General features: G+C 33.5%; 6 protein-coding genes and 1 long non-coding RNA gene across 8 annotated transcripts; 4 read left to right on the top strand and 3 right to left on the bottom strand.

Moving 5' to 3' along the window:
• Nucleotides 1–4,903: 4,903 nt before the first annotated feature.
• Nucleotides 4,904–5,988, bottom strand: LOC105799782 (60S ribosomal protein L12-3). The gene has a single exon (XM_012630510.2). It carries the CDS (start codon nucleotides 5,646–5,648, stop codon nucleotides 5,148–5,150), a length of 501 nt encoding a protein of 166 aa, XP_012485964.1. The 5' UTR covers nucleotides 5,649–5,988; the 3' UTR covers nucleotides 4,904–5,147.
• Nucleotides 5,989–7,807: 1,819 nt separating this feature from the next.
• LOC105799781 (uncharacterized) lies at nucleotides 7,808–8,866 on the top strand. Its single transcript, XM_012630509.2, has one exon. The coding sequence runs from the start codon at nucleotides 7,971–7,973 to the stop codon at nucleotides 8,523–8,525; it is 555 nt and encodes a 184-aa protein (XP_012485963.1). The 5' UTR covers nucleotides 7,808–7,970; the 3' UTR covers nucleotides 8,526–8,866.
• Nucleotides 8,867–13,242: 4,376 nt separating this feature from the next.
• Nucleotides 13,243–15,473, top strand: LOC105799783 (uncharacterized). Its single transcript, XM_012630512.2, has 4 exons — nucleotides 13,243–13,680; nucleotides 13,825–13,936; nucleotides 14,398–14,466; nucleotides 14,945–15,473. Exons 1-4 carry the CDS (start codon nucleotides 13,556–13,558, stop codon nucleotides 15,026–15,028), a joined length of 390 nt encoding a protein of 129 aa, XP_012485966.1. The 5' UTR covers nucleotides 13,243–13,555; the 3' UTR covers nucleotides 15,029–15,473.
• Nucleotides 15,474–28,864: 13,391 nt separating this feature from the next.
• On the top strand, nucleotides 28,865–29,950 carry LOC128032735 (uncharacterized). The gene is made up of 2 exons (XR_008189028.1): nucleotides 28,865–28,959; nucleotides 29,748–29,950. It is a non-coding gene; the product is annotated as an uncharacterized LOC128032735 (long non-coding RNA).
• A 5,190-nt stretch (nucleotides 29,951–35,140) lies between these two features.
• LOC105799779 (auxin response factor 18) lies at nucleotides 35,141–39,157 on the bottom strand. Its single transcript, XM_012630506.2, has 4 exons — nucleotides 38,268–39,157; nucleotides 36,983–38,173; nucleotides 35,756–36,672; nucleotides 35,141–35,674 (listed from the first exon to the last, which is right to left on the bottom strand). The coding sequence occupies exons 2-4, from the start codon at nucleotides 38,099–38,101 to the stop codon at nucleotides 35,584–35,586; spliced, it is 2,127 nt and encodes a 708-aa protein (XP_012485960.1). The 5' UTR covers nucleotides 38,102–38,173; nucleotides 38,268–39,157; the 3' UTR covers nucleotides 35,141–35,583.
• Nucleotides 39,158–46,052: 6,895 nt separating this feature from the next.
• On the bottom strand, nucleotides 46,053–48,383 carry LOC105799780 (RNA-binding protein CP29B, chloroplastic). The gene is made up of 5 exons (XM_012630507.2): nucleotides 47,916–48,383; nucleotides 47,690–47,791; nucleotides 46,923–47,270; nucleotides 46,674–46,775; nucleotides 46,053–46,344 (listed from the first exon to the last, which is right to left on the bottom strand). The coding sequence occupies exons 1-4, from the start codon at nucleotides 48,291–48,293 to the stop codon at nucleotides 46,713–46,715; spliced, it is 891 nt and encodes a 296-aa protein (XP_012485961.1). The 5' UTR covers nucleotides 48,294–48,383; the 3' UTR covers nucleotides 46,053–46,344; nucleotides 46,674–46,712.
• A 7,645-nt stretch (nucleotides 48,384–56,028) lies between these two features.
• On the top strand, nucleotides 56,029–64,750 carry LOC105799778 (ethylene-insensitive protein 2). Of its 2 annotated transcripts, XM_012630502.2 has the most exons (8): nucleotides 56,029–56,271; nucleotides 57,064–57,908; nucleotides 58,449–58,535; nucleotides 58,679–58,789; nucleotides 58,867–59,079; nucleotides 60,107–60,292; nucleotides 60,409–63,102; nucleotides 63,433–64,750. In XM_012630502.2, the coding sequence occupies exons 2-8, from the start codon at nucleotides 57,660–57,662 to the stop codon at nucleotides 63,817–63,819; spliced, it is 3,927 nt and encodes a 1,308-aa protein (XP_012485956.1). In that variant the 5' UTR covers nucleotides 56,029–56,271; nucleotides 57,064–57,659; the 3' UTR covers nucleotides 63,820–64,750. The 2 variants fall into 2 exon arrangements, with proteins under 2 accessions (XP_012485956.1, XP_052476958.1); XM_052620998.1 differs by lacking the exons at nucleotides 56,029–56,271; nucleotides 57,064–57,908; nucleotides 58,449–58,535 and having other exon boundaries at nucleotides 58,679–58,794.
• Nucleotides 64,751–65,408: the final 658 nt, after the last annotated feature.

The raw sequence follows: 65,408 nt of genomic DNA, 5'->3' as shown, positions 1-65,408 counted from the left end.
TGTACAAATGAGAATAAAAAATAGCCAAACAAAATACAAACCCTAGGACTTAAAAAAAAACATCAAAAGAAATGTATAGATTTAAGCCACAGTTGAGCTTTCCACATCTCAAAACCAAAATACCAAGAAACTCAAAAGCTCCCAAATTCACCATTGACCACATCCGTTGCTAGGAGCAGACGGTAGCAGAAGCATCCGACAATAAACAAGCCAATGGTAAGCACCCTAATCGTTGAGACCCATTCTAATCCTCCATCTCTTGCCACCATCGCCCTCAAACCTAACTCATCCACCACACCACCTTCGTAGACACTTTTCGTCATGACCAGAATATTCGGAAGATTATTCTGACCAAAATAGAAAATATATCAAAAAACTAAAAAGTATAATAAAAAATAATAAATCAAAATTTTACATATAATTTGGAATTTCTAATGGTACTTAGAATTGCCAGGATGTCCCCGCATAACTTCTTGTAGTATTTCCCATACAATCGACCATTTTTCCTGAATTTTACTCTTAGTAACTCCTATGTTCGGAGCAAGATGTTGTCTAATTAGACCGCGAATTACAAATGTAGTCTTCTACAATAAGATAACAAACGGGGTCCATTTCGCTGACTAGCATCCTGTCAAAGGGAAGATCCATGCGCATCCAGCCATTGTTTGAGCTGCCCCTTGTTCAAACCAACATTTTTACATTGATACGTACAGAGCTCTCTTGATACCACACGTCTCTCATGACAAACGAATGATGAGAGGCCTCGACTCTGGCAAAATCCATCACCATCTGTTCACCCCCAATCAGCCCTCGTTCCGCTCCAAGATGATAGTCTCTAGTCCATATCCACTCCTCAGTCCAATGGCAACATCCTCGGCAATTGAAAGTCCACCCGACTCACCACGGCGCTTAATGGCAAAGCTTCTCCTGTAACCCATTTGGGCTTGTCGTCTGAGGTTGCCTTTCGCCTACCTGCCCCTCGCCCGCCACTATAACCACTCAACAAATGATCGAACCAAGACTTTACTCTCTTTCTCTCAGACGCTTGCAAAACCAAAAAAACTAAACAGAAACCCAAATTACCGTGCTATAGAATCAAACATAATCGTGACATAAAAGCAAACAAAACTGTGCCATAAGAATAAACAAAACTGTCGTGAGAAAACTTTAATGGAAAACATTTCTTCCATGGATGAAAAGTTCATGAAAGCCTAAAAACAGAATTAGAAGGAACAAATTCTTCATTTGAAAACGAGTAAAGGAACTATAAGCAAAAAACAATTAACGGCACCGGTAAAAAAACTTATGCTCACCTCTGTGGCGGTTAACTCCCCTACTTGTAGGGTTTTTTTTTTTTTCTAAATGAAAGCAAGTCTATCCAGTGATTTTTTTTCAAAGTAAATGTGATTTTATGATTTAAACTGATACCTGTTATTAAGATTGATATAATAAACAAATTTTACATCGCATAGATAAGATATTAAGGGAAAGATGCATTTCATATGACAACTGCAGCGTCTTATGAAAAGGAATTTAAATTGAAATTATTTACGTGTTTTCGTTGGAAGACCATATATACAGAACAACGAAAGAAGTCACTGATGCATAAAACTACACTACATTTGTGCATTAAGAAGTGCTTAGGTTTTTCTCAATCTCCATTTGGTTTTGATTGCTTCTCCCACATGATTCAATGAACATAGACAATTCCACGCATTCCTTACATTGTCATCAAGTGTTGAGTAATCAGCGTAGAATCCTGGAATTTAAGGATTGTCGCCATATTCTTCGTCGGCGTCTTCTACAATGGTTTCCAAACGCGGTGAATGGGAAGGTTTAAGAGGGAAAATAATAGGAGCAGGAGCGACTTCCATCGCTACACATCTTATTACACTTTGCTTAGCCATTGGAAATTAAGGGGGTTTTCGAATCGTTTATTTGATGATGATTAACAAATTAAGGGTTAATCGATATGTGAATCTCTCTCTCTCTTCCTCCTTGATCCAGGGAAGAAGAGAGAAGTTTAAGCACCAACACCTTCAGAAGAAAAAAACAAAAGCTTTTTTGATTTTTTTGTTTTGGAAAAGGGATAAATTCAGATTTGCGAAGGGTTGAGGATGGGAAAAGAGGTTAAATGGACAAAGGATAATGACTAAAAATATCAAGAGGAAGAAAATAGAATTGTAGGTCGAGTCATAGGGTAAATTGATGGTAGTTCGTAGTTTACTTTGGAAAGAGAAAGAAAGGGAGAAGATTCTAGAAATTATGGGCATTCCTTGATTCACCCAAAGATACCACGTGTGATGATCTTATATTGAGAGAGATATTTTTTTTTAATATGCACTTCATTATAAATTATGATATAAAATAAAGGTGTCATATCATTATGCATTTTTAAATTATTTGATAATTTTTTTTGTCATTAAATGAACTTTAAATCTAAAACTTGAAATCCCAAGTCCCAAATTTGAAGTTTAGAATTTAAAGGTCAAAATTTTGAGGTTCAAATATAAAATTCAAGGTTAAGGACTCCATGTTTGGATTTGAGATTCGAGGTAAAAAGTTATCAAAATTATATAGATACTAATGATGTAGATACTAATAATCCTTTCAAAACATGTAAATATATATAATTATTGTTTAGGAATGAATTAACACTAACCAACAAGGGATACGATTTGCTTCATGGATTATATTTGCCATACATGTTATCGATCACAAGTGAACGTTTTATAAATAGAATATTGCTTTTTATTTAATTAATACCAACTTAAAAGCAAAAAGAAGTTTAGGATTTGCATACATGCAGACAATGCTATTGCTATTAAGGAATGTTGCTGGGGCTTCTATTATCGTCTTAATGCTTGTTGGTGCATGTGAATATTCGAATTATGAAGCTTCTGAGAGTGTGAGAGGGATAATGATGTAGTTGGGTCCGAAGTGGAAGCATGTGAAGCCAATGTAGGAGTGGGGGTTGAAAGCAATTTAGATGATTTGCGCATATCTAAAAATAAGAAATCTATACTCATTGTGTCAAGGAGAAATTGCACAGTGTACATGAGTCTGATTTCAGAGTCCTAAATTCAATAGTAGTGTATACATGAAAAAGTTGTAAAAAGGATTGGTGTTTGCTGATAGAAAAACAGTAAGGCCGTACGGATGGAAGCATAAAGATAATGTCAAGTTTGCACAGATTAGCAAGAAAATGAAAAAAAAAAAAAACTGTCTGTAAGCAAAAGTGTCCATTGACACAGATCCAGTGAACCATACTTTGGCAAATTAAGACAAATATAGATGAGTGAAAGAGAGAACAATAGAAACACCTCATCTAAACAGATGGCTCAGCATATTAACCAGACAATTTGTCACTAACCCAACTATTCCTAACTTCCCTGCAATGTGAAAACAGATTTTCTAATAACATTAGACACTTAAAACAACAATATGCCTAAGATCACTTAAGCAAACAAATCTTGGAACCACAACTATCTGTTAACTCAAGTCTATTTCAGAAGAGAGATCTATGTCTGTTGAAAGCTAGTTTGTAGGCGTAATATCAACCTGAGTCTGCAAAAACTATATTAGTAATTCCAAGATTGGTCTGTGTGTTAAAATAGTCATAAATTTTGACATATTACTGATAAATTTTGACATATTACTGATAATGAATTTCTACAACAATTTCAACTGCCTTATGCTTGGCCCTACTCCATTTGGTTAGTGTCACATGAATGAATTCCCATCTTGTTGCAAGAAAGTGAGTGTGCAATTGGGATCAATGACAAATATACCAAGATAATGGTGAGTCATTTATTTAAATGGGATATTCCTATTCTTCAACTCTTTCACACCTATATTCATCTCTACATATACATAAATTTGCCTAATATGGTCACTAGATTTTTTTCTGTATTTATTTCTTTAAGCCCCGAATACCTTGTCTATAAACTGTCTTAATCCTTTCTTGTCATTCCTAGCAAAACATTATACTTACGTTTCCTCTCATAGCTGCAACTTAGGATTTTTATGTCTAACTCGTTATTGAACTCATGCGCGCACTATCATGAATCGCATTAGTTGCTTTCAAAATCACTCACCGTCACAATCAATCCATGGATTCACCAACCACACACACTATCCCAATTCTACACAAACTTATTGGTCAACAAAGAAGTAGACATTATAGCACATGGTTCACAAATCATACGTGCAGAAAGCATTAGAACAGCAATGGCAGTACCAAAAAGCATTTATTTTTTGGGTACAATCAAAGCATATATTACAATTTAAAGGGAGGGATGTTAACACCAGCACTCGAACCCTAAACCTTGAGATGCCAACAGAACAAATTTCATTGCAACATCAATCGCACAAAAGAAAGAATATCCCACTAAACCTAATCGGTTTTGTGAATAAACCAATAAAGCAAAACATTAAATGAAGTTAATAAATCAAGTAAACTAAAATCTATTTAATGAATAAGGAAAACAAAATGAGATTCATGAATAAATAAAATGATTTAAAAGGGAAAAGCAAAAATTTAATGGAAATTATAAATCAACTTTATGCATATAGATAGGTTAAAAAAGTCATCAACAAGGAAATGGTCAATGTTATCATTCTAATGTCAATAATGGCAATGACCAGTTTATAACTTCTCATTAATTGTATGAAAAATATAAAAACGGAAACTTACTAATACCTGGATGAGCTCCGATGTGGTTTACCAACATTTAATATGAAGTTTACCCACCTACCATTGAAATGCTTGTACCCCCTGCTTAAACATAGAAGATAAGTTAAATCAAGATTTGGAATTTGTTCCCTCTTCCAGCATAAGATATTTGCAACAATAGAGGTTAACTGTAATTCAAATTTAAGGCTAGGGATTCCACAATGGAAATGATGAACATTGAGAATCCATTGCTATTCTATAGGCAATAAACACATTCATGAAAACATTCAAAGCTAGAAAGAGCATCCATGGCTCAATCATAGAGTATAAATACCGGTGCAAAATCATTAAACGGTAATTATCTCTAAAACCTAAACCCCAACTCTATCATCATTTTTAACATTTATCAAGAACTTACAAAAAGGAAAACAATCATTAAACACAAACTTCAAAAATAATATCACTTTGTTTTTCACTCCAAGGGAACATCGACTTCCCCTTCAGAAATTTCCTCCTGCAGGTCTTTAGGGTCTTTCCCATCAACCGTACAACCGACGGAGACACAAGTTCCCAAAATCTCCTTCACGGTTCCTCTCAAATCCTTGGCCATGGATCTGGGCCTCATCACTTTCGCAATCTCTATCACATCATCGAGGCTAATGTTCCCATTATGTTTAATATTCTTTGTCTTCTTACGATCCCTCTCAGGCTCTTTCAGTGCCTTGATGACCAAAGCGGCGGCAGAGGGAACCACCGAAACTTTGGCTTGACGGTTCTGGACAGTCAGTTTGACGGTGACACGTAAACCCTTCCATTCCTTGGCGGTTTCTTTCGCGATATCTTCACCAATTTTTTTGGGCGAGAGACCCAGAGGACCAATTTTGGGTGCCAGTGAACTGGCAGCTCCAACTTCACCGCCGGTGACTCGAACGAAGACGTCGACGACTTGGGTCGGGTCAAACTTCGGCGGCATGGTTGGCGGCGATGATGCTGTTTATGATTTAGATTTCCAAAGTGTAAGAACTGAAAAGGCAAAACTGAGATTTCACGGCGGAGGAGAATCGGGAAAGAGGGGATAAAAGGGGTGAGAAATTAGGGTTTTGGGGCATTTGGGCCATGGAACGAAATTTTCTTAGCATTAAAAGAATTCGAGCTCATCCGACCCAACAATTGAATCAATAAAAATGGGTTCCTGATCTCAAAAGGAGTTTATCATGAATCCACATTGAACCCTAAGTGAGAGGCCCTGAACTTGATGAAATTGAAGACTGGTTTCATGCATTGGCCCAAAGCTATCTACCCCATAGCTCATTTTCTCAATTTAAAAAACAAAAAAAAACTACAAAAACTTGCAAATTTTGTGGAAGACAAAAAAAGAAAAAAAAAACTACCTTTGGTTTATATAAACTTCAAAGGAAAAAGAATAAAAAAGCTTTCTACTTTTGGATTGTGTGTCAAATTGCCATATATTGTGAACCCTACCAATTGATAAAGAATCTCTAGACACGCCACATGCATCCTTTAAGTCCTCCAAGGAACTCCATTACGAGACAAAGGACGCTTAACTACATTTAAAAACAAAAATGGGATCATTTCTTATAAAGGGCTTTCGATAAGATAAGGATAGGTTCTACTAATATTCAAAGTAAGGACAGCATTATTAGGTTATTGCATTTGTTTATCCCAATACGATTTATAAGAAGATTATCAACAGATTTTAGGTGAGTCTATAGCATGGTATGCATGCCTAGGGTTTTTTTATCTCAACTGTTATGCGTTGGGATTTCGTTTTAATTTATTTCCACGAGCATTATTCTTGGTTTCAAAGAGGAACTAAATCGACACGTTGTCCAAGCGGAGGATAAAACCTGAAATTACTCCACAAGGTTATAGCTTTATTAGACTATTTTAGGTCAAACCTTCCATATGATGATGCATATTTATCCAGGGTTTAGGTTTTCAATACACGTCTATCTGGTGCAAATAAAACGTTTTTATCGACAAAATTTAGCGAGAATTTAGCATGACAATATATTATTATAAAAGAACATTTTATCAATAAATTGAATAACATGACAATTAAATTTCTATTTAAATTTTCTGACTCAAATAAAATTATACACAATAAGTCTTTTGCAATAACTTCATGGGTTATTCAAGACATTTAAAAGTTCCGAAAAATTAAGAACAGCAACTGCTACATATATTATTATAACTTATAAGAAAGAAGTGTTGGTAGAAATTACAATGAACCTTCAAACAGTTTTTAACATATATAAAAAAAATTATCCAAATTTATAAAAATAAAAGAATTCCCATACAGTGTTCAGTGGTTCCTTGCTTCTCCATGCAGGTGACACGTGTTGGATAACACATTTCATTTAGTCATAACGTACCACGTCATCCACACATCACGACAAAAAAAATAAAAGAAAAACTGCGGTAGGTGATGTGTCAAGATATGGACGCTCTGATCTCCTCTTCTTTATTTTTAATAATAATAAGGAAAGTGGGCCCCACGCCCCTCAGTCACTCAGTGAAAGCGTGTGTAATAAATAGAAGAAGCCAATGAAATTCTTGGAGTGATTAATGGAGGTATCTGATTGGCCCACCTTTTCAGCCTCTTGGTCCCATCCCATTGGATAAGTTTTCCTCACCCTTCGGCAGGGCCCATCACACAAGTAAATTATTACCAACGTGTCATTCTACGGTATTTTAGACATTATTTAGTATTAAAAAGGCAATCCAATTATATTCATTTGAATTAAAAAATTATATGCAAATCATTGAACCAATGTTGGTTTTATATTTCTTTTTATGAAATTTGAATTTGTTTGTTTTTTTTTTTGTAAAAGTGGTAGAAGCTGTTTCGTGGCAATTTGTTTTATCACTTAAGTCTTGGGCTTTTATCAAAATAGTCAATGTTTTATTGCATGAAACACATACTTTAAATAGTCAACTTTATCCCATTCTTTTTAGATTGAATTATAGAGAGAAAATCAAATGGGGAAGCCCATGGGTAGCGGTTGAGGAAGCAAGCATGATAAAATTTCCACTCTATATTTTATTAACAAATGATTTGGTTATGACAAAGAGAGAAGTTATCCACTACACCACTATAAAAATGCAACGTGATCAACAATTATAGCCAAATAAATAAAAGAGCAAGGCGAAACTAATAGAAAGCCAAGACGGTTCCCCAATATTTCTTCTTCTTGAAAACCCAGCAACTGTTTACCAAAAAGATTTTATATATTGCCTTGTTTCTTTCTTTGTTTTTGGGGTTTTGCAAAAAATGGCAACAAGTAGGATCTTTTTTGGTTCAAAACCAAGATATATCTACCCAACTATGGAATTTGATGATGGGAATCTCATCAACAACCCTTCATTTGATCATCATCATCATCATCATCTGCTGGAGTTCGATGAGGTGGATGTATGGAACAATTCAAATGATCAAGCAACAACCAACTTAGAAGCCAAAAAGCCATTGCCAAGTTACCGAGCTTCCTCTAAGAAAGCTTTCAAAAAGAAGGAGTTTCAGATTAGCGATAATAATAACCATAGGAGTGCCCAAATGACTGCTGCTTCTGCTTCATTGCCGGTCAACATCCCTGACTGGTCCAAGATTCTCAAAGCGGAGTACAGGGAACATGGGAAGACCGATGAAGATGCTGTCGACGGCGAAGACGACGGTGATCGCGACGGAAGGGTTCCACCGCATGAGTACTTGGCTAGGAGACGAGGAGCTTCCTTTTCTGTCCATGAAGGAATTGGAAGGACTTTGAAAGGAAGAGATTTGCGTCGTGTTAGGAATGCTGTCTGGAAAAAAACAGGTTTTGAAGATTAACCCACAACATCATCAAACAACAACCCAGGTTTATTTCTTCTTCTTCTTTTTTTCAATTTCTTTTTTCTTAGAGTAAGAATTGGCAAATTTTTAATTGCCATATATATAATTACATATATATAAACTTTATCCTCTGATTTTCAGTGTTTTGAGAGTCATCAGAGGATTTGTTTTTGTTTTTGGGATGATGTAATTATTCAAGCTTTGAGATTGTTAGCAGATCTCTATGATAAATTTTTTTTTTGGTAAGTTTAGCCCCCTTTTTTGGGTTATTTCTATTAATTACGGAAATTAAATTCAAATAAATTGTGGATGATGATGATGATGATGATTTAATCTCATTGAAATGGTGGTAGTTGGCAAGATAGCAACAGGGGAGCTAAGAGCAATACTTTAAGTAAAATTTTATTTATTGTTCAAGTCAATTTCAAGCAAATGACAAATCTACCTTCTGTTTTGAACAAACAAAAAATAAATAAATAAAAGACAAATCTTAGCTTCTTCTTTTATTTCTTTATTATTATTATTCAAAATGTTTATTTTATGGTTTGATGTCAACAAAGTTTATTTCTTTATCTGATAACAACTTACTCTCGCATACCTTCCGGTGTGTTAATAAAAGAAATAATTGTCACTGTCTATGTGATGTGTCGAAGATAACTCGATAAACTATTATATCTTGATTTCAATAATTAAATTTCAATTTTGAAAGTGATAGGTTTTGTTTCATAATTAAAGCCATATACATTTTCATGATTCATAATATACCATTCACAATTTTTATCGAGCTATAATTTTAGGGTTTAAACTACCGTGAGTGAAGCCATGCCATGCAAAAATTATGTCCCAAACATGCCAATTTTTGGCCCATTACATCAAGAGACATGTTTTCAATATATCAAAGCACACGACTGTTCACTTAAGATTTAGATAAATCATACTATGAACATTGAATAAGATTTAGATAAAATTATGTCCCAAACATACCAATTTTTGGCCCATTACATTGAACATGTGATGTTGATCTTATGATAGTTTTATAGTTTTATTCCATTGTAACCTATTCTCTCTCTTCTTCTTTTTTCTTTCTATCATTTGCGACAATTTAATCGAGTCTAGGTTAGATAAAATAAAGCAACTAGTTTAGTAAAATTGAATAAGATTTATTTATTTTATCAAAATGAATTGACTTTAATTAGATTATTATTTATATTTTTGGATTGGACTAATTTCAATTACACTACTTAATACTTTACTTTTTAATAGGTCTAGTTTCACAATTAAATTAAGAATACATATATTTATCATAATTTTATAATTTCATAATTACAATTGTTTTTTAAATTTAAATTTAAATACATTTTGAGACATATATGCTATTTTCCTAATTTTATTGTAATTTCTAAAATTTCATTGATGACAAAATAAATATTTTTCTTTCTAGTAATGTCTAAAATTGTCCAACTTTTGTATTTATATATGTTTTAAAAATATAATAAGAACAATTTAATAAAATATTATTTTGGATAATCTTACCTTATTTTAATTAGGCAACAAAATCTTATATTGCACCCAAATAAACAAAAAGAAAGAAAGATAATGTAATAATATGCTAAACAACTATACATTCTGATAATTTTATTACCATTTATAATCTTATTTTCTATGAACTGAACTCCTTCTAAAAATAAGTGGTGGAGTGTTAAACAGAGATTATTTTTGAAAAATGTTTATTAATTTAAGGTTTATTAATTCATTTTTCAAAAAAAAGTTTGTTAATTTATATTTAAAAGTGGACTATTATTAATAATTGGATGATTATTTTTATAAAAATTTAAGGTTTATTAATTTTTTTCAAAAAAGTTTATTAATTTATATTTAAAATCAAGAAAAGATTAAATTTAAATCTAATATAGTTTTACTTAAGCTTGAAGAAAAATAATAAAGGATTGTTAGTTGACAGTCCATTAAGAAATAGTTCCCCCAAATCAGCATTAAACAAAGAAAAAGAAGATACCTTATCTAGGTTTTAAATTTGATTTAATTATAATTAGTCATAATCTATTATAGTTTGGGTTCATCCTAGCAAAAAGAACAAAGAAAACTGCACCTAATTTTGTTGTCCAAATATAATTTATCAAACAAGCAGCGGCTGCTTGTTTTCGAGCACATTGTTTTATGCTTTTCTTTTCTTTTTTCCATTGGTTGTGTCTTGTGTGACAAAATAATTAGTCTAGGATTTGGTAATAAAGGTGATTTTTTTGTTGTTGCATACATTATATATTTAAAAATATAATTTAAATTACAATTAATTATTATAAATACTGAATTAATTCACTACATTTGCTTTATATAAGTTAAATTTAAATTTAAAATCTTAATTTTTTTCATTAAATAAAAAAATTAAATATGATATTTTTAAAATGACGAAGCGAGATGAATTTCTAAAGATGTTGAGACAGATACTTAGGATAATACTATAGATGAAAAGGGTAATAGAGTTTGATTTTTGAAGTAAGTTGTTCTCTCTTAATACCAGAGTTTCTGTTTTCTTAAAAGAAACAACGGGAAAGTTCAATGTGAATAAATATTAAGCGAAGGCATTCACCTATGAAAACGTGACATTTGGTTGAATACTGGGTTACGTATTTTCTTTTTTATTGGGATGCCCCTGAATTATAAGAACTAGGTGCTCATTATCAACTACAGTATTTAAATGTTGAAATTCAAACCCCTATGGATAAACATGTCTTTAATGTTTATTTCATAGAGTTTAATTTTAATGTTAGAAGGTTGATAAGTGTTGTATAAAAATATAATAAAATATTAAAAAAAGATAAATGGTAATTTTTAAGTATGTTTGTTGAATAAAAAAAGTACATTGTTTGTGTACTAAATATTAATTCTATTTATTTATTTCGAGTTAATATTTGGTATATTCACTATAAACTTTTTTAATTCTATAACTAGATTTAAAAAATTCTAATGTGTCCCTTCTTTTTCTATATTTAATTTTAAAATGTTTTATTATATCTATTGGACACTTATTATCATCTTAACCTTGTTAAAAGCTCCACTGATAATTTACTAAATATTTTTTAATCTACAATTATATCAATAATTATAATTAAAAATAATTACAAATATCGGAAAACTTTTATTTATTTATCTATTATACTTTAACCTTACTTATTAAGAGTGCCGAACTAAATAAGAAAATCTTTTGCTGTCAATCTTAAACTTTATTTCTACTTACACTTAACAATTTATACTTGGTTTCTAAATTTTTATTTGAGTTGACTTAATTGATATCTAAACTTAGAAATCGGAAACCAACTTGATACTTTTTCTAGGTATTTCATTGACAATGTTAAAATATGTTGATGTGACACTGAAAATAAATAGCATGATAACACTAGAGGCGTCCATGGGCCGGGCCAGGCCCCAAAAATCTAGCCCGCTTCTCAGGGCCGAGCCCGGCTCGGCTCGAAATATGGGCCTGAGATTTTGCCCAAGCCCGGCCAGGGGAAAAAATATAGAACCCAAGCCCAGCCCGGCCCGTTTTTTAATTAAAATTAAAATTATATTTTTATTAAAATTAAAACTAATTGTTATTAAAATTATATCAAATTATATTTTTTTGTACCAGGCAACATTTTGTAAAATCTAACATTTTGTTAATAAAATTATTAATTGTTACTAAAATTATCAAATTATATCAAATTATTCATTATTAATTGTTACTAATATTTTGTTAGTAAAATTATTAATTGTTAATTGTATTAATTGTTAGTAAAATTATCAAATTATATCAAATTATTAATTGTTAATTGTATTAATTGTTGTAACAAAATCTCACATTTTGTAACTTAAAATAAAACTAAAACTAGTATATTTTAAAAATAAAAAATCTATATATTTAATATATTTTCGGGCCTGGCCGGGCCGGGCCAAAAAGTTTTGCCCAAGGTCCGGCCCATTTTCTAAACGGGCCTCATATTTTACCCAAGCCCATATTTCGGGCCTATATTTTTACCCAAATCCTCTTATATTTCAGGCGGGCCATCGGGCCGGGCCGGACCACCAGGCCCATGGACACCTCTACTAAGAGGGTTTTTTTTTTTAAAACCAATTAAAAACTGATTTTCAGTTTATTAAAAAAAAAAGTATTAGATATATCCACAATCCGTGGGTGAGAAATTTTTTTTATTTTGCTTCACAAATTTTATATTTTTATTTTTGCTAAAGAATAGTTTGTAGTTTCATTTTAAGATAATAATGTTTAAGGCTTAATTTCCATTATTTAAAAGGTAATACACTCTAATTGCTTTAGCATAAATCGCTTCAATTAGGGTATTCAAACCATCATTTAGTTAATACTGAATTATTCAAAATTTAAATTTCTTAACTGTTACTTAAATCGAATTTATATGTCTATTTTAGTTCAAAGTATAACAAAATAAATAAGAACAACACTGTTAAATATGTGCATATTTTTTTGAATTTTTATATGAATCATATAAGAACAACATCAGGCTGAGGATCTATCTGCTACAAATAAAAGAATAGAGACTAAATTAACTATTATTCCTTATCTATAAAAAGCATTTGCTCCTCATAAGAATCAGTTTTACCATTTCAAAATGACTCTCTTTATGGTTAAATTCACCAGAGTTAGAACATTCATAGTAACAGATATATGCATTTACCCATAAAAATCAATTTATTCTTTGTTATCATCTTCGAATTTTATTTTAATTTAACGGATTTATTTACTCTTAAAAAATGTTTATAGAGAAGAGAATAATGAGGCGATTACACAATCAAAGAATATGCTATTATTTGCAGTATATTTTAAGTTAATGTAATTTTTTTTATTTCTTTACCAACAAAAAAGTTCAGACGTTATCTGTCGTCGATCTTAAACTCCGATGTTGTTACGAGCCACCATTTAAAAGACTCTCAAAGTGAAGGAGAAAGTCAAATTCTTCCCAACAGTTCAAGAAAAGCAGAGTTTATTCAGTAAAAGAATGGTAGGAAGAGAGAGGAGAATATTCGTGGGATTGGCGGTGGCTATGTTTTTGGGCATAACAGTTTATTTTAGGCTCTGGATGATTGACTACTCCGTCTCTTCTCATGATACTGAGTTGCTAAGGTTGCCCCTCCTTTTTCTGGGTTATTTATTTATTAAAAAGTCTTATTTTTTTTTTAAAAAAATTAGCTTGTTTTGAATTATGGGTTTCCAATTTTTCTGCTTGATTAACTTGTTATTAAAATGATTTTTTTTTTGGGAGAGAAGAAGACAGTTTGATCTTGCAAACAAGGAGGCAATGGATGAATCTGCAGAGTGGAGGCTGAGATTTGATGAAGAGGCAGACAAGGCTTCGAAGTGTGCCAAGGAACTAGAAAAGGTTTGCTACAATTTCTTATTATAATTCGATCACAAGTGTGTGTGTGTATATATATATATATATATATTATCAATATCAACAAAGACCTAAGGAACTCAAGTCTTTTGCTACTACACCTGTGGTTAGTTGACGATGATAAGTATATTTATTGTTCGTTCTCGAATATTTATTAATTTGGAAGAGCCCAAATTTACTTCTCTAGTGGAACATTCTTTGTTTGGAACTACATACATTGTTTATGTTGTTCATGATGTGATGATATTGTTGTTCTGCATGAAAAAAGAATCAAGAATTGATAAAAATATGCCTTGGGACTAATTAAAAGTTGATAAGTTAATTGTACACCAAGAATCTTTTCTGTTTCTGCTTGCTAAAGTTCTTGTAGAGGTAAAGTTATTTTGTTCATATGCATGTTGGAACATTAAAAAATGCCTGATAGAGTATATGCCCTTTTTCCACAGATTAAGGAGTCCATTGTGAAGAAGGAAGATTCCATTAGTTTTAACAATAAACTGGCGCTGCTGCAAAAGGTGACTTCTTCTGTTCTGAGAGTTGTTTTCTTTCTTGGACATGAGATATATTGTTCTTAAGATCTTTATCCTTCATGTTTCAGTTGTCATTCTTTGTATACTTCTTAGGAACCTCTTTGCCTATTAGCAAGATTATTGTGTTGTGTGGCTTGAGAGCTTGTGCTCGATCCCTAGCAACCCACCCCCAACTCCAATTATCAAAAAGAAAAAAGCCACTTGATCATGATTTTATTGGAAAGCCTGTTTATCAAAGGTTTTATTGATGAAATAAAATGAATTTGAAACTTGTTTCATTTATTTGTCCTTGAAACCTTTATCAAACCATGTTTATCGGGGTTTCTAATGTTATTTGTTACTAGAAATGGACTAGTGGACTGAAAGGATGTTTCATATATGCTACCTATGTGAGTAATTAAATTTACAAGCTTTTCAGGTTTTGAATTTCTGCTATTTTATTGATTAATTTGAATGTTATCAGGAAAATGCTGCTTTACTCGAGCGGGTTGAAACGTTAAAAAATAAGCTTGAGGATGAGAAAATGAGGTGTCGTCATTTGCAATAGAGAAACCGATAAAAACTTGTGGGAACTGGGGCTGATCATAGCTTCACTGAGCTGATTTCATTGCTTGCAAAGCTGCAAATAAGTTGTTCATGGTTCATGGTTCATGGTCCATGGTCCATTTTGTTTGGCAAGGATCAATCTGTAGCTTCTTGGATGGTTTAGGCCTAAATTTTCTTGTAATTAGTCAAACCGTTGGAACATAGATAATTGTCTTTCTCCACTTAGAATGTGGGTTAATATCAAAAAGAAAAAATGTTTCCTTGTAGCAATGGTTGGTTTACATGTTCGAGTTGCAGAAACAGTTTTTGGTGCAAATAATGCATGGTGAAGGCTGCGTGTATCATAAATGACCCTCCCCATCCCTTTAAGAAAAAGGGTATACCTTTTTTCTTTTTTTGTATTTTTCATTCATTTCTTGATAAACTATGAGATTGTTACTTGTCAACTTCCTTGATGTTCTTAAGCGATTTGCATAATTAGTTTGCATAATTAGTTTTCTTTGGCATCTCTACTTTTACACTCTTTTCACACTAAACACAAGTTATTGTGACAGATATTCAAGATAGTCCTTAGATTTCTTTGCTTTTTTGTCTGATAATGGCTGAATCTCGTCCAACATGGTAGATACTGTCAAAAAATCAATAGCTGAAATTGACTAACAAGGAAAGACACGAGACAAATGTTCTTTTCTCATTCTTTTTCTCTGTTCTTTTCTGCAACTGAAAACCAAGTCTCTGATATACAAGCAATGATCAAAGATTGGCGACACAATCTTTAATTTCAATTTTCAAGGCCTCACCAATGATTGATTCTCATTTGAAAGGCAGTAAATGTGTTGGTTTAGGAGATTAACTCTGAATTTAAAGCTATTTTTGCATTCTATACATCAGAGCAAACTGCAATGTTTTAGCAGAAATAAAGTTTTGGTTTAATAATGGGAATTGATTTGTATAATCATTAGTAACATGGAGATAGCTTGTTGGACCTCTGAACTAGTTAAACGACTACCGTGGCTAACCAAGTGGGAGCTATCCTCGTCCACGGGTGCTAGTCGAACACTTGGGATCTGTGGCAGGGTTCAATTTCAGTTCATGGAGAAACCTTGTTATTGTCTGCACAATTACTTCTCTATCATCAGATTGATTTGCAGAGGCTGCAAGGTCATTGGAACTGTTGTTCCCTCTAGTGCTCTACAAAAGATTCAAATACACAGTCATCAGAGAGGAAAATCAAGGCAGAAAACCCAAAGCAAAGATGACTTGCTGCCTGTAATTTCATCAATGTATAGGTAACTTATGATCTTCATTCCATGTCAAGGGTTGCAAAGACTTCTTAAGAACAGTTACATGAACCAACTAAGCTAAACACTCGGTTACGTTTGTCTAAAGTTGATATCTAGTAATTAACAAAGAAATTAATTACCCTTCGTCGCTTTGGTGGTCTGGTTCTAACATGATCCATCATCTCAACAAGCTCATCAAACTGAAAGACAAAACCCGTCCACTTAAATACTATTTTCAGTAACATTGACTACAAATGACAACGTTCTCAGCCTTTTCAACTAAGATTTCAGTGGTGTTAAACCTTAAATCAATTAAACCACTGTAACATTTGTCATAGTACCAGTTCTGTCTGTCTTCAAATTTTCTTGCATGGTAATGAAAGAAGTGAGAAAAAAAGAAAAGAAAAAAGAAGACCATATGCGATCTTTAGAGTACTCATTATAATCATTTCAAAATCCCAATCCCACTTGTCATGCAAATAGGAAAAGAAAATAAAATCTATCTAAATCAAAGTGGTGGTGCCCTAATGCCATAGGCATTAGATCGATATATTGAGATTAATGTACCTGCTTTATCATGATTTGGTACTTCCTTATACACTGGTTTAGCCTTTTCTCTTCTTCTTCTTCTGTTGACATTATCAAATGAAAATATGTTTTCAGAGCTTGATGGAATATATATAGCAGGCTTTGTTTGCTTTCTCAAGCCTTTCTAAATGGACAATGAAACGAAGGACCATAATATATCTGTGTGTGTGTGTGTGTGTGTATTCTCGTATAAGTAAGCAGTCAAGCGTAATTCTTGTGATGGCAAACCTTGTCAAAGCTTTCAGTCTAAAGAGAGGTTAGAAAAAAAGGGGTAATCATGTTAGAAAGAAAATAAATCACTTTCCAAAATAGCAAGAGAATTACACTTTATTAGCTGTAACTACTTCCCATGTTTGGCACCACAATTAAACAGATAAAACTGATGAGGAATATAAGAGGATTTGTTGACGAAAAATGAGATTTTGAATCCAGGTAAGGTTTCCAACCCGATGAATATATCTAGCACCAACTTTAAATCCAAACAGCATATCTATAATTGCACCCATTATTTCAATGGATGAAGAGACTGTTATATTCAGTGGCAGCATCTTTGGTAACCTTTTGCTTGTGGTGTAAAAAGCAAGGCTTTGCTTCCCCATGGAATGTGGAAAATCTCCAAGTCAAGGAAACATGCAAATCGTGAAGTGTATGATTGATGACATACACATGAAACTATATTTGCTGACTTCTCCTATTCTAGGACTAATAATTAACCCTAGTCTATGTTCAACAATAAAATAATAACGGACCAAATCATTTTCATGTGAAAGAAAAAGCATGAAGGTGGATATATAATATTCCATGAACGTGTAAAGTGTGCACTCCGGAAACCATAAGGCAGCCACCACTTTTGAAATGTTGACACAAACTTGATACACCTCTGCTTTCATTCTAAGTAAATTCTGGATATACATATTACCACAGTTGTGAAATAAAGAGCAGGTAGGGAATTGGTCACGAAATTTGTGCCTGCGTCACCTTCACTAAACATCGAATCCATCATACTCAATCTACCTAAATTCACTAAGGGACTCCCGTTAGTCCAAGGTCTCCACAAATGTTGCGCTTTTTTTTTCTCTATACAACTTCGTGCTAGTCTACCTCCAAAATTAACCAGCAAGTTATCTCCTAAAAATAAGTTATTAATAATCTCTTATGCTCCTTTGGATGAACTATGCGTTTACTTGTAATTAATATAAAAATAGCGGTGACGGTGTGATTAGATATTGTAGCGATATTGTAGCGTGAGACAAAAAGAAAACTAAATGCACCGCGCTAAAGGTAAACACCCATCCAAAGAGACCCTAAGTAAGGAAGGGAATACTTCAATCAAAGACTCCAAAAGGTATCAAAATCTCATGATTGATGAACTTTCTATAATATATTTCTTTGTTCAACTAAACCTATATTTGTTACTTATTTTCGTAATACGATCAAGTTACAATAGATTACAAGTCACAAAAATAGCCAACAATATTGAATTTCATTATCTAATCTCATATTACAACACTAGTTGTGATAATGCAGTTCAACGGTCAATATTCTAATAATCTCTTTTTATATAGTATGTAACGATATAAAATAAAATATATAATACTATAATATAAATATTAAAAGATATGTTATCTATATTTAAATTTTATTAAATTAATAAATATTAAATTAAATATAATATATTTTTAAAGTTTAATATGGATGGACCAAAAATAGGCTTGAATTAGCTATTTTCAAATATAGGCAAACTTGAAATAAACTTCATGCCCATATTTTGAGTCAAACCAAACTTGGATAAGTATAAAGTATGTTAATATCACTACATAAGCCAAACTCATGAGCCTCTATTTGAATACCCCGGGAGACACAATCAACAATATTATCGCATTTGAGTAGAAAATTAAAAAAAACAAAGAAAAAGATAAAATTCAGATTGAGTATAAACAGAGCATAATAAATAAGTTGATGAATGGTAGTTGAATTAGATTTATTAATAAATATATTTTTACATGAGAAAAAGAATTTCAAAATTTATTTTAAAACAGTATAAATGTAAATTAAAGAATAGAGATGTAATGGATAATTGGCAACCCAAACAAGTTTTTTCCCTTTCTTCTTAAAGGCAAGCCGGATAATTTTAACATGGCTTTTTGGGCTGTAATTATGGTATTGTTTGTGGGTCAGATAATAGAATCTGGGCTTTCTATTTTTTTTAATAATATTTGGAATTATTCTACTTCTTCTTCAACAATATTTTTGTAAGTCAAAAAGTTCCTTCACTAAAAAAAATTAAGTAAAAATATTACTCTTGAATTTCGATATTAGATAAATTAATTCCTTTCAGAAATATTAAAATATTTTTTTTTTCAAATTTAAAAGTAAACAATTAAGAACATTCGATTTTTGGTTTCTCGAGGTATTCACTCCGTGAGCAAACTCGATGACTAATCCTCAACGATTTGTAAGCTCATTAAGGGAGTAGATGCTGGTCACAAGTTTTAAAGTTGCTCAATACCTAGGGCGAGATTTGAATCCTCAACCACTAGTTAAGGTAGGAGAGGCTCTTGTCATCTCACCTAACCCCGTGGTTTCGATTTTAATTGTTCACATTTTCATTTTTTTTTCTTTGTTTTTTTACCCATTGATTTTCAAATTTTCATTTCTTATTTTAAAAGAAAGTTATAATTTTATTTATATCTGTTTATTTTTTAGAATCAAACTAAATCAATAGAAATATCAAAATGATAGAATATGTAAACATAGAAGACTAATTGTGTAGTGGTGTTTGAACCAGACTGATCAGTTAGGGTATTGATCCGGAGAGTGTCTTTGAACCGGTTAGTTTAGGAACCAATTGAACTAACGGACTGAGATCTTTAAAAAAATAATTGAATTTTTAATAATTTTTTAATCAAACTGGTAAAGTGGAGGTCTGATCAGTTCAACTATTGGTCTGTTTTAAAAAACATCGTAACTCTGTTATTATACCATCAAAATTATGCACAACTGACCAAAAAACATTAATGCGGTGATTAGTTATTCTTAGTTGTTCATTTTTAAAATAGACAGGAATTAAATTGCTCAATATATTTTTGGAGATACCAACTTTCTCAATATCAAATTTGAGAGGGGCTAAAGATGTGTTTTTACCAAAAATCAATTAAGCCCTTTCAAAAAGTTTTTACCTACTTGAGCCTTTATCAACAAAAATAAAAAATAAAAATTAAGCACTTGCATCAAAGTTGATTGTGTAGATCATTACAATTTGTTGATGTGACAAATGATGACTTAAGACAATAATACATAGTGTGCCACATGTAATTAATGTTGAATATGAAAAAATAAAACAAATCCTAAATTTTAATAAAACTTGTATAACTCGTGGTTAAACTTTAAAATAATATTATTATAAGGGCAACCACAAACCCTAAATGTCTTCATAGATTGCCAAAGCAGACTTGAAGGATGACTTAACTATACCAAAAATAAATAAAAAATTCTCTTCATCAAATAAAAAGTTCATATTGAATAGTTAACTCAACAAGTTTATATTGGATCTAGTGCCCTTAATAGTTTTTCGTATATGTATACTTGTATTTTTTAAATAAATTAGTTTAACAAAATATTCATTGATTACGTAATATTTTTTGTATATTGTACTCAATGATTTTTGCACGTAATGAAAAATGAAAGCAAATATTGGCTTATTAATTATCTAAAGTTTAACTAATACTAAACAGTATTACATGGTTAGATCATAATACGGAAAGATAGTTTATATCAATAGATAATCTAAATATGTTCTTAGTCTAATCGAGAATGAGTAAACCAATTGAAAGACTAATATGTCATCTACGAAATTCAATTGGGGAGATACATTGTCTTGGGTGCTGAAGTGGATGGCTCCTAAAAGATAGAGACATAGATGTAATTGACTGGATTGATAGTACATCGAACATGACCCAAGTAGAATAAATTCTAGATCCATTTGTAATGTTTATAACTTGACATACTTTAGTCCTAAGTGGATGATGGATTATATACGTGTGACTCGTATACTTTAACGTAAATGAAAGCCTAAGTTCAAAGAGATAAGGAACTGAAAGCTAGTATGTTGGGTATAGGACTTCTGTAGTGTGTAGCGTCATTCCACAACAGTAGAATTCATAACTTAGCTAAAGGATAAATGACATACTCTCATCGACATTACATGATAGATGAAAAGTAAACATGACCATGAGTAATTTGTCTTTGTGATAAATGATTTCATTATTATTTGATAGTAATTGACTTTTCATTAAAGATGTAATGATTACCATAAGATAAAATAGTATCATATCAGGATAATGATTTATTCTAAAGAGATTAAAAATACCATATAAGGGTAACACACTTATGAGAAGGTCATTAGACGAATACTTATTAAGTAGCTTTTGTAATGACATGTAACAAGAGATAGCTCAATAATGATACTTTAGTGGAATGACTTTGTAATTAAATAAAATTATAATTAATAGGTGAAAAGTATGAACTTAATTATAAATTATTTTAGCCATAATTATATATATTCAATTGATCTCTACCACTTGAAATAATAAAAATGGATTGCATGTAGAACCAATGAATGAAAATAAATAGAAACGATGAAGTAAAAGAAATAGATCGCATGAATCACTATCCACAATGAATGCATTTTCTCGCTAAGTAAAGAAATGACTTGAGAATTAATTTAAGGTTCTTCAAATTATTATTTAATTAATTATTGAATAGTTGAAGTTCAAGATGGAATTAAATTAATTAGTCATTATGGGATTTGTTGAATAAGAAAATTAAATATATGTCATTATTTATTATATTACGGTAAAGTTGTCATGAGTCCAACCGAATTAATGGTGAGTTGAAAAATTATTTAATTGAGAAATTAATTTAATTAGTTGATTAAATCATATTTATTTTGACAAATAGAAAATAAGTATTAGATTGGATAAAATTATAAAGTGTTAAGTTAAAAGTTTAGGAAGCACATATAATTGGACTCAATACATGAGAGGTCTTGTAATGGCCCAAATTTGAGGTTATCGGAACAGTGGTTTCGGGACCACAAATCCGATGAGGAAAAATTAATTTTTCTTATATTTTTATGGTCTATGATTTCACGGAATGATTTTGTGAAAATTTCGTTCGAAAATTTCGACGTTTGGGCACTCAATTTAGTCAAAAGGACTAAATTGTAAAAAGTGTAAAAGTTGAGTTCTACATGTTAGAGGTGTCCAATTGTTATGAAACTTTAAATTGGAGGTCCTTATATGGTAATTATACCATTGGTAACTTGGTACACAAAAATGGACATGAGATAAGTGAAATAGAAAATTTTTAAGTTAGGGACAATTTGGTAATCTAGTAATTAAAATGAATTAAAAGGAAAAAGATGGCAAAAATCATCATCTTCTTCATTAGGACGAAATCAGCAAGGGGGAAGCCATAGTTAGGGTTTTCAAGCTTCCAAGCTCCATAATCAAGAAGTACGAAACTCGAGGTTAGACAAAGGGAAGAATAAAGTTGAAGACTAAGTTGGTGAATTTGGCTATAATTGGTACCGAGGTAAGTTTACGGTAAATAAATGCAATATTTAAATATTTATTATCAATGCTGTTATTTTCCAGCAACTATGAATTTATTTTATGAATTTATTTGATGATGATCTAAGCATGAAATGATAGAGAATTAAAATTAAAAAGTCTCGTTGATACATAAGGATGGTACTGGATACGAATGTCATGACATTTGGGTAAAGAGGTCCCATGTAAGACCATGTCTGGGACATGGCATTGGCACCGAGATGAGAGGTCCCATGTAAGACCATGTCTGGGACATGGCGTTGGCACCGAGATGAGAGGCCCCAGTAAGACCATGTCCAGGACATGGCATGGGCACCGATATGAGAACATCTCATGTAAGACCATGTCGGGACATGGCTTTGGCATGTTATTATCGAAGAGACCCGAGTATCCTTATTATTCCAATGTAGCTCAACGGGCTTGTAAACGAATTATGTTCATGAAAGTTCGGTTTAAAGCATAAATGGCAAGCTCGGGTAAGTTATAAGAGTTAAGAACTTATTATACTATCAATTGATGTTCAACGATGCAGCAAGAGTTGAGTAAGTTATGTACACAAGTATTCTAAGTAAATAAGCAAGAGAACTAGTATGAGATTAACTAAAGAGTAAACTAGAGATATAGACATTTGAGTTTAATTATTTAAGTTAAATATTGTTATTTATTTGCTAGTAAACTTACTAAGCTTTATGCTTACTTCTTTTATTTCTCTTTCTCTTATAATATTGCAAAGCTACTTCAAGGATCCTAAAGAAGTCGGAGATCGTCCACACTATCAACCACAACTGCTCGGTATTTTATATCGAATCACATTTGAGTTATGGCATGTATAGGGATTTAGTTATTTTGTATGTTTGTGATTATGATTTTGCTAAAGAATTGGCTGGACCAAAAATTCTAAAAATTTTATAGTGAGTAGATATATGAGTCTAGTTTCAGGGAAAATTTACGGAATTAAATTTTGAGTTCTGTAGCTCAAGTTATAATTAATTTAGTAATCGCTTCTTGCGATTGGACATATTTGTTGTAAATAGTGAAATAAATTTTCAAACCTAGTTTTTATGTTCAATTGGTAAGATAAGCTAAGTAATGCCTCGTGCTCGACTCCGAAAACGGTCTCGGGTAAGCGATGTTACATTTTATTGGTATCAGAGCGGGTTTAGTCGGTTCTCGAAATACTCAAGAAGAATAAGAGTCTACCTATACATGCCATACTTATATATTTTGATAGTGTGACGACTCGACGATTTTAAAATGTTTTCTTTTATAGTTATGGATCCCGAACGAGTGGTATAGATGAAGTAGAAAGTAATGCGCCTGCTTCCGCAGAAGGGACGGCACCACTAGATGTTAATGTTAGTGAAAGGCCCGCATCGTTAGACAGGGAGGAGGAGCTAGAAAGCCTTCTTCCAAGCCATGAATGATTGGTTTGCCGAGTTCGTTCGCATTTAATCCTATCAGAAGACCTCCACCCCTCAAGATTCACAGTTCCCCATGTAGCTTCCCAACTGCAGTATATTTATCGGGAGAGACCACCGTTGATAAGATTAGGAAGCAAGGGTGAAGAATTTGCTACCAAAGATGATGATGCGAAAAGCGACTCGGCTTGAGAATACCATCGTGGTTTTGAAGAATTATCTTGTACACGGAAGAATGTATGAAGTGTGTGGTCTCACTTCTCGAGATTCACTTATCATTGGTGGAAGACTCGTGTCTATAGTACCGAGTGAGAGGGTTACTTGGGATTTCTTTCAGAGGAGTTTCAAAGAAGTACATCACCGAGATTTATAGATCGAAAAGGAAGGAGTTTCTTGAGCTAAAACAAGGTAAGATGTCCGTGATTGAATATGAACGCGAATTTGTCGACTCGAGAAGTATGCTCGGAATTTGTATCCACCGAAGCTAACATGTGCAAGAGATTTGAAGATGGGCTTAATGATGACATCCGACTATCGGTGGGTGTATTGGAAATCGAGAGTTTGTTGTTCGGTAGAAAGAGCTTGTAAAGTAGAAGACTTGTTAAAAGAAAAGAGAAGAGCAAAGTCAAGTCGAGCGCAGGATACAAAGAAGAGGCAAATGAGTAAATCATTTCACTACATCTAAGAGGCCTAGGGAGCTCTCTAGCGGATCACATTTTCCACATATATATTCGCCAAAGGTATAGAAGATTCGAGGGTTTTAGAGCTCAAACCACTACAAATTGCAAGCACAGAGCAAAGACTCGACCTCCTAGGCCCGAATGTTCTCAATGTGGGAGACGCCACCCGGAGAGTGTAGAGCGGTGAAAATGTTTGTTTTAGATGTGGAGCATCCGATCACTTTATTCGGGATTGTCCTGAAACAACTAAAGAGAAGAAATAACGAGTGCGAGATCGGTAATGCTCCTACCGAGGTAGACCGCAGAGAAACCCAGAGTGGGGGCGAGTAATAGGGTGCATCCAGAGATTCAATGGTTAGATCGGATGTTAGAGCACCTGCAAGATCATATGCTATTCGAGCTCGTGAAGAGGCGTCCTCTCTGATGTAATTGCGGTACATTTTCTCTATGATACTATCATTATTGCATTAATTGATCCCGGCTCTACACATTCATATATATGCACAAAATTAGCATTTGTTAAAAATTTGTCTGTTGAACCTACTGAATTTATGGTTAAAGTCTCGAACCCCCTGGGCCAGTTTGTGATAGTGGATAAAGTTTGTAAAAATTGTCCACTAATGGTAAAAGGTATTTGTTTCCCGGTTGACTTGATGTTATTGCCTTTTGATGAGTTTGATGTGATATTGGGCATGGATTGGTTAACTCAGCATGATGCAGTAGTAAACTGTAGACAAAAATATGTTGTGTTGAAATGCCAGAATGGAGAATTACTTTGGGTTAAATCTAATCGACGAGAGGATTATCCGATATAATTTCAGTTATGACAGCTCAGAGGTGTGTTAGAAAAGGGTATGATGTTTATTTGGCGTATGTGTTGGATACTAAGGTATCTGAGTTAAAGATATGTGAAGATGCCGATTGTATGTGAATTTTCTGATGTATTTCGAGAGGAGTTACGAGGGTTGCCACCAGAAAGAGAAGTGGAATTTTCTATAGATCTGATTCCGGGAACTACCCCAATTTCTATAGCTCCGTATCGTATGGCTCCGACAGAGTTAAAAGAGTTAAAGGTAAAGTTACAGAAACTTGTTGACAGAGGTTTTGTTCGTCCGAGTCATTCATCTTGGGGTGCTCCAGTTCTGTTTGTGAAAAAGAAAGACGGGTCTTTGAGATTGTGTATCGACTATCGGGAGCTCAATAAGGTAACTATAAAGAATAAGTACCCGTTGCCTCGAATTGATGACTTGTTTGATCAGCTGAAAGGTGTCACAGTATTCTCGAAGATTGATCTCCGATCGGGTTATTACCAGTTACGGGTAAAAGAGCCAGATGTGTCGAAGACAGCTTTCAGAACCAGGTATGGGCATTATGAGTTTTTGGTTATGCCGTTTGGGTTGACTAATGCACCTGCAGTATTCATGGATTTGATGAACCGGATATTCAGACCATATCTGGACAGGTTTGTAGTAGTTTTCATTGATGATATTTTAGTCTTTTCTAGAGATGAAAATGAGCATGCAGAACATTTGAGAATAGTGTTGCAAATTCTGCGCGAAAAGAAGCTTTATGCTAAATTCAGTAAATGTGAATTTTGGCTTCAAGAGGTGGGTTTTCTCGGACATATTGTATCTGCAGAAGGCATCAGGGTAGATCCAAGTAAAATCTCAGCTATTGTCAATTGGAGTCCACCGAAAAATGTATCTGAAGTTAGAAGTTTCTTGGGTTTAGCTGGTTATTATCGGAGATTTGTACAAGGGTTTTCTATGATAGCTTCTCCAATGACCCGTTTATTACAGAAAGATGTTAAATTTGAATGGACAGATAAATGCCAGCAAAGTTTTGATCGATTAAAGGAGTTGTTGACGAAAGCACTGTGTTAGTACAAATTGAATCGGTAAGGAATTTATTATTTATAGTGATGCATCATTAAATGGTTTGGGTTGTGTCTTGATGCAAGAAGATAAAGTAATAGCCTATGCTTCAAGACAACTTAAGCCACATGAAAGAAACTACCCAGTACATGATCTCGAGTTAGCTGCTATTGTATTTGCATTGAAAATATGGCGGCATTATTTGTATGGTGAAAAGTGTCATATTTATACTTGATCACAAAAGCTTGAAATATTTGATGACACGAAAGATTTGAATTTGAGACAACGCAGTGGCTTGAATTGATAAAGGATTATGATTTGGTTATTGATTACCATCCGGGTAAGGCTAACGTGGTAGCTGATGCTTTGAGCCGAAAATCTCTATTTGCTTTACGAGCTATGAATACCCGGTTGTCACTGTCTAATGATGGTTCAATCATAGCTGAATTGAGAGCTAAATCGACATTTCGTCAACAAATATGTGAAGCTCAGAGGAATGATGAGAAATTACAAGCTAAACGGGTGCATTGTGAGTCAGGTAATGATTCAGAATTTGATTGAACCGATGGTTGTTTATTATTCAGAGGCAGAGTATGTGTACCGAAGAATTCAGAACTTGTACAGAAGATTTTACACGAAGCACACAGTGGTATTATGTCCGTACATCCGGGAGGTAATAAAATGTATAATGACTTGAAAAAGATGTATTGGTGGCCGGGTATGAAACGTGATATCTCTGAGTTTGTATCAAGATGTTTAGTATGTCAGCAGGTTAAAGCTGAACATCAGGTACCTTCGGGGTTGCTTCAGCCAATCACTATACCGGAATGGAAATGGGAAAGAATCACTATGGATTTTGTATCTGGGTTACCGTTATCTCCGAGGAAGAAAGATGCCATTTGGGTAATTGTCGACCGATTGACAAAGTCCGCGCACTTTATCCCAGTATGTATGGATTATTCTTTAGATAAATTGGCTGGATTGTATATATCAGAGATTGTTAGACTACATGGAGTGCCTGTCTCCATTATATCAGACAGAGATCCCCGATTTACGTCTCGTTTCTGGAACAAATTGCAAGAAGCTTTGGGTACTCAGTTGTAATTCAGTACTGCATTTCATCCTCAGACAGATGGCCAATCTGAGCGTGTAATTCAGGTATTGGAAGATATGTTCCGATGTTGTGCATTAGAGTTTCAAGGTAATTGGGAAAGGTATCTACCTTTAATTGAATTTGCTTATAATAACAGTTATCAGTCCAGTATTAAAATGGCTCCGTATGAAGCTTTGTATGGTAGAAAATGTAGAACACCATTATATTGGACAGAGCTCAGTGAAAAGAAGATACACAGAGTTGATTTGATTCGGGAAACAGAAGAAAAAGTAAGGCTGATTCGAGATAGTCTAAAAGCAGCTTCCGATCGTCAGAAGTCATACGCCGATCTTAAACGAAGGGAGATTGAATTTCAGGTGGGTGATAAAGTATTCTTAAAAGTGTCTCCTTGGAAGAAAGTTCTCCGGTTCGGTCGAAAGGGTAAATTGAGTCCAAGATTTATCGGACCATATGAGATTATAGAAAGAATTGGACCAGTTGCTTACCGATTGGCTTTACCACCGGAACTCGACAAAATTCATAATGTATTTCATGTATCTATGCTACGACGGTATCGATCAGATCCTTCGCATGTTATTACTCCAACAGAAGTAGAAATTCATCCGGATATGACTTATAATGAAGAACCGGTTAAAGTATTAGCACGAGAAACAAAGGAGCTTAGAAACAAAAAGGTAAATTTGGTGAAAGTGCTATGGCAAAAGCACGGGATTGAGGAAGCAACATGGGAACCGGAAGAGACAATGAGGAAGCAATACCTGAATCTCTTTACTGGTAAGATTTTCGAGGACGAAAATCCTAAAAAGGGGGGGGAGAGTTGTAATGGCCCAAATTTGAGGTTATCGGGACAGTGGTTTCGGGACCACAAATTCGATGAGGAAAAATTTATTTTTCTTATATTTTTATGGTCTATGATTTCACGGAATGATTTTGTGAAAATTTCGTTTGAAAATTTCGACGTTTGGGCACTCAATTTAGTCAAAAGGACTAAATTGTAAAAAGTGCAAAAGTTGAGTTCTACATGTTAGAGGTGTCCAATTGTTATGAAACTTTAAATTGGAGGTCCTTATATGGTAATTATACCATTGGTAACTTGGTAGACAAAATGGACATGAGATAAGTGAAATAGAAAATTTTTAAGTTAGGGACAATTTGGTAATCTAGTAATTAAAATGAATTAAAAGGGAAAAGATGGCAAAATCATCATCTTCTTCATTAGGACGAAATCAGCAAGGGGAAGCCATAGTTAGGGTTTTCAAGCTTCCAAGCTCCATAATCAAGAAGTACTGAAACTCGAGGTTAGACAAAGGGAAGAATAAAGTTGAAGACTAAGTTGGTGAATTTGGCTATAATTGGTACCGAGGTATGTTTACGGTAAATAAATGCAATATTTAAATATTTATTATCAATGCTGTTATTTTCCAGCAACTATGAATTTATTTTATGAATTTATTTGATGATGATCTAAGCATGAAATGATAGAGAATTAAAATTAAAAAGTCCCGTTGATACATAAGGATGGTATTGGATACGAATGTCATGACATTTGGGTAAAGAGGTCCCATGTAAGACCATGTCAGGACATGGCATTGGCACCGAGATGAGAGGTCCCATGTAAGACCATGTCAGGGACATGGCATTGGCACCGAGATGAGAGGTCCCATGTAAGACCATGTCGGGACATAGCGTTATACACGAGATGAGAGGTCCTCAGTAAGACCATGTCCGGGACATGGCATGGGCACCGATATGAGAACATCCCATGTAAGACCATGTCCGGGACATGGCTTTGGCATGTTATTATCGAAGAGACCCGAGTATCCTTATTATTCCAATGTAGCTCAACGGGCTTGTAAACGAATTATGTTCATGAAAGTTCGGTTTAAAGCATAAATGGCAAGCTCGTAAGTTATAAGAGTTAAGAACTTATTATACTATCAATTGATGTTCAACGATGCAGCAAGAGTTGAGTAAGTTATGTACACAAGTATTCTAAGTAAACAAGCAAGAGAACTAGTATGAGATTAACTAAAGAGTAAACTAGAGATATAGACATTTGAGTTTAATTATTTAAGTTAAATATTGTTATTTATTTGCTAGTAAACTTACTAAGCTTTATGCTTACTTCTTTTATTTCTCTTTCTCTTATAGTATTGCAAAGCTACTTCAAGGATCCTAAAGAAGTCGGAGATCGTCCACACTATCAACCACAACTGCTCGGTATTTTATATCGAATCACGTTTGAGTTATGGCATGTATAGGGATTTAGTTATTTTGTATGTTTGTGATTATGATTTTGCTAAAGAATGGTGTGTAAGTATTTGATGATGTATGGTTATTAAAATGGTTAAGTATGAAGGTATTTGTTGTTATAAGAGTCTAGGTGATAAATTATGTATGGAAATCATGAAAGGATGAAATTTTGCAAAGAAACAGAATTCAGGCAGTAACAGTGACGTGACTTTGAAAAATCACCCAAGATAGTATAAAATGAATTAGAGGGTGAATGATATATGGAATTAAATCTTGTTGAGTCTATTTTCATGGAAAAATAACGGTGTGCGAAAGGAATTTTATATTTTAAGATATGTGAATTTTTGTGAGACAGGGTCAGAACAGTTTTTGGTGTCCCCTGTTTTGAGTTTAGAAAATCATTAAAAATTTTACAAAAATGGTTATGAGTTATAGTTTATATGTATAGATTTCTAATTGAGTTTATTTTCTGTAGAAACAAGTAAGAACTTCATATGAAAATCCTACAGTGAGAAAACTTATTTTTAGTGACTAGAGGTCAGGGCAGTCAGGTGGTGAAACAGGGGAGACTTTAACTAATAAACTGTACTAATTGGCTGGACGAAAAATTCTAAAAATTTTATGGTGAGTAGATATATGAGTCTAGTTTCAGGGAAAATTTACGGAATTAAATTTCGAGTTCTGTAGCTCAAGTTATAATTAATTTAGTAACTGCTGCGCGATTGGACAGATTTGCTGTAAATAGTGAAATAAATTTTCAAACCTAGTTTTTATGCTCCGAATTGGTAAGATAAGCTAAGTAATGCCTCGTGCTCGACTCCGGAAACGGTCTCGGGTAAGGGGTGTTACAGGTCTAAACTTATCCCTCATGTAACACGAGGGGCAGCAACCCTAGTACAAAATACAAGGGTGTGCCGCCTCCTACTCTAGTTGGAGTAGGATCATATTTTCTATTTAAATATTATTTATTGAGTGATAATTCAACCATGATTCTTGTACTTCACTCTATAAATAGATCGCATGGGTTGACCAAAAAATACATTTCATACATATTGATATATCGTTATTCAATCAGAAAGTGGTGGTAATTTATTTACTAATAACTAAGAGTAAAATCTATTTTCTGAGAATTACGAGTTTTACCAGAGATAAATTATTTTCCCAGTGAAAGTAAATAAATCATTCATGTTCTATGTTTTTGGTTCATGTTGCTTGAGTCCATAGTTGATGCAATTCATAATACAATGATAGCGGGGAAGGTCGTTCGGTTAAAAGCCACTTGAGTCCACATCGCACAAAACACATGTATAATTCTAGTTTAGAGTTTATTACTATAAATATCACAAAAGGGTACTATTTAAAAAAAGAAGAAGTTAAACTTCCAATATACCAATAATAATTGTTTTCTTAACTACACATCCAATTATTTGTATGAACTATTATAATTATTTTTATTATTATGAATGTTATAATTTAACGTAATCTTCTACTTTCATGTTTGCCTGTCAGTAAATATGATAAAAAATTAAAATTTTACTTTAAATATGACTATCAAAGTAAACGTATCACTCAAAACTTACAACATACCGATAATTTATTTTAGAAGCTAAAATGACATTATTATTCAATGCATTTATCATACAACTAATTGATTTACTTATTTTTTGTAACATGTTGATCTTTTAAACATTATACAAATACAAATTTTAGAATGTTTTACTCATGTTTATTATATAAAATTAAAATGTTTTTATCAAAATAAAATAATTGAATGCATATCGAAAAAGCTTTTAATTTGTAGTTGTTCCAATATAAGATTTAAACAATTGTTCGAAATGAAAGTTAGAATAAACATACATCTTAAAAAAAAGTTACGAGGAGAGAATTTGCTTATAATATTTGTTGATACAATTCAGATTCATCAATTTACTCTTTGTAAAAGTTCGTTTAGAGAATGATTTTGTTTAACCAATACATAAAATGAAGTTATCATGAGCCCGACACATCCATTTGTTGCTTAATAATATTAAAAACAGATTAACACAACCGATCATAACTATTGTCTAAACATAACATGGAATAATGAAATAGATCAGATAATCAAAGTTGATGAAGTACAAGTCACATAAAAAGTAGTCATGAAAAATATCTAATTGTATGAGTACTTAAAAGAAATCCTTTATTAATAAAATGATTGTCTTATGGTAAATATAAAAGGTCAAAATACGGATACCATAATTTTAAAGTGATAGAGAAAGGACCACCCTATCCATTCACTGTAGTCTCTACAAGCTACCACCATCACTACGGATCTTAAACTCATCAAGAAATAGGGGACCAATGAAGTTAAACTTTGTAGTATTGGCCTTCCCTACAGTTGCACTGGTAGCTGTTCACAGTTCCATAATGTGACTCTTAGCGATGGCATTCATTCCAACACAACGCACAAAAAAAACCCTTTTTATCTCATCACTCACTTTTCGTTTTCATCCAACCCATTTATTTGTATATTAATCTTTCCTAAACTTCAAACCACATGATTAAATGATTAAAGGATGAAATGAGATACCGCAACAAACTCGACTCATCTATACAACTTGTCCCCTATCTAAATCTTGAAACAACACCACATCTCCTTGTCAAGTTGTTGTTGACTTATACTTTGCATTTAGTCATCGCTGTCAAAAACACCTTTCGGCTGTGGAATTTCAAATTCATTTATGTATTTACCGTGGAAGTAAAAAAGAAAATGGTGAGGTCTTAAATTGAAACGACAGAGACACGGAGGCAAGTACTTGATGACATGGCATGACCCAAGAACCCGTGCGGTGGACCCCACAGTTTGATAACCAGGCTTTTCTCCCAAATCCCATCCCATCATCCCAAGAGTCCAAATGTACGACACGTGAGATTTACCGCATGACTGTAACGTGTCGCCGTTATCTACACACGTGACAAGACTTCCTTCTTTTGGAAATTATTTAATGGTTAGCGTATGAGCTTATCCCGCTGCCTGGCTCCAATATGGAAATGCATGCAGAATTTTATCTCTATTTCTTTCTACTATCCAATTATTAACCATACTATTCATTATTACTTTAAAACATATAGTTCATGTAATTTTGGGTATCTAAAATTCCTTCATTTTTCTTTACACAGTATCAACCCAAATCTTATCTGTAAAAGAAAAAAAAAACCTTCCATCTCACTGCTTCTATATATAGTATCCACAAGTGATAACATAGCTTTCTCTAATAATATCTAATATTATTTATGGGTCCTAAATGGTAGTTTTTTGAGTTGGAAATAGTGAAAAATAATAAAAAAAGGGAAGAGAAGAAAAGTCAAGAAATAGGGACAGGATTAAGTTAACGAAGCACATTGAATGCTAATGACGTAGTTGTCTCATGTTGGATGGCCCTTCTTTCCCGTGACTTGGATCTTTCAATGCAATTATACAACTACCATTTAATATAAAATTGTATTTATATTAGCTTTTGTTTCAGTGTTTGATATTGATGAGTGGCAGTTTCTTGACGTAATACGAAAGCCAAAAAGTAAACAAGACTAGACACCATTAATGTTGTTTAGTGGGGAGGGGGGATTTGTTTATCTTCTGGGTAGAAAACTATGCGCCTTACTTGGTGGGGAAAATGGACAACTTCTGAAATCAAAGCCCTTGGTTTTAGCCTCTTTTACTACCTATATTATATAATAATATATATGTGTTTCAAAAAAAAATATATATATATATGAAAAACACAATGCTTTGGAAAAGGTTTTCCCATTTTGTGTATGTGTGTGTTGTTTTGACCCATATTGGTTTTTGTTTAGTTGTTGACCGCCTGGTTTGCTTGCTGTTTTGCATTACAACTTTTATCAAATAAAGAAACTTAACAAACCTTCGAAGAAAAAAAAAACTCTAATATGTGTGTTGCTTTTTGCAATTAAATTGCTAAAAATATATCTAACTTTTATAGGGTTTCTGCATTGCATGTGTTTACGTAAACCATGCTATAAAAATGAGTTTCTTTTTTTTTTATATATATATAACTTTTTAGAACAAGTTTCTAGAGATGGGAAAACTTTAGAAAACAAAAAAGAAGGGGAGAAATAAATGAAGGAAACGTTGATGAAACGGTTTTGAGGGTTGAAGGAGTTTCACATGATCCAACTAAGGATCTACTCTGGTCGGTAAAAGGATATGCTTATGTCTCGGCTTCTTCCGTTGTCTGTCGGTGAGAGAAGAAAACTAATTAATTTATAAATAAATACATCACAATAATTTCTTTTACATCTTTTTATATTTGGTATTTGATAGCTATATTATGTTTTAATTAAATTTGAGCTGGAATCGAATCAAAAATTTTCAGCTAGTTTCGCAATTGTAATTTTATTTAAAGAAAATAACCCAGTAAATACCGATTTAAATGTGGAGTTCAAAGAAAACATGAAACAAGAGGAGAGAAAAAGGTGGTAAAGTGAAGCCAAAACCAGAGGCAAGGCAAGCAGCAGCGCAGTCATCGAAACGCCGCAACACTTGCCCACTCTTACCTTAGCTGACGTTGGCCACACGTGAAGCCCCTCGGCATCTATTATTTTATCCTCGGTTTCTATTAAAGAATTTTTAATTTATATCAAAATAATTAGGGTTAATTGCATTATATGTTGTTATCCGGTTTCTAAAAAATGTTATAGGTACAAGCTTGTCGTTTAAAATTAACACCTCAAACGTAATAGTAATTTGAAAATTAAGTTAAAATTTTGAAGACCTTAATAGTAATTATTTAAAATGTTTGGACGAAAAAAAAAAAAGGTGTTTCTGTTGCACGTGAATCCCTCACTTTCTCTCTCACACGTGCGGTTCTGATTCAGATTTACTTCTTCGTTTCCTCTCTCTTGACTTTGTGTTTGACAATTAATCTCCTTTTGCAATCCCAATGTCTCATATCTTGTTTTCCTCTTAATTTATTAGGAAGGTACATTTAGTAATGAAGTATTATATAATTAAAAAAGAAAATTGGAGATTAAAGAGATGGCAATGAGTAATTAGTACAGAATCCATAGAATCTGTTGTAGTGTGAAACATCTGATTCACGCAAATTACTTTAGTCAACCCAAATATTTGTTCTCTCTTGATCCTTGATTACACCCATTCCTTCATTTTTCTAGCTTTTTATTTCATGCACGTAACCATTTTTGTCAATATTCACAGCTTGATCACGAACTGCCATATGTTTTGTATAAAAGATAAACCCCCATGTAAAATGAAAGATACTCATCGGACTTGATTTGATGTAAGCAGGGCACAGGAAAACCTTTGAATTGTACACTTTATAGTTATTAGAATTGAAGTACAGATAGGGCAGCTTTTAGCTTTTGTTTTTTCTTTAATTCCCCCAATGGTAAAAGAAACCTAATAAAACTGTAAAAGGCAAACAGAGCCCCTAAATACACAGGGCCATGTCCTACAAACTGACTTGGTGTACTTGTAAGAACAGGCGCCAATGAAACCCGGAAACCTCAAAGGAACAAATATGCCAACAAAAATGTTCGATGAACTATGAACTTGAGCCAGCTTTAAAATCCAAATATCCATTGAAAACAATGGGGAACAACTCTGAATCAGGCAAGAGTTTTTAAGGATTGGAAGTCCGCAACATGGACTTGAGCAGCCCCCCTTCCTACAACTTCAATAAGGTGAATAGGTTGCAGTCAGCTGTACATGTTGAATTCAAGGTTTGCTTCTTCCTCTATATTCTCCTACGTTGTCGCTGCTTGAATCCGTTAGAATCGTTAATCTCCTCGCGGTTTTCATAAAGTCACTGCAATGGCAATGAGAAATTGATTACCATGCCCTTTGTAAGGGCATTAACCCATAAACATACAAGGTGAATGAGTTCTACCTGAATGGTTCTTCTCCAATTTGTTTGACAGCACCCGTAGCATCCCGATAGAGTAAATGGCTCAGAGTTTCGGAGTTTTCTATACCAAACATGTCTGCCAACTTTCTCTGCAGTTCATCATAAGACCCCAGCAAAGAAAGGTCGAGTGTACGACCGACATCCTCTGATTCCATGAAAACTTTACAGTGACCGGTCTCTAAATTGGGTTCAGTTTCTTGGCGACTGTTTTTGTACCACGGGAGACCTTCGCAGGATGCTCGCTCAGGAAGGCCTTGTTGATGAAGAGCAGATCCAGAACCATCGGAAAAGTTTGCTGCCTTATCCAGATATTCTGAAGAACTATTTCCAGTAAGAACTGGTGAGATTGTATCACCAGAGCAGCTGAGAGAGATTTGCTGTTCAGTAAGAATCGGCCGACCGAAAAGTACAAGCTGAGGTGTCTTTGCACCATCAGCTTTCTTGGTATTCTGTGAGGGATGGGACATGGTTAGCACACAAGAAACGTTCTCACTCATGCTAGGCTTTCGAATGTTTGGGCCACCATTGGAGGTCCTATTAGGTACAGGAGCGTAATCAAGTGGTGGGAAACTAGCCGGAAAGAGACCTGACTGCAGTTTATTGAGGTGGAGATCTGATAAAGATAGACCGTAATGAGCATGCCTGGCTCCCTGCATGCCAGCAGGAGCAGTGTTGGGTAAACACCCAAAGGGGTTGCTGGCCCCAAGGAGGTTGCCTGAAAATGTCGGCATTGGAAGTTGACCATCTAGGTGAAAATCCGAGTGCTGCGGCAGTCTCAACTTTTTCCTTGGTGGTGAAAAGGGAGATAGATGAATCGCGGGCATGTTCGAAACCAATTCCACCAGCCAAGGACTAACTCGTTTTACATTCTGAAGCAAATCTGGCTCGTCCCATGTAACCTGCAATACAGAACTTGATCATATAAGACCATATTCCAGTTGTTCGTTCACAGGATCCAAATATATGGTCAATGACATCTTTCATGTCAGCTTGTAACACAAAATATGCAATTATAAACAAATCATCATATACATGTCCCAATAAATTGGCAAATTCATGATATTCTCAATAAGAGAGCACAAGTAAGCTATCCTAGTAATAACCATTGCTATGAACAGCATGAAAATCGAAATGCATACATAGATACATGAACTGAAAACAATGGAGAAACCATAGAGAAACACACAATTAGAAGCAAAGAGAACAGACCTGAAGAAGCCTCCAAGGTGAGTCAGGCCAGTGGAGGGGATCTGCGACTTGAACTGAAGATATAGTGCCCATAAACCAACTAATCCGAGAAGAATCCTCTGTTTCGAATGCCATTTTGAACCTCATTCCTGAGCACCACCGGATCTGCAATGCAGCCTTCACTAAAGAGGCCTTCACGCAGAACTCAGGAGTACTCGCCCTTGGGTAGTAAACGACCTCGAATTGTTGGCCATTGGAAGCAAGTGTTGCAGCTTCAATAACTTGTTCAGTCCTAACCTTCCTCTTCCCCATCAAATTACCATTTGAGCTAACCCCATTACTGCTTCCATTTCTCATCAGCTTGCCCTCATCTTCCCTCAGAAATGCTGAAAACCCCCCATACGGGATCATACAATTTCCAGCAGTAGCATTCCACCCGGTTGAAGACTCGGGTCCTCCACCAATCCCCCTCTTCGCCCTCCTAATTCCGATGCAGAGATCCCCATTTTCCGCCCTAAGAAACACAATCGAGTCACCAGCTACAAGCTTCTTATGGTTGACAAAAGTACTCCAGCCCGTAGTCAAAAGATGTCTCCTTGGGGTCCCCCTGTAAATATGCCTAAACTTCCAAGTTTCCCCATGGACATCCTTAGCCAGAATGGTCTGAACCGGGGGATCAGCAGAGTAATCCAATCTGGGAAATATCGTTTCAGCACAGTACCTTGGAACTGAAAATCCCCCACCATTGTTAGCATCTGATTGAGTCAATGTCTTTGCAAAGGAAGCCGGTTTTTCTTGTGTTTCATTCCCATTAATGCTTCCTATTCCATCATCTTCAAAATCAGGGTCATTGGTGTTAACTGGGATCAGCCTGATTTTGGCGAAAACCTCGTCGGTTTCAGGGTCGGCCATGAACTTAACGGCGGCGACTCTGCAGAGTATATAAGCTTGTATTCGAGGACAGTTCCTGAAATCAACAGTGCCACAAGCGTGCTCGGAATGGCCTTGAGGAAAGTAAAAGACTTTGGTGTTAACTGAAGGCATTTGAACCATTCCACCAGCACAAGCATGCCATAGCTGAGAATCCAAGCATTTCTCCATCTCTTTCGGTTTCTCTTTCGACTCCATAAAAGTAATCATCTCTCAATCCAAACAATGATTGTAACAGTGAAACTTTCCTTTTCCGTTACCACTTCTCTCTTTAAGGAAATGCTGTAAGAAAAGAAACTTATTCATCAAATTAAATAACCAAAAAAGAAATAAAGGATCAGAAATAAAGGGGTTGAATTGAAAGCGGAATTACTACCTTGAAAAAGCTTGTATGATCAAGGAACACTGTGATTAAGGGCGTTCTTCTTTGCAAAGGCCAGAATATCCAGCGAAAATCTTCTTTGATCTTCAATCCTCACCAGAAAGAGAATCCAAAACAAAAACTTGGAATTCCACAGAATCTCATCATTCTGTTGCCAAAATAAGAGCCAACTTCAGATTCCAAAAAGCTCCATTTTTTTTCTCACAAAATATCTAAGGCTTCATTAAACAACATTCAAAGCTTCCCAAGAGTCTGTCTTCCTCCAATTAAAAGAGTTTTGTAGCCTCCCTATAACTAGCTATGAACAACAAAATCTGCCCCAAGGAAACACTTTTTTTATGGTAAAAAATCAGAGACTAAAAGAGAGAGAGAAAAAAAGACAACTGTTCAATTCACCATGTTTTGAGTTCACCATCAAAACTTCACTACAAAAATTAAGATCCATTAAAAACAGGGAAAAAAGAAACCCAGAAACTAAACGCACACCCCCCAAAAAAAGAGTTCTCTGCTAATCTTACAGTCTCTTTGACCCCATAAAGAAACCCCAAAAACTCTGAGCAACTAACAACACACAAAGTTCCTGTAATCAGAACCTCCTCCAAATTATCCTCCTATAAAGACCCAAAGAGGATATCTAGAGGGATAAAAAGAAGGAAAACAGTGATGAATCTTCTTTGGGTGTGCAATTTCTTTCAAGGATTCAATCAAGAAATTACTCGTTGGCCGACACAGAAGCAGATAAAAAAGCCATTAGCGCACAAAGAAGAAGAATAAGAAGAAAGTAGGAGGAAGGGAAAATGAAGGGAAAATATATACATATAGATATATATATGAAGAGAGGCAACTTTTTGGATCATGCAAGTGTCCAAAAAGCATACACTGAAAGAACAGAACACCCTTTTAACACCTAAAATTATTTAAAGCAATATTAAAAACCCAAAAAAAAAACATAAATATAAACTCAAAAGATAATTTAGTAATGTGTTTTTTGTTTATTCATTTTATGTTTTATTACCCATTTTCTTCGGATCTGAAGGAAACTGTATAAGAAGCCAGCAAACCAACAAAGATATTTAAGAAACCTATCCATATTTCAACCTTTTTCATGAATCAAATCATATTTCTTAAAATATCGTTTTATTAATTCTCATTTATCAATTTAACTACAAAAAAGAACTTATGTTTCAAAATTTTCATTAATATTCCATTATTTCACAAACCCCTCTTCACACGCTCCTCTATCTTCGTATGTTTGAAGTCTAAAAGCAAAGCTAAGGCAGTGGTTAACCAATAACAACACAACTTAACCGTGGTTCAAGTTTTACTCAACCAGAGTTAAGCGTGTACCTTTATTTTGGACCTTTGGTTAACCTCAAATTGTTTCACTTTTGGGATTGATGCTACTGTTGTCTGCTCTTTTCTTTTCTGTTTTTCACTCTATTTTGCCGCGAGTGGTCTATACGCTACTTTATTAAAATTTGGTAAAAGAATGATTTTTCGTTAAAAATATTATATCCTACGCCACGCTTAAGATATATATTTATGAAAAATTTTAATGAAAATTTAATTAAGAGATTTTATATATAGCAATTAACAATCAAGGATTATTATTCATTATATCGGTAGAAGGATGAGTTCGAGTACGTTTAAACTTATTTTATTATTTTATTTAAGATTTAGAAAAAATTATTTATAATTTTATATATTGTATAAAAATAATCAATGACTTAATAATAGTGTAAATATATTAGTTGTAAAAAGTATAAAAATATTATTATAAAATTTCATATGAAGTTGGCAATTCGAGTTAATCAAGTGTAACTTAATTAGAATTTTTTTTAATTATTTTAAAGGTATATATTTTTAAATTAAATGATAGCATCATAAAATAATTTAAAAATAAATTTATTTAATTTGTTACTGTATCGAGTATTAATCTTGCAGTGGTAAGATACATTGGATTGTCAAAGGAGAACATAAGTTCAAATTCTGGAGTCGACATTATTGAGAGGGGCAACCACAAACCCAGAACACAAACTGTAAAACGAATATGAAGAATATAAAAAATGGAATTTTTCTATGCATTCATCATAGTTAGAAGCTCCAGCTCCGTATCAAGGTCACGATCAATAGCGTCACTATCATCAATATCGATATCATCAATAAGAAAACCTTTAAACTTGTTATCCAGGAACTTGTTCAGAAATATGTAATGAAAGGAACATATGAGTTTGTCATTAGGTATTTGAACAAATAGGATCGTCCGGTTCCTATAGAACCTATCACTAAAATACCCCTAGAGGGAGGCGGAGCGAAAAGGTTTTCCACGAGACGGGAAATGAAAATTATTAGCCCCACACGAAGTTTGTGAATAAGTGATTGTCTGATAATCAGAATTCATTATCTAAAAAGTTTAGGGATCAAATTTCTTAAAATAAAAGTAAATGACTAGATTTCAAATATACGAAGAGTACATAAACTTAGAACATATTTTAACTAAAATATTCCTTTATGCAATGTCTAAAACTACTCGTAACCAAAATATTATTATAAATTTTTTGTTTTCTAATGTTTTCATACAAAATACTTAAATACAACGACTTAAACCACTACCTTTGTTTTCCATCAAAACCACTACTTAAAATAAACAACTTTTATATTAAAAAAACTTTATTTCTTAAGAAAACTACTATTCCCATTTAAAACATACGGTTCTTTATATATATATATATATATATTTTTTTTTCTACACAAATACTTTAATTCAAATATTATCCCAAAAATATTTAAAGTTTTTATAAAAAATGAATAAGTTAAATTTAAATTGAATCCGAAATAAACAATCACAATACAAAGGAATTTGAAAAACCCCAAATTGAGAGCAAGTATTTGAGCTAAATATGTAGATTTTTTAATTAGTTAAATAGGTCGTTTTTTTCCAAATCTTCAAGATTTAGAAAAATAAGTCGATTTTGAAAAGAGGGTGTGAAAGTGTGCCCAATTGAACGAACTTTTTACTGACATATTAGGGAAAGCACGTACATTTGGAAGTATTTTTGAAAATTCCAAAGAAAATGCGTTCAAATGTACATGCTTTTCTTGACATATTAGTAGCGCGTATAGTTAAACGTATTTTCACACACTCTCTCTAAAATCTATCTATTTTTTAAAACTTTAAAAAAATCTATTTAATCAATTAAAAAAACCCGACATATATTACCTATTTAGCCAAATATTTGCATCGAATGCTAGAATAGTGTACATTGGGAGGCGCGTGGGGAGGAGAACAAATTTTTATAGTTTGTGGTGGGAACTCCCATCCAACTCTGTTGTGTTAGAGCAGTGAATTGAGTCAAGTCTTGAGACTTGACCAAAAGTAAAACAAAGAAAATCTTTTGTTGGGTATTTTTGTCACTTTCCTTTGACAAAACAAAAAGGAAACCCACACGTTACCAGCCGCGCGTGAAGCTTGCCGCTGACAGTGATTTGGTTAACTTCAAGTTTACCTTAACAAAGGAATCTGGAAGAAGAAGAAACAGTTGAGTAGACTTTTCGATTTGGTGAACTTCAAGTTTACCCTATTTGACAAATAACCACATTTGTGTGCACAATTCAACCTCACTGAAGATTAATTTAATAATCGTTTTAGCTCCGTCTGCATGAAATATCTTTTGTTCATTCACTCAATTTATTAATAACTTCAACAAACCTATTAGGTAAGAAGTGAAACTTGTTCTTAATTACCAGCAGCAAAACATTGCATACAAAACGCAGCTCCAGTGGCTAAACAATTCTTCATAATCTACCAATAGGACTCACCCTAATACGCCCAATCTGAGCTACTGGCAACTCAAAATAGCTTTCTGGGATCCTTTTTCTGGAGAGGGGACCTTAAACTAGGCTGAGGAGTTAGCTTTTAAGTTTTAAGGTCCAATCCGGGAGCTATAATGTGATGAACATTGTAAATTCTTCGACGTTAACTACCAGTTTCAACATTGAGCTCATCAATGTGAAGTTAAAGAAAGTATTTCAAATGACGTTGTGTGTTAAAAAAGGGAAAGCTTTCCTTCTTCTTCTTCTTCTTCATGGAACAGTGACTGTTAAGATTAAGTGTGCAGCCGTATATTTTGTTGTCAGTCATTATTGAAGATCAGTTACTGATAAAATTAATCCAAAGATTAGTAATGATCATTTATGATGATAGGGGGGACATGACAGTTTAGCATCAAGGTTGTCATATAGAGGTACACATAAATATGCAAAATGTTGGAATCATAATTAAATTCAAGCTCCAGTCATGTTTTAAAATCTCCCATCTGCTGCCTTGCCTGATTATTAATCTCAACCGAAACTTGAGACATTTAACCCACATTATGTTAGTCATTAAAAAAGAAAAAAGTCTAAACAGTATCAGGTCGATGTGTATGGTTCAAGCATCATGAAGGTTTCAAATACATTTGGGTGGGAACATTAATCAAAGCCAGCACCATTCACTTAATTTATAACCTCCCTCTCTCTCCATTTTGGAAATGCCAGATATGGAACCATTATTCCCTTGTATTGTATAGCCTGTAAAACGTAAACTATTGGCCAGAAGTTTGAACATTTGTTGGTGCCAAGGACAAAGACAAAGACCCATTACCAAGAACATTAGCTGCATTAGGACCCTCCGCCCTTTTACGTGGAGATGAAACCAAATTTCATAATGGTTGGATTTAAAAGCACAAATCCCACTGGATAACGCACACACTATGATTTCTGCCATTTACTTCAATTTTAAATTTCAATCTGCAAATATTTAATCAAGTTATTTGACGAATATTTTTCAAAAAATATTTTGTTAAAAAAAAAAAACACTGATCAAGGATTTGAAAATCCGAACCCGAATTTATTACAAAGTAAATGAATTTGGACATTGAATTTTGTAAATTTAAGTTAAATTCAAATAATAGATATCCAATGGTTAATATCTGCATATGTATGTATGCGTGGAAGCCACAAATATAAAATACAAATGTGTATTTAAAAATAACATATAATAAATAATGAAACATATAACTTGAAACTAATTAATAATAACACATTAAATATATATGATATTATTTTTAAAAAATTAAATTGTTTATTATTGTGTTGTCATCAATCTTAAATCGGTGTTAACTTTCGATGCTAACTCAATCAAGTACATTGTTAATATATATATATATATATACAAATGGTGGAAGTAATAAAATTAAAATGTATAAAATATCAAAATAAATCTTTAAATAAGTGGTAAATTAAAGATTTTACTCATGCAATTAGTTCAAGTCTAATCATATGCATATTTTTACCAGTTTTTAAATAAAAGATTAAAATACCATTAAATAATATAACTAATTTTAATTATGGAATGACATGTTCAAAATTTCTCTAACCGAGTTGGTAACCCTATTGATAAAGATAATAATTTATTTTAGTATATACGTATAGGTAACTGAATGTATTTCCATCATTACGCACATCTTTCTTGGCTAACATCATGATCATCATTAGAATTGAAAAGGCATATATAAAACTACCAACAATTAAAAGCCAGCGTGGCCTTCTTCGGACACGGACAATTACAATCTCCCTCCCGCGATGATAGCTAACCTAACCCAACTGTACGTGTCACACCTCAGTAACATGTTTTATGGGTAAAACTACATTTTTGGAGCTAATTTTCGTTATTGGTTGCATTGATTACAAAGATGCACCATTAATTACTTCAATTCAATAATGACCCTTTTTTTACTATTTAGTCCCCTCTTCCTTTTGCTTTTTCTCTTTCATTCCATTTTAATGTATATTTTTACACTGGCATTTACATTTATATTTTAGGTAAATCATCCTTTCCATGTTTTCCATTTTATTTTAATTAGGAATTGGAATAATATATTTTGGCATCACTCTTTTCTTTTGGAATGAATTGATTTTTGGTTTAAGGACGTAAAAACTTTTAATTTAAAAATAATAATTAAGCCTTTATTTTTATTCACGTATTTGAATTTTTAAAATGTATCAAAAATCCTTAAATTTTTTCAAAAAAGCAATTAAGCCACTGGTTTTATTAAAATTATAAAATTTAAAATCAATAAAAGTTATAAATATTATTAATTTTAATAAAAATTTCAAATATTAAATATTTTTAAAAATAGAAAAAATAAAAATCGTTAAAAATATAAAAATTGTAAAATTTTATAAAAATTGTCAAAATTATAAAATATATAGAATTATAAAATTTTATAAATTTTATAAAGTCATAAGCAAATTATACAAAATGTAAAGAAATATAAATATCATAAAAAAATTTATAAAAATTATCGTACCAAAAGGAGCATTTTATAACTTTTCTATAACTTTTATTTATTTTATTTTTTATCATTTTTCGTCACATGTCACGTCAGTATTATATTACATGATGACTTTAACTAAAAAACTAGAGGTCGTTAATTTTTTAGGCTTTTTTTATAAAATTTTACAATTTTTTATATTTTTAAGATTTTATAAAAATTCTAATTTTAATAAATTTTAATTTTAAAAATTTTATTAGAATTTAATAATTTTTCTAAAATTTATTATTTATTATTTTCTAATTTTTAATAAGACCATGGGCTTAATTGCTTATTTGAAAAATTTTGAGGGTCTTTTTGAGGCATTTTGAAAGTTCAAGTACTTAATTGAGTGGAAAAAAAAGTAGGGGCTTTATTGCTTCTTTTGAAGAAGTTTGAGGGCCTTTTTGATGTATTTTAAAAGTTCAAGTGCTCAATTGAATGCAAAAAAAAAAAAAAGAGCTTAATTGCTATTTTAAAAAAAGTGTAAAGGCTTTTTACACCCTTCAACCTTAATATTTGAACATATATTTAATAAGAGTTAAAATAAAAATTAATCAAATTCCTTTCAAGTTACAAACATGTTTTTATAGAAATTAATAACAATGCTTTTGGTTCTGTTTTAAGCATCAAACTATTAATTTTTTTAATTTAATTGAAATTAAATATTTTATTAGAAAATGACAGGTAAAGGGCTACACTAACATTTGAACCAACTTTATAAGAAGTTGATAGATATCTATTGTCTGTTAACCATATGTGGAAAAACAAAGCTATACTCTTAATTAGTATATTATCAGAAATGCTGACAGATAGCATTGCTACATTCACCAAAATAATTGCCTTCAACCATGTTGTTTGCCTACTGGTTCTGGTTTTTGCCTAGATGATGATGATGTTGACTACAGGGACGAAGCAGAAAAAATATTTTAAAAAGGTTAAGGTATCATTACAGTAATTTGTAATTTTTCAAGGGACTTCAAAAATATATTTACCATAAAAGCGACAGACGGGTTGTATACTATGGTCCCACCGCTCTAATTTTGCAACATAAGCAGATTAGGCTGGTTGTTGCAGCACATATATACCATACTTTTGCCTATCCATTTATAACTTCACTTCTCTCATAAAATTATGCATCTCATTTATTTATTTATCTTCTGTAAAATTAATGAACTCCAGTCAATCCCATTACCTAATATACAAAAAAAAAAAAAAAACGTGAAGAATTGTTACCCCCTCCCTTTCTCTCAATCAGATTTTGGGTTTGGGCTTAAAGGTTAAAAAGTTCCAGTTAAAAGGCCTTATTGTAAAGAGCCCAGGCGACGCTACCAATGGTGACCACTCCACGGGAATGACAAAAATGAGCCTCGAGCATGAAATGAAACTCTCAAATAAATAATCTAGGACCGGCTTTTGCCTCGACTGCAACAAACATAAAAAGGCCTTCTTCCACCACAAGGTTGTACAAGGGAGCCAAACATGTCAATAATTTGAAGCAACTATATCCAATGAGGCGAAACATTAGGCTACATTGTCAGTCACCCAATCATAAGATACTTGAAACATACAATAAAAACATTTAAATGGATATTATCAGCTTTTCCTAGTGTAAAAAGCAGCCAGATCAACCATAACGTCCAAATGCAGCCGAGCAGAATCCCACGAACAGGAAAAGACTGCAGTTGCCAGCTTCCGGCTGCATATCTTAGGCGTCCCTGATAAAATGAGAACCAGCAAGTCGTAAGTAATGCAGTCCAATCCAACTTAAAATCAGTACAATCAATTAACATTTAATTTAGGACCAGTTTTCGTGTAACATGATAGTCTTTCACGTCTTCAACCTAAAATGTGTTATACCGTCAGATAAGTTGAAGGAGAACAAGTTCATATGCTTTATAGCTACGAAAACTGAAAATCTTCAAGTACGAAGGAAACCTCAGAACTAATGATAAAGAAAGCATAAAATTGACTAAATGTGGCCTGGAAAGCAAATCATTTTTTATAATAAAAAATCAATTAAATGCCCAAAGAATGAAGCTTGTACCCAAAGAATTTTAGCAGCATCAGTAGGAAATATCCGCACTCAAAATTGGCGCCTTGGCCTAGACTCTGCTACAGTGACCCGAATTGGTCTTCCATCCAAATCCTGCACCAGACAGATTTAAAGTAATTCACCATCATTAATGGGCTTAATAGATTTCAGGACGAAGCAATTTGTACAAAATCATGCACACAAAAATCTATGTTGCTATAGACATTCACACATGAAAGACCAAGGTAACGATGAACTTACACAACCATTCAAGGATTTAATGGCACTGTTGACCTCATCGGCAGAACTGTAAGTTACAAAGCCAAAACCCCTTGATCTACCGCTTTCCCTGTCATAAACGACTTTTGCTTCCACAACCCTGCCTTGCTCACTGAACAAGGTCTCGAGTGCTATATCATCAACACCCCATGAAAGGTTACCAACATAGACACGATTTGAAGCTCCCATAGGAGGACCACCTCTTGCTCCCATAGAAGGACCACCCCTTGCTCCCATCGAAGGACCACCTCTTGCTCCCCTAGGAGAAAATTCTTCCCTACGAGGAGGAGGAGGTCCTGAGTTTACCCTCAATGCTCTCCCTTCCAATTCCTGCAACCAGAAGATAATTTTACGATAATCTCAATACAAGCTTGTGATAAAAACTACAGACATTATTAATTAACCACTTTTATTGGGGGGTATTTAGATACTAAAACAGTAAAAAATTAGAGCAAACTTGACATTGCAAACACCCCTTTCCCCCACAATGCTGCAAAAGAGAATGTGGAAGAAAGTTTAAAGCAGCTACTCCATATGTTGATCAGATTTATATGCAAGAATAGGTTTTAAAGCTAAAACAAGACATTGCTACTCAAAATTTCTAATAATATGTAAGAATATGTTCATGATAAACTAAAAAAATGAAAAGTCACATTGTTTGGGATAGACATGTAACAAAGAAAACCCAATTAAGCAATGTGGAAAGCACTAAATAGTCATCGCATATGAAAAAATAAAAAAAGACTTACATAGCCATTGAACTGTTGAGTAGCAGCTTCGACTTCCTCGATTGTGGACATGGTTACAAATCCAAATCCCCTACTTCTCCTAGTTACCTTGTCGTAAATCACCTGCCACAAGCAATATTTCACCACATTAAACGGAGTGAACAATTTGATTCTAAGTCTACAAATGATTGAGAAACATAAAACCGGGTAATCACTAAGTAGAAAAAAAAAAGTAAAACAAAAGTACCTCAACCATCTCAACGTTTCCGGCGTTTTCAAATAAACCCGCAAGCTGAGCACTATCCACAGTAAAAGGAAGATTACCCACAAAAAGTTTCAAGTCAGGGGAGAAAGTAGGAGACCTTTCTTCATCATCGCTGCCAAATAAGTCCTCTTCCTGGTCATACTCAGAAGAAACGGCAACGTTTGTAAGGAACCTGGAAGAAAAAGAGGACTTTTTGGTTAAAAGCTGGAAACTTGGAAGAGCAGAACAAAAGAGAGGCTTTGCATGGGGGGTTGGAGAAAGGGAGAAGAGGGAAAGTGAATTGGGAGTTGAGTCGGATAAAGATAGAACTTTGGGTTTGAGCGATGGGAGAATAAGAGATGAGGCAGATGTTGCAGACATGGCTGGTGTGGTTCCTTTAACCTTCGTTCTCAAAAGATAAGGTTTTCGAAATGGAAGAGAAGGAGGAGGGTTTAAGAACAACTGTGCGGTTAGGTTAGATATTTATAGTGGGAGAAATGGAAAAAAGATATCAGCCTAGCCTAGCCTTTTCCATTTTCGGTGGGATAGGGATATTGGGAGCAAGTTGGGTTGGCTACTTGGCTACATTATGAGATCTGGGCCGTTCGATTTTGATGATCAGCAGATTTCAGTAGATATTTTGTCTTCTGACAAAAGATGTTGGAGTTTAGTTCCCATGCCATTCTTTCTCCTGCTGTCTTTCTTTGTCTTTGGTTTGGTTTTGGTTATCACAATTGACAAAAGCCCAATGAAAATATTACAAATTTCAACTGAAAATGGGTTTAACATTTCAGGCCTAAGCCCTACAATATATGGATTCATGTCTAGGTTAAATTTTCTTTGTAAAAGTCATCTTCAATATTGAATACATCCATCGCTCTATAACAATACTAGAATAATTTAATTTTGACCGATTAAAAATAATTAATCACGCTATTAATATTTTATTTCAATTCAATTTTAGATTAATTTTATCGATAAGCCTTCAATATTTACATATTCAATGAATTTAACTTTATTTCTAAAAAATTGAAAAATTTATATAAAAATTAAAATTCTAATAATAATAATAATAATAATAATATATATAAAATTTAGCTTCAGAAAAATAGTAATACATGCAAAAAAAAAAGACAGGTGCGTAAACTTTGGGAGTTTAATTTATTATTATACCAATCAAAATTATGTAAAATAGATAAAAACCATTAATGTTGTGATTAAGTTTCCTTAAACACTCTCTTTTAATATTGGCCATTGTTAGTTGGATTTTGGTTTGTCAGCCAAAGACTTGTGGATGGTTTGGGTTTTGACAGCTAAAAGATCAAAATACTTCTTTTTATTTTTATTAAAGTTGGGGTTTAACATACTGTCGAGTTTAGAGGCTTTGTGGGTTTGTGTGCTACGGGCGAAGTATGGGATTAAGGATGGCATACCCCTCAGTATCGCTCGTAGTAATTGCTCTTTTCTTTGTAAAGCTTTGTCTAAGGTGTGGCCTCTACTTATAGAAAATATTTTCTAGACAGTTAGATATGGTATCTCCATTAAGTGTTAGAGGGACAGTTGGATCCCGAAGATCGACCCACTAATTAACCTTATTCCAGCAAGTGCTAACATGGTTATTGATTGTTGTTTAAGGGAGATGGTTACAGATGAAGGAACATGGAATCTGGAACTCTTTCGGGTTTGGCTTTCTGAAGATTTAATTAGACACATTACTAGCCTCCTTCCTTTACATCATGCAGCATGCCCTGATAGAATTGCTTGGTTGGGAACCTCTTCGGTGTGTTTCTCTATTAAAAGCGCCTATCGTAAGATTAAGGAGAGTTTTTGGAATCCTAAGTATGAAGCTTGGAAATTTTCATGGAAGGTTAAGAGACCTCAAAGGGTGCGGGTTTTTCTTAGCTGGCTCTCAAATAGCGGTTGCTTACTTAAGTAGAACGACAAAGGCGTGATGTGGGTAGTGGCGTAAGATGTCTAATCTACAGCCATGAAGTAGAGGACATATTACATGTTTTAAGGGATTGTGATGCAGTGAATAATGTATGGAACCGCATCCTTCCCCCCATAAACTAACCCTATTTTTTCAGGTAATTTGCAGTAATGGATTGAGTCTAATTTGGAAAATCAACTCAACATAGTCTGGAGGAATGTCGATTCATCGTGCTTCTTTGGCCTAGTTGCTTGGCGGATATGGATGAACAAGAACATTTGCACTTTTAATGGGGTGCTGTGGAGTGCAGAGGAGATTGTCAAAGTCTCGCACAGTTGGGCTAATCAATGCATTGCAACTTTTAAGGGAGGCATTGTTGTGAGACCTACCTCAAGAGCGGAGACGGTGGAAACATAAAGGTGGTCCGAGTAAGATTCGATGAAGCTATTAAAACCAACACAGGTTGTGCCACAGCATGCGGTGTATTGAAAAACCATAATAGAAATTGGATACTTGGTTACAACTGCAAATTGGGGAAATGTTTTATTTATGAAGCACAATTGTAGGGCATACTCAATGGTGTGATACTGTAACACCCCTAACCCGTCTCCGTCGCTGAATTAGGGTTACGAGGCATTACCGAACAAACACAACCATTTTTAAAACCAAACTGATCACAACATGAAAATTTAATTACTTTCGCATAGCTATTATAATTTACAATCAAAATGTAATTAACATCGTACTCAAACCTATACATGCCATAATATTAAGTTCAAATATTTAACAAAATACCAAAAGAAGTCGATAGTGTGATGGACTATGCGATGATCCCCGAGCTCAGAACGCGCCTCCAAAATCTATAAAATCAATTGACGAAAACAAACAAAGTAAGCTTTTATAGCTTAGTAAGTTTACAAGATAACTAAATGTATATAAATATATATATATATATATAATATAACCTGTTAATCTATTTCACCGAGATTTCAATTAACACGAATAACTAATTTTTTATACATTATTGAACTCAGACCATTTTATTTATATTCGATATGTATGCTTGTCGAATGCGATCAATTGAATATATATTTATACCAAACAACATTACAACCGAATGTACACAACCGATCATATATATATATATCATACACATATCATAACCGAATGTGTATGTATACTCATGATAAACTTTAAACCAATACAAATCTAATACATATGAACGAATGCATTCATTTTCATCAAATACTTATAAACAAAGATATATATATATCTCGAATGCATATGTAGTTACAAATCAAGTATGCGTACCAAATATTTATAAGTATATATTTATCAAATACAAAATCCCGAGCATATATATATATTTTACAATTGCATAAACCGAATATATATATAATCATCAAACGCACTTAGCGAATGTATATATAAATATACTTATCAATTAAATATATCCAAAATCATATAATTGTACACTTAATCACATGCTTAAAACAAATTCATCGGCATTTAGCACGCTAGGCTTAAAGCTCGATTCAAGATCACCTAAGCACTTAGCACTGCTAGACATATAGTCTGAAATATTTCACCAAGCATTAAGCCCGCTAGACATTTAGTCTCAAGTGTTTCACCTAGAATAAGCTCGCTAAGCGCTAAGCCCTGAAAATCTCAATTTTCCCATATACATAATAATTTCCTCAAATACTTATTAATAGCAAACACACATTCATTGTAGTCCATATTCAATCACAAAAGAGTTTGCAAATCATACATTCAATTCAATTCAAGAATCATACACGAATATACACTTAGATATATTCAATTCCCAAGCACGTATTTAACATTTATACCTTAAAATATAATCAAGACCTATTCATATATATATAGATGTTCCAACTCCCATATACCTACTTATTCGATCTTATCTGTACAATTACAACATATATATCTTTAATCAAACCCAAATGTTTTTACCTACATATATATATGTTCAAACTTATGTGCACATATATATATAACTCTCATACAACCAACCAAATTCAAGTATATATATACATATAGATACATATATAATTATTTGAATATATATATATATATATATACCTTTATACCATTCATACTTTAACTTAATTCAAATATTTATATAAGCATATATCTATATATTCGAACATTGTATATACATATTTATACCATTTATAATTTGAATTTATTCAATTAAATTACTTTTAATTATAGCTCAACAACAAACATAATAGATATACATACATATATATTGATTTGATAACATTAAATAGTGATAAACTTACCTCGGATATCGCATATTACGATCGACTATTCGATTACTTTCGTTTTTCCCCAATCTAAATTCGTTTTCTTCGTTTCTTGATCTAAACATAATCAAATTTAACCTTTTATTCATCAAAACATTCAATTAAGTCCAAAATACATAAATGGAAAAATTACCATTTTACCCTAACATTTTGCACTTTTGCAATTTAGTCCTAATACAAAATACACCAAATACACAAAATTCATCAAAATCATGCCTTAGCCGAATCTTCCAATGGTCCCTAGTAGCCCATATATTTCATTTATTTCACATTTAAGCCCTAAATTTTCAAATTCCACAATTAAATCCCTAATTTGGATTTTTTATAAAAATCACTTAATTAAACATGATAATCAAACATCAAAGATTTATTTTTCATCATCAAACAATAAATTCCTCACATTATCAACAATGGCAAATCTCAAATTCATCATCAAATCTGAAAATTAAAGCATGGACTAGGTAATATACAAAGCAACGATCTCAAAAACGTAAAAATTATTGAAAACCAAACAAAATCCACACCTCAATTTGAGCTTCAAAGTGCCGAATCTTTAAAGCTTCCAAATGGTTCTTTTTCTCTTCAATATTCGGCCAAAAGATGAACATGCATGGCCCTTTTAATTTGTTATATTAAGCATATATTAGCCTTATTTTTTAATTTACTATATTAACCTTTATATATATATATATGACATATATAATAAGGGTTTTTACCTAAATATTATAAAAAATAAAATTTACCAAAATAGTATAACTTTTTATTATTTACGAAAATATTACAACTTTTTTTATTTACCAAAATATATAAACTTTTTTTTTTACAAAATATATCAAAAAAAAAAAAAACACGCAAAAAAAATCGACAATGTCTTTTTACCCCAATGGTATTATTTTTAATAACCAAAGGTGCCAAATAAATTAATTAACACCATTGGGGCCAAAAATAGTCATTAGCGGCACCATTTTAAAGGGAAAAAAATGTGTAATTGCTTTGCTAAGTCCTCCTTATTTATTATTTTCTTTTATTCTCCTTCAACTCAATTTTTATTTAATAACTCTATTTTAATTTAATTTAAGTAATACCAAAATATTACAACTTTTACAACTATTTTAATTAAGTATTACTTAATAGTTTATTAAATTAAAATAGAGTTATTAAATAAAAAATGAGTTGAAGGGGAATAAAAGAAAATAATAAATAAGGAGGGCTTAGAAGGCAATTAGCCACATTCCAATTTTAGTGCAAGCAGCAGCAATTCACTTTCAAAATTCAAATGGTAAATTTGCATGTCAGGTCCTTGAAACTGCAGATGTTCACTTCAACTCAATTTTTCATTTAATAACTCTATTTTAATTTAAAAATTAAGTATTATTTAATAGTTTATTAAATTAAAATAGATTTATTAAATGAGAATAGTTTATTAAATTAAAATAGAGTTATTAAATAAAAAAATGAGTTGAAGGGGAATAAAAAGAAAATAATAAATAAGGAGGACTTAGCAAGCAATTACACATTTTTTTCCCTTTGGCACCATGGTGCCGCTAATGACTTTGGCACCAATGGTGCTAATTAATTTATTTGGCACCTTTGGTGCCGCCAATACCATTGGGGTAACCAAAGACATTGTCGATTTTTTTTTGTTTTTGTTTTTTTGATATATTTTGGTAAATAAAAAATTTATATATTTTGTAAATAAAAAAAGTTGTAATATTTTCGTAAATAAAAAAAAGTTGTAATATTTTGTAAATTTTATTTTTTATAATATTTTGTAAAAACCCTATATAATAAGGTTACATTAGTCCTTTGCCACCCACTAACTTACATAGTGGACTATTTGCATAATAAAACCTCTAAGTTATAAAGACAACAACAATTAGGTGCTTTTATAATTAACCCCTAAATTTTCATTTTACGCAATTAAGCCCTTTTATTAAATTGGACACTTAAACGACGAAATTAAAACATGAAAATTTCACACAATCAAATGCACACAAAATAAACACACAAAATAATATTAAAATATTTTTTTGACTCGGACTTGTGGTCCCGAAACCACTATGTCTGATTAGAGTCAAAACCGGGTTGTTACAGATACTGGCACAAGGAAGACAACATAATAGAGTTTTGGTACAAGCAGACAATGTGAGAGTCATTGGGTCTGTCAATGAGTCCTTATTGAAGGGATCAAGTTCTCCGTTAATCAGGCGTATCTTACAACATTTGCAAAATAAGGAAGTTTGGTCAATTAAATACGTTCCCATAGATGAAAACTTGGAAGTTGATAGTATCACCAAGCTAGCTTTTGGTAAGGAGGAGGGTTTACAGTTACATGAAATTTCTCCTCTAGTGTCTTTCTAGTATTTTCCAATGTTCTACTTTATTTTCACAAAAAAAAATGAAATAATTTTTGTAGAGGGACTAATTCAGGGATGACAATGGAGTGGGGCGGAAACAAATATTGCTAAATCTACCACTGCTTCACAATTATCACACTCTGCTCCATCACTTACCCTGTTCCACTATAGATGTATAATTTTGAAAATTATTACCACCTTCATGGATGTTGGATATATTCATATTCATTTTTAATTTAATTTTTTGTACTTATCTTTAATATTTTTAAAGTGTAAATATTTAAACATAATTGTTTAAAAAAATACTTAAACATAGAATAAATGGGTTATTTTGCTATATTACGTTATTACATTTTAACCTCGCCTTACCTCGCAAAAAATCTGGTCCATTCGAAGTGAATCGATTTGAAATCTCTCGAAAGATTCAAAATTTATCTTCTCTAGATACTTTGATCGAAAAAATCTTTTTTGAGATTTTCCACAATGAAACACAAGAAAATAAAAATCATTATATTTACAAACAATTATTAATTGAATAGTATTTACGATATTATGCAACAGCTAATTTTGTCTTCCTAACATGAACATATTTTTCTTTTTTGATTTGGTAAGAAAACTTAAAATGATCCTTTTATTTATGGCTGTCTGATACTTTCACATCTTTCTTAATTTGATTTCTACTAATATTTTCTGTAGTTCATTGTACTAGTTCAGAGTTAAAAAGTTAATGTCTTTTAGGAAAATTAATTATTTACTTTAAACAAAAAACTGTACAAATAAAACTCCATATAATAACTTCATTGTTAAGAATGTTCATCGTCTCAGGTGTGACTTGACTTCTTTGGGTTCTAAAATTAAGAAAACCCTATTATAAGATAATGCATCCAAAACATCGTCTATTTTCAATTCATGAAAATGACTTTATATATTCAGATTCATTGGAACAACTATTTTCTCATTCATTTTAAATTTATTCTTAAAATGGCTACGAAGGAAGACTGCTAGTGCCAAAACAGATCATTGGTTTGGACTCAATTATTGTACATTTTACAAGTCAAATTTGAATTTTTCATCAATCATTATATTATATATATTTTAGGTTTTAATTAAAATTTGCAAAACATAAAAATATTGTTTAAGCCTAAAAATAGAATGCTTTCATATGTTTAGAAATCAATAAAAACATGCCTGGCCTGCCTAATATATATATATATATTAATGCTCTTATTTTTAAATTTATTTGTTTAATTTGGAAAAGTAAGTTCAACTGATAATATATATTTAGATTTAATAAAATCAATTAATTTTTAATTTTAAACCAAATAAATATTATATAAAAAACAAACACAATATATATATATATAAGCACAACACAGACAAGCATCCCTGTGAATGGCTTTTATTTTGCTTGCATTTTATTGGCTTTGATTAGTAGCAAAAGTAAGACTTTTCCCTTTTCATTAGTATATTTATATATTTCCCCCCTCTCTCTCTCCAGCATAACTTGGAAAGAGCCCACACACCTTTCAAATATATAATATTTAAAAGATCAATCTTTCTCTCTCTCTCTCTCAAAGCTAAGCTCTCCTTTTTTTTAATCTTTCCCTCTGTCTGTGAAGAAAAAAGAATCATAAAGAAAGGCCTCTTCTTCAAGATCTACTTTGTTGGAACTCAAACTTAAGATTGCAGAGAGAAAGATAAGCTCCAGAAATCAATCCCTTCTCATAAACTTTACCATTGAGGTTAAACCAAAGCATTTTCCTTTTACTTGCCCAAAAGCCCTTATCAAACATCTTGTTTTATTTAGTTTTCGTTAGCCTCTTTTTGTTTTCTTTTTTATGGGTTTTGTTACTTTTTATGTTTCATCTTCCTTGAATTGTGCAAGCTGGATTTCTGTTTATTTTTAGTTCTTGAGCTGAATCAGATTTATGGAACTTGATTTTATTCATTTTTAGCTTTGTGGATGCTTAACTCATTTTGGGTTTCCTTTTTTCTGGGAGGTTTTCAAATTTTGCTTGCTTTGTGATGTTTCAGGAAGATCTGAGCTGGGTTTTTAAGTTACGATTTTTATTTTTGCATTTTTTCGTATTGGGCAGCTTTTTGGTTTTTGATGGAGCTGTTATTAGATTTTTTTCCCTCTTCTTTTATTTGGTTTGTGTGCTGATCTTTACTAGTACTGTTTAGCATTAATGGTGAAACTTACTTTGGAAAGTGGATTCCTAACGATGAATGCTTGCCTGCCTGAATTAGTTCACTTTACCCTTATTTATGTGAATAAACTAGTTTAACATCCCAGGTGGTGAAATTTATGACGTTCACTATATGACTCTCTGAGGATTTTATCTCTGGATTTGGAGCATATTTTGTTTTGAAGATGTGGCAAATGGATTAGTCTTGATCTTGTACTGCATTTTGGTTGACCTTCATTTTTAATGTTGATTGATTACTTAATTTCTTTGTGCTGTATTGATTTTCTAACGTTTGTATGGTAGTTTACTCTGTTTGACTGATTTGGTCGGATTTTTACTTCACAGGTGCCTGCAAAGGAGGAATTTCTTTCGATATTTTTGTTGTTCTTCTTATGGACCGTGGCTGAGAATATCTATCATTTTATGCTAACTCAAGTTATTGGTAAAGTCCTGCACGAATTAAAGGAATCAACAACTTGTATCAGGGAGATGACCAGGAAGCTACATACGTCTCAAGAGTGGTGTGTTAGGGGATTGGATTCAAGAAGTAGATTGGCATCTCCTGGTTGCAGTTGGGGCTGTAATTTTGCCTTGTTAGCAGTTGCTGTTACACTGATTTTGGATAGTGAATTTTAGATGCCTGCTAGTCCTGCTGTGCCAGGGTTATTGTTAGATGTACACTCCTCTGTTAGCAAGCTTGGAGAAATCAGGCTGGATAGTTTGCTTTATCTTGGACAATCATATTTAGTAAAAGAATTTGCTAATGCCCTGCTGAATGAATTCTGATGGGTAGCATCATCTCTCAGGAGATTCAATCAACATGGGCAACCATGTACTTGCTTAACTTTTTGGAATTGGAGGTTCTTTCGCTATTCTGAAGGATTATTTAGATTCTGTACTGCACTGTGACTTGTATATTGCCTAAGTTTCTACTTTAGAACATGGAAGCTGAGACTGGGAATGGTAACCACCATCCAGGTGTTCTAAATCGGATGCTTCCTGCTGTTTTACCTGTTCTTCTGATATCAATTGGATATGTTGACCCTGGAAAGTGGGTTGCAACTGTTGAAGGAGGTGCACGGTTTGGTTTTGATCTGGTGGCCCCCATGCTTCTTTTTAACTGTGCTGCTATTTTGTTTCAATACCTGTCTGCTCGAATTGGTATAGTGACTGGGAGAGATCTTGCTCAGGTATAGTTCATTCTTTTCATGCTTGCGTTTATTGCAAGAAATTTTCTTTTTTTCCTGGTCTTTTGCTGTATGATTGTTTTATGCAATATACCACTTGCAGAGAGAGGAGAGAGAGACAGAACCAAATAGAGCTTTTCCCAACTATTCTATTTAGCACTGATTGAAGCAAAAAATCTGGGACAAATTATAAATGAGAAAATATTGGAGAGTAATAAATTTAGAAGGCAGACTCACGTTGGTTCCTTTTAGCTATAAAACATGAGGAATTATTTCTCTTATATGTCGTAATTTCATTGAAAGTGTATTATTTTCGCCTGCCTACATATAAAAGTGTACACAGAGTAACTAAATTATGTAGTTATACTTACCAATGCACGTATTTAATTGTTTGCCACCTATATTAGCTAGAAACCTTTTCTATGGATGCGTGCTTATAAATCTATCATTACGTGCTCAATCCGATGTGTGTGTGTGTTTGTGGATGTCTCTTTGCTCCTTTCATGATGTGCAATTGATCTTTTCATTTTCTGGTGATGATAGATTTGCAGTGATGAGTATGACAAATCCACTTGTATATTCTTAGGAGTTCAAGCAGAGCTTTCCATGGTTGTCTTGGACCTTACCATGGTAATTTTCTTATTGACCAGCTCCTATACTGCCCAGATGCTTTTTCCGAATTATGTTGGAACTAAGACTGCTACAATTTGTGATTTGCACTTTACATAATGATGTTTACTTTATTCTCACAACAAATGTCCTTATTTTACCAGGTTTTGGGTGTTGCGCATGGGATTAATCTTCTCTTGGGGGTGGATCTGTCCACTGGAGTTTTTTTAGCTGCTCTTGATGCTGTCTTATTCCCAGTTTTTGCCACCCTCCTGGTAAGGTGAACTGCTTCTTTTGTTGTACAAATTCTCTTGCAACATCACCAACAATCTGATATAATTTCAATATTTAGGATCATTGTAGGGCAAGTTTCCTATGCATATATGCGGCAGGTTTCATATTGCTTTCTTATGTTTTCGGAGTGCTCATCAGTCAACCAGAAATTTCTCTTTCCACAACTGGGATGCTCACAAAGTTGAGCGGGGAGAGTGCATTTGCCCTGATGAGTCTCCTTGGAGCTAGCATCATGCCTCACAATTTTTACTTGCATTCTTTTATTGTTCAGGTATCTCTTATTGGACAATGTACATGCACTGACATACATGAGTTTTGTGTATGAACCACTTATTTTAGGTTTCAATGCTATGTTCTTTGGAAACTTATTTTTACTGAGATTTTGATATATTCTTTAACTATTCTTGGGATTTTAGTAGCCTTTTTAGAATCTTTTCACATGGATGACTTCCTTGTGAGTTTTGTGTCCCTGCATTCTGAATCAAAGGTATTTGTGCATGTTTTTAAGTTACGTTTGTATATTTCTCTTTGTTTCTTTTTCTATTTTATTCTTCAGCTAAACTGAAGTCAAGTTTGTCAAGTATTAATTTTCATAGAGATGATGATTTTAGTGATAAGTTCATATCTAACTTCAATATATGTATGCTGTAAATATACTGCTATTGACCTCAGTAGTTATCAGACCTGAGTCATATAACCTTTTAGTAGGCATTTGCATTTTATTCAGGAGAAACAACATCATACTAATATATATGATAAGTGGACAATTAATTTTGGCTTAACTTTACAAAGATTCAAGTTGATTTTCTTGTCATTCTTATGTTTTATTTAAATTTTTAACCTTTATTTTTCTGTTATCGGAAAAATATAAATTCAGTCCCCTAGCTGTTATCATTATTGATTTAATCTGAATTTGTTTTATGGAAATATGTTAGAATGTATGAATTGTTTTCTACTACATGCATTTCAATGTAACTGGTATCACAAAGAGATTTTTTCTCTTCCTGCTTTCGATCCACTTTTATCTAGATCATGTTGCTTACCTTGTATTTGAGGCATGGCTGCAAACTGTGAAGGTGGATTGTTGCCCACAAGGTCTATTTGGATATTTTCTACTTTACTAGTCTTTTTCATGCATGACGGGGTTGTTAGACTTATGGCGTCATTCTCAAGTATAGGGTATTTTGTGCTTGCAAATTCACTGGTTCTGTTTTATGGTTCTGCACTTTTTTTGGAGCTTAGACATTTTGATTTGATTCATTGTCGGTTTTCTCAAACTTTTGCTTTCATGTTCACAGCAGCATCAGGGGCCACCAAATATTTCCAAGAGTGCCTCATGTCACAGCCATCTTTTTGCCATCTTGTGTGCCTTCAGTGGTATTTGTCTGGTAAACTATGTGCTGATGAATTCAGCTGCAAATGTTTTCTATAGTGCAGGCCTTGTCTTGGTTACATTTCAGGATGCAATGTCACTAATGGAACAGGTTTTCTCCCCCTCTTTTCTAATAAGCTAACAGTTATTGAGAGAATCATGCTTAAGTATTTCTCTACAGTTCAACTGTGGATGTTAATAAGTTCCTTTTAAACATGATTGAAACAGGTTTTTAGGAATGGCATAGTGCCCTTGATCTTTTTGGTTGTTATGTTCTTATCTAATCAAATCACTGCATCAGCCTGGAATCTTGGTGGGCAAGTTGTTTTGCATGATTTCCTCAGGCTTGATTTACCAGGTTGGCTTCATCGTGCAACCATCAGAATTATAGCAATGGTCCCAGCCCTTTATTGCGTGTGGACTTCTGGAGCTGAAGGGATATATCAGTTGCTAATTTTTGCTCAGGTTATGGTGGCTCTTCTGCTTCCATCTTCGGTGATCCCCTTGTTTCGAATTGCCTCATCAAGACCCATTATGGGTGTTTATAAGATTTCTCCAGTTGTGGAGTTCCTAGCTCTGGTAACATTCATGGGGATGCTGGGCTTAAAGATAGTTTTTGTGGTAGAAATGATGTTTGGAAATAGTGATTGGGTTGATAATTTGAGATTGAATGCTGGAATTAGCTTGTCAGTTCCTTTTATTGCTCTTCTTGTTACTGCTTGTGCATCGTTTTCTCTGATGCTCTGGCTAGTGGCTACTCCTTTGAAATCTGCAAGTTCTCCAAGTGAAGCTCGTGCATTAAATTGGGATTTGAACAGAACTCTTTCTGAGGCAACTATACAGAGGGTAGAAAATGATTTATGTGAAACTAGATATCACGGAGAGGAATCTGCTCATGTACTGGAAAGATCATCAACACCAGAAGAATCTATTGGGAGTCGTTCAGATTTATCTTTTACAAATTATGATCTGAATTTGCCTGAAACAATTATGGAGTCTGACCGGGAAATACATTTGACTACTGTTAATGAGAAGTCTTCTAATAGTATTTATCCTAGTCCCTCAGCTTGTAACACCCAGGAATCAACATCCATAATCGAGTCAGCTCCCACTTTAGTTAATGAGGTAGTCGATGATGATATACCTAGCACCAAGACTCAGAGGATTGAATCAATGAAGACTGTGGAGAAAACAGTGAGTGTAGAGGGAGATTTGTCGGTTGAAAAAGATGATGATGATGGAGATAGTTGGGAACCAGAAGAGCCATCCAAACCGCCTTCCGGAAGTGTTTCCTCTTTGACAGCAGATGGCCCTCCTTCATTTAGGAGCCTCAGCGGGAAAAGCGATGATGGTGGGAATGGAACTGGAAGTCTCTCTAGGCTAGCAGGGTTAGGTCGTGCTGCAAGGCGTCAATTAGCTGCCATTCTTGATGAATTTTGGGGCCAGTTGTATGATTTTCATGGGCAACCAACCCCAGAAGCTAAGAAAAAGAAATTAGATGTATTATTAGGGGTTGATTCAAAACCATTAAAGGTGGATACAAGTGGAAAGGAGTATGGTGAATATTTCCCTTTGGTCGGAGCAAGAGGATCTGATGCTATTAATTCAAGTCTGTATGAATCTCCAAAGCAACTTAAGGTGCAAAATAGTGTTGATTCGCCGTATGGGTATTCAAGAGGATCTGTCCCCTTGTGGTCTAATCACATGCAGTTATTGGATGCTTATGTTCAAAATTCGAGTCACAATATCAATTCTAGTGAAAGGAGGTACTCTAGTTTGCGTGCTGCCCCATCTGCTGATGCGGTGGAGTATCAACCAGCTACAGTGCATGGATATCAGCTTGCATCTTATCTCAATCGAATTGCTAAGGATAAAAGCTCTAATTGCTTGAATGGTCAAATGGAATCACCGGCATCAAAATCTCCTGGCCTGGCCCCTACAAATTACGGAGACTCCCTAGCTTTTGCATTAGGGCAAAAACTGCAAAATGGGATAACTCCTGCTCAAGCTGCTGGGTTTCAGAATGCTGCGGTTTCTAGAAATAGTCCATTACAATCTGAAAGGTCTTATTATGACATCAACTCTGGAACTAATGGTAATTCTGGCTTATCAGTCAATTCAAAGAAGTATCATAGTTTACCAGACATATCTGGGCTCTCTGTTCCTCTTCGGAATATGTACATGTCTGAGAAGAGTGCTCAGTGGGACAGTTCCGTTGGATATGGGTCGGCAATTGGTCGTACAAAATTTGAAACATCCATGTATCCACATACTGGATCAAGGGCCGGAGTTCCATTGGCCTTCAATGAGACTTCTCAATTAAAGGGTTACAGAGATCCTTTGTCCCTACAGTTGAGCTCAAGTCCAGATACAGGATCCCTTTGGTCCAGACAGCCTTTTGAGCAGTTTGGTGTAGCTGAGAAACAACAAACTGCTGGCAGTGAAGCACTTGGAAGTGGGTTGAACTCATTAACTCAGGATACTGCTTCTAGTGTGGATTTAGAGTCCAAGCTTCTTCAATCTTTCCGACATTGTATAGTAAAGCTCTTGAAATTAGATGGGTCTGACTGGTTGTTTCGACAAAATGATGGAGCTGATGAAGATTTAATTGATCGTGTAGCAGCCAGGGAGAAGTTTCTTTATGATGCTGAAGCCAGGGAGATGAACCAGGTTGTTCACATGGGAGAACCTCAATACCTGTCTTCGGAAAAGAGATATGGTTCTTCACCAAAGAGTGACAGAGCAAGTTTTGCCAGCTTTTCAATTTCATCAGTTCCTAATTGTGGAGAAGGCTGTATTTGGAAAGCCGATCTGATAATAAGCTTTGGAGTGTGGTGCATTCACCGAATTCTTGATCTTTCGCTGATGGAAAGCCGACCAGAGCTGTGGGGAAAATACACTTATGTGCTTAATCGTCTCCAGGTATATTTTCTGTAGTCTCTTCCTTTCCTATAGTTAATGCATGCATCCTTCTACACTATTGTTGATTGTGACCATTGTTCCTCTAGCAGTTGAGCATTAAGGAGTGAGTGTTATTCTCAGGCTATTATTTCACAACTGTTTCTTTTTAAAGGTGAAGTGCAATTGCGGCATAAAAATGCCCCTATTGCACCATTCACTTCATTTTTACCGGCCTCCCCTCCCTTGCCCCTCCATTGGAGCTTGAAGCACTAGTGGGAGGGCCTTTTCCTATTAGTTTAATATTTAATAAATATAAAATAATTTATTAACTGTGGCAATTTCTCATAACAGGGTGTGATAGATCTTGCCTTTTCGAAGCATCGATCCCTGGTGCCCCCATGCTTCTGCCTTCAAATCCCCGTGGAATACCAGCAGAGGTTAAGTCCTCTGGTCTCAAATGGATTTTTGCCACCAGCTTCAAAACCTGGCAGGGGTAAGATTACGACTGCATCTACACTCCTGGATATAATTAAGGATGTGGAGATTGCTATATCTTGCCGGAAGGGTCGAACAGGTACTGCCGCTGGTGATGTGGCTTTTCCAAAGGGAAAAGAGAACTTGGCATCCGTACTTAAACGCTACAAGCGCCGATTGTCCACCAAACAAGTCAGCACCCATGACGGAACAGGATCACGCAAGGTTCCAACAACTCCAATGTTGGCTTCTTACAACTCATAGCTTCCGTTCCACTCTCTCCCAATTTATGCTTGTTGAGCTGTTCGATTTTGAATGGCAGCTCATGATGCAGTAGCTCACTTCTCACAGTACTGTCAAAACCCAAAACCAACCCCCATTCTTTCTCCCCCATTCTCTCTCTGTGTGTATTAACAGTCATCGTTGCATATCTAATTTCCATGTATGTGATATATATACCTAGGATAAAAAAGTTGACTGGATATGTTGTAATTACAGGATTCAGGAAAAGAAAAACAAAGGGGCTTAGAACAAAAGTTGGAAATTATCTATAATAGCAAACTTTGTGGCTGAAATTTGGAATTTGGGTTTTTTCTTTTTCAAGTTTACCTAGAAGATAAAATTGACTAAATTAAGGGACCATGACATCGGGCTCAATTATTGTGGAGACACTTGGATGATTACTAACCTTAAAACTAAAACATAGCCCGCAACCACAATTTTTAATATCTTCCACTAGTCTCTAAACTTCGCAACTTAATTCAATTTCAAAGTAGATTATAATTATATTAGCCCTCACCATTAAAATCTAGATGGGTTTTGTTTTAGTGATATCATTTCCATTGCTCTTGCTGGTCTTGATCCTAGCCCTTGCGTTTTACCTTCTTGGTAGAGCTCAGGGTCGAAGGGAGAGACCTGCTCAATACTTTGGGCCACCTGTGCCACCACCAGGTTCAGTTTCAGCTTCATCTCCACCTACACAAGCGAAACCGTCCGAGGTTTAGAGAGTTGCTCAAAGATTGGGTTTGTATAAACACTAGCAATATTTTGGGTTTTGGTTTTTGCTTAATATTTGATTCTTTCTGCAAAATATTAGCTTCATATTATTTTCTGTGTTATTCGTAACTTCCAAGTTTTCCATTGAATTCTGAATGGAAATTATATGAACAAGACGAAGCACCCACCTTCACTTTTAGTTTTTTTACCTCTTATCCCATTGATTAAACCCGTAAGTATATAAATAATAAAATACATAGTAACGTGATGAGAATCCTGCGAACCATCTAACTGAATGTTAAAAGAAATGGTGGTTAATTATCTATCTTATTTATAAAGCAGTTTATTGAGTTGCTTTATCTATCAATTAGGTTTTAATTTTGTTACGAATATTTAAAATAAATTATATTATTTGAAGGTATTTTATTTTTATTTTAAAAACCAATAAAAATATGCTTATGATGATACGAATTCATGACAATCTGGATAGCAAAACATTAAATTTATTACTTAACCAAAATTTTATTTTAATATTTTTATACATGTCAACTTTATTATGCACATTTTATTATTTCTATTGTTGATTGAGATGGCGTCATAAATTAACTCGACACCAACTTAGAATTGATGTCAACACAATGAAAATCATTTAAAAATCTTAATATGATGTTTGTGATCTTATTGAAATTTTAAATGGGAGGAGAATTTGAGAGTTTTCAAAAAATGATTTTTGATGAAAATTAGATATTTATAGTAGCTAATATTAATTGAGTTGGTTGAGTCTATAGGCATTAAATGCCTCGTTAATATTGATATCTTTAAGCTCGACTCTTATGAATATTGATATCCTCTCTATT

This window comes from Gossypium raimondii, chromosome 9 (genome assembly GCF_025698545.1).
Source record: "Gossypium raimondii isolate GPD5lz chromosome 9, ASM2569854v1, whole genome shotgun sequence".
NCBI lineage: Eukaryota > Viridiplantae > Streptophyta > Magnoliopsida > Malvales > Malvaceae > Gossypium > Gossypium raimondii.
The sequence above is the reverse complement of the archived record's forward strand: the minus strand, read 5'-3'. Positions and strand labels throughout refer to the sequence as shown.

Coding starts and splice junctions, on each gene's coding strand:
- LOC105799783 (XM_012630512.2), top strand. CDS start 13,556: ATGGTAGGAAGAGAGAGGAGAATATTCGTGGGATTGGCGGTGGCTATG. Junction 13,681..13,824: donor CATGATACTGAGTTGCTAAG/GTTGCCCCTCCT, acceptor TTGGGAGAGAAG/AAGACAGTTTGATCTTGCAA. Junction 14,467..14,944: donor AACTGGCGCTGCTGCAAAAG/GTGACTTCTTCT, acceptor GAATGTTATCAG/GAAAATGCTGCTTTACTCGA.
- LOC105799781 (XM_012630509.2), top strand. CDS start 7,971: ATGGCAACAAGTAGGATCTTTTTTGGTTCAAAACCAAGATATATCTAC.
- LOC105799779 (XM_012630506.2), bottom strand. CDS start 38,101: ATGATTACTTTTATGGAGTCGAAAGAGAAACCGAAAGAGATGGAGAAA. Junction 36,673..36,982: donor CACCTTGGAGGCTTCTTCAG/GTCTGTTCTCTT, acceptor TCTGTATTGCAG/GTTACATGGGACGAGCCAGA. Junction 35,675..35,755: donor ATTGGAGAAGAACCATTCAG/GTAGAACTCATT, acceptor TTGCCATTGCAG/TGACTTTATGAAAACCGCGA.
- LOC105799782 (XM_012630510.2), bottom strand. CDS start 5,648: ATGCCGCCGAAGTTTGACCCGACCCAAGTCGTCGACGTCTTCGTTCGA.
- LOC105799778 (XM_012630502.2), top strand. CDS start 57,660: ATGGAAGCTGAGACTGGGAATGGTAACCACCATCCAGGTGTTCTAAAT. Junction 57,909..58,448: donor CTGGGAGAGATCTTGCTCAG/GTATAGTTCATT, acceptor TGGTGATGATAG/ATTTGCAGTGATGAGTATGA. Junction 58,790..58,866: donor CAGTTTTTGCCACCCTCCTG/GTAAGGTGAACT, acceptor TTCAATATTTAG/GATCATTGTAGGGCAAGTTT.
- LOC105799780 (XM_012630507.2), bottom strand. CDS start 48,293: ATGTCTGCAACATCTGCCTCATCTCTTATTCTCCCATCGCTCAAACCC. Junction 47,271..47,689: donor CTCAACAGTTCAATGGCTAT/GTAAGTCTTTTT, acceptor TTCTGGTTGCAG/GAATTGGAAGGGAGAGCATT. Junction 46,776..46,922: donor TTAAATCCTTGAATGGTTGT/GTAAGTTCATCG, acceptor TGTCTGGTGCAG/GATTTGGATGGAAGACCAAT.